At 34.5% G+C, this 72,089-nt stretch overlaps 2 protein-coding genes and 2 pseudogenes across 2 annotated transcripts; all 4 read right to left on the bottom strand.

Moving 5' to 3' along the window:
* Positions 1-16,373: 16,373 nt before the first annotated feature.
* LOC120176052 lies at positions 16,374-17,513 on the bottom strand. The gene is made up of 4 exons (XM_039182566.1): positions 17,344-17,513; positions 16,813-17,253; positions 16,665-16,720; positions 16,374-16,581 (listed from the first exon to the last, which is right to left on the bottom strand). The coding sequence occupies exons 1-4, from the start codon at positions 17,468-17,470 to the stop codon at positions 16,387-16,389; spliced, it is 819 nt and encodes a 272-aa protein (XP_039038497.1). The 5' UTR covers positions 17,471-17,513; the 3' UTR covers positions 16,374-16,386.
* A 2,697-nt stretch (positions 17,514-20,210) lies between these two features.
* LOC120176599 (pathogenesis-related thaumatin-like protein 3.5) lies at positions 20,211-21,392 on the bottom strand. Its single transcript, XM_039183002.1, has 3 exons — positions 21,331-21,392; positions 20,575-21,244; positions 20,211-20,378 (listed from the first exon to the last, which is right to left on the bottom strand). Exons 1-3 carry the CDS (start codon positions 21,377-21,379, stop codon positions 20,240-20,242), a joined length of 858 nt encoding a protein of 285 aa, XP_039038933.1. The 5' UTR covers positions 21,380-21,392; the 3' UTR covers positions 20,211-20,239.
* Positions 21,393-22,191: 799 nt separating this feature from the next.
* Positions 22,192-32,560, bottom strand: LOC120176040 (annotated as a pseudogene).
* Positions 32,561-35,240: 2,680 nt separating this feature from the next.
* Positions 35,241-38,256, bottom strand: LOC120176029 (annotated as a pseudogene).
* Positions 38,257-72,089: the final 33,833 nt, after the last annotated feature.

Here is a 72,089-nt window from a genome sequence, read left to right as displayed (position 1 = left end):
AATAGATCGAGTTCAATTCGAGAGGATGCATTTCCCTATGTCCATACGAGGAAACTAAATGTTTCGCTCGTAAACTTGAGGCATATGTACCCAGAGATTACTTGCTAAAGTCCATGAAAAGAAAATTAATTTTTCTCACGTAAGCATAGCGTTCACCTCTACCTAACGGGATATAGCACAGTTAGAAGGCCATTAATACTTGAACGGTTATAGCACGAGCGGGGTGGGAACTCACAATCCTTTGCCTCGTTCCAAAAACAAACAAACTAAAATAAAAGTTTGAAATCTAAAACATGCAAATCACACGTTAATACAACTAATAAATAAAATATGTACAATACGATGTAACCAAAACATGAGGATCAAAATTTAAATATCATTCAAATTTACTATTTTCAACTAAAAAGATTACGTATAATCGATTACGTTTTGCTCTCCAATTTCCCCAGCGGAGTCGCCAAGCTGTCGGAACGACCCTTAAGCTTTTTGGGGCTATGTTAGGAATCAATCCAACTTAATCTTGGAAAAGGTTGGATTTTAAATAAATGGATTTGGAGTTGCCATTGACCTTTGGGTTAGGTAGATTGAATACCTAAAAAATACTTTTAAAATAATTAAAAAAATAATTTCAAAAGAAGAAAAAATGATCTTGGTTTAACCATTAATTCGTTTTGAAAATGGGTTCGGGAGTCGATCACGCGTGGGGAATGATTAGCACCCCCACAACGCCCGAAATCGGTACATAAGTAATTATACGTCATCTAAACATTGAAATTGGCAAATTCGAATAAAATTAAATTATGATCCTTTTTAGAAAGATATAAGGGTTGTTATTTTGCATGAACAATTCTCGAAATACCTTCCTTCTCAGTTAAGGGGGCATTTCTATGGATTCCCCATACAAAAAAATATTGCCCAAAATTTAGATAAAATACATATATTAATTACATTAAAAAACAAATTTATTCGGATATAAAACGTATTATTTTATTCGAAACATTATTGGAAACACACTCCTTGTCAGTTAAGGTGCGCTTCTATAAATTCTTCGAGTAAAATACTATTTTAAAATATTACAAATAGCAAGAAATTAATAAATATGTAAACAATGGAACAAGATAATAAAGATAAAGACTTTTGGGATTAAACTATACAACCAACAAAAAATAAAGGCAACCACTACAAATATTTTACAAACCAAATAGTGCAATCATAAATTAACCAACTTTAATTATTCATGACCAAAAATGGAAATTATTAAAGTGAAACGGGACTAAACTGAAATAAAAATAAAAACAATAGCCAAATCATAAACCATCAGTGACTAAAATGTATAAATTGAAGATATCATATCTAAATTATAATAAAATAATAAACAGAACCAAACTGTGGCTAAAATGAATAAAAATAAAAACTAGTGAATAAATTCAAATAAACCACAATAATAATAGTGACTAAATTAAAACAAACACAAATTAGAGAACATAATAAAAGAAATAAAAAGAGGACTAGTGACGGGAATGGAAAACGTGGATAAAGTAGAAGGACTTGTAAGAAAATAAACCAAAAAGTTAGTGTTGAGAAATAAAAAGGGAAAATCACTAAATCAATCCCTAAATATTTAACAAAAAATTAAATAGTCACTACATATTACCAAAATGTAAAACATGCCTAAACATATAGGGACTAAACAACATTTAAACAAAAATATATAACATGAATCATAAATGGGTAAATTACAAAAAAAGGTACCTACATATGACTATTCTACAAAAACACGCCTAACTTAGGGGACCTAAGTGCAATTTACCCCTAAAGTTTTCTATAAATATCATATTTTTCTTTTTTATTAATTATTTCATTTTCTTTCTTTAAATTTTTTAGAGAGAGGATCTGACCTCTCTCTAGGATTTCGACCATCACGCCGCCGTCCGTACCGTCGTTAGCCGTAACACCATCGGTGGTCGTTGGCCACCAAATTTCACCATGAGGCATGCCTTGACCTCCTCGTCTCTGATCCGGCCTTAGTTTTGCGAGAAGATGTGTCGTTTGTCGCAAAATGCTAAAAACCATTCGTTTTCCAGGGCTCTGATCGCCTCAGTCTGCTGTTGGATAGGGCCGATTTTACAGTATGTTGGTATCCTCCTCCTTACGCTCCTCCTGACTGTTCAGATCTATGAAAGGAGGCTCAGGTCTCCGGCGAAGTTCCGTCTGAAGGTAGACTCCTTTTCCTCTTTTCCTTTTTTGCTCTATATTGTTTCAATGGAAAGAAAAGAAAATAATATATATATATATTGATTGAAAATGCAAGAACCCAAAAAAATTCTTCGAACTCCCACTTTTATTCCTATTCGAAAATGGGGAAGTCCCCTTTTACATTGTGTTTTCTTAGTTCTTTTACAAAACCGATAAAAGCCCATTTTTCTTTTTTCTAGAAAATGAGTCCCATTCCCCCGATTTCTCTTTTTTTCTCTCGATTATTTCCCCTCCTTTCTTTTTTTTCTTTCTTCTCTTATTATCGATATTAAATATATAAATACATTATTTTTATAAAAATCATTTTAAGTTGTAACCCCCTCAGACCGATGCGGGTAGCCCGATCCGATCCGGGAAGTCACATTAGGGCCACCGGAGTGACCCACTGTAAAAATAGCGGAAAATTTAAAACTTTTTATCAGCACATGTAAACTAATAAAATTAGTTGTCGCTATTTAAAAAAACAGATTTCCAGACTCGTATATAAATCAAAATATAATTACATGCCCCCTAATTACATGTACCATACTCTGCAACAACGCCGGAAGGACTCCTTTACTGAAGTCGATAGATGCATTGGTACAATTCTTTTAACCTAAAAAGGTGAGTAATAGAGTGAGCTTTGGAAAGCTCAGTAATACAAAACTACCAGATGATGCTGAAGAACGTGCAGATACAGATAAACATATATTTCCTTATTGGTTCAGATATATATAGATTTTTAGGCTGAGCTGAGGTTCATTGATATCACAGGTAGTAACAGATAATATTCATTTCAGATAGAAATATTTCGGGTGTCTAGGTTCAGGAGATCAGAATAGGTTTTCTAGTGTGTTCCCAAAAACCATGTAACTTTTCAGATCTTTTTAAAACATATATATATACCCCCATCCATCATGAACAAAATGTGTAGGTTCCCTAGAACCATACAACCCTGTCACGAACAGTAAGGCCCTGAGCACAAAGCCGAGGAGCCTGCAAGTAAGGCCCTGAGCACAAAGCCGAGGAGCCTCCAAGTAATCTTCCTCCAACAATACCCCCAATAAAACATGTTCCGTCCGTAAACGGATATATCAAAAATCAAAACATAATTCAAGTCAAGTATCATATTAGAATCCAGGTCATGTATCAGATCAGAATCCATGTCAATATCAGATCAGAATCCAGGTCAGGTATCATAACAGAATTCAAATCAGAAATCAGATAAAATATTCATGTAATTAGGGAACACACCAGAGTTTACATGTATTAATTGGAGGTACTATATCAGGCAGAGAAACACAGTTCTTCAGTATGTCGATAGAATGTTGGAATTTAGAATCACTATTGGAAGAGTTCATTAACTGAAAGAATCATCAGTTATTCAGAATGTGAATTATCAGGATCATATCTTATTCGGACAGTTTTCAGAAGCTGTACGTAATCAGAAGGGAATTCAGAATCCTTTACATCCATGTCAATTTATCGGATAATCGAACAACTTGAGAATGAATATTCAGAGCCTTAACAATCTATGTCGACTGGTCAATTCATTTTCCTTCTAGGGTATTTACTCTTTAATACCACAAATTCTTGTCCATATATCATCTTCAGAATCATCGCTGAATAGATATTCCAATGGTCTTTATTTCATTTCCAAGCTTCCACAATATCATGAAATACTGACGTGCTTGAATTGTAGTTCATGTTCCATAAGGACGATACATCATGTAAATTCATCCGAATTTCCAGGCTTATCCTAATCACTTGCTTAATCCTCAATCATTGAAGTTACTTAGTTCATTTAGCATTCTAGTCCATTCCAGTTACTTCGGGATTTTCCAGAGTAATACAAACGTTCCTGTATTTCAAATATATATTGTACTTCAGATCCATTCAATTTGGTCTTCTTGGTTGATTTGTCGAACAAACGTCCAATTCTTAATACTGAATGCGATCTAGAGTTGAGCTGAGCTGAATACTTCCAAAATTATCATCGAGCTAAACTTGAGTAGACGAACACGCATTCAAGTAATATCTATGCCGTTCAGGTACTGACATATCATTAAAGCTGATCGGCTCACTTAAGCTGTGTTCCATAACTTTTAAAGGTAGCTCAATACCTATGCTTATTTGGATTCCTTAATTAATCCAAGGCATTTACTTAGTATAGGCCATAGGGTATTTTGGTAATTTTGGTGTTTAGTTTTATTCCAATCATTACAGAGCTTGAGGATATCCCATCATTCCTGAGCTTGGTGGTATTCTTGTTCCATTACAAGGGTATTTTTAGTCATTTTATAGATTCAGTGTATTTTAATCATTTCATTCCGTTTGATCTTACTATTAAATTTAATCTTATCATTTATTTCAGAATTTTTGAATAGTTCTGACAAAAGAACACCCCCGATAAATTGTTCTTCAAGTATTTACTCATAATTTGGATAAAATTTCGGGTCAAGTACCTTCTCAGATTTTACAAACGGAATATCAGGAATTTTTCTGCACTAAGTCAGGATCTTAACAATCAAATATGTACTTAAATTGAGTTAAGTACGAATCCTCAAAGTATTTTCTCATTCAGGGTCAACTCGGACTATTTTACCTCTCAAGGGTATTTTCGTAATTTTTTAACCAGATAATTTTGATATTAGCTCTTAACGAAAATAATATAATTTAGAGATCCTATGGTTAATTGCTTTCTTGAACACTTTCTGATCTTGAAATGATTCCCTTAACAGACTTCTAGTATCCTTCACAACCCTCATAAGACTAAAAATCGATTATCCGCATTTCCTAAGAAAAACTAGCATTTCTTATGCACATCAATAATTTTACCGGATCAATATGTATTTTTAGAGTTATTAACCAACTTCCAGGGACAATTATTGTCATCTTACAACATAAGGGTATTTTCGTAACTTTACCCTACCGGATTATTCTCATAATTTCCCATCCAAGTACCTTTAACATATGACCTTTTGATGAAATAAATTATAAAATACAGATCCAGGTTAATTTCTTTACTACCAAACACAGGACTTGAAATTTAATTCTAACCACCCTTCAATCCCTTATATTAATCATTCGATCCGTATTCAGATACCGAATTTCTACCACATTCATATCGAGTATATAAATTAATCAACTCCACAAAAGTGACCAACATTATCTCATTCATGCATTTACCAATATCAACATATTCCATAAAGCATAAAGAGGTAGTAAAGTATTATCTCGATTTTCGTGCCATACTGATCGACCATTAATTTCCATTCGAACGCCCTCGATCTTGAAATCATCTTCCAATATATCCTCAGATCCATATCAACAAAAATTATATCAGAAACGGAGCTTAATTGAGATAAACGGATCGAATCGGATAATAAATCTGTTAAAACCAACTTACCGGTTTGGAATTTGGTAAAACGGACTTCGGATTCGGATTCAGGACGTCGAAAGCATAAAATTGGACTTTTCGAAAATTTGGAATTTTCGGTCAAAATCAAAGTCAACGGGTTTAACTGGCAATTTCAAGGATTTCGGGTCCGAATTTCGAAAAACGAACTGCGGAATCGGATTTGGAACGTCGAAAAATGTCAGGATAGGTATAGTCGGTCGAAGTCAAAGGTCGTTTAATTCCCGGTCAAAGCCAGTCAAAGTTTTGGTCAACTGTGGTCAACGCCGGTCAACGGTCAACGGGTCGGGTCAACGGGTCGGGTCGGGTTGTGACCGGTCAAAAGAGGATCAAAAATGGTCAAACCGATCATTTTTTTCTTCCCCACGCGCAGTAGCGGCGCGTGGGGGCGCGTGAACAGTGCTAAATTCCCGGAAAATTTTCTAAAAATTATTTGAAGCGATTTCGAGATACTTACAAAGCTCGGTTCAAATTTTTGAACGGCGGAGAGCTCGATTTCAAGGAATCGGAAACATTGACCGCTTTACCTCCTCAGGCGCCGCCGTCGACGGAGACCAAGGATGACACCGGCAGACTCGGAACAATGCAAGGAACACGATGGTGCGGGAGGTGTCGTAAACGGATCATCGGATCGTCGTGAATTGATGAAAAACCAACAGAAATCGAGTTATTACCGACGATACTTCCGACTAAAATTAACAACGAACGGCGACGATTCACGACGAAAGGCTTGAGGGGTTTTGTTCCTCGCTCGACAATGAACACGATGGTGGTTTCGGCTCGTCAATCGGAGGTCGGACGGCGAGTAGATCGGAGTTGAAAGTTGTTGACCGGGAGAGGAATTATAAGCATTTTCTCCAGAAAATGCACGGGAAATGGGGTTATATTAACTCCTAAAAAAATGGTTAAATCATGAGTTTAGCCACTAAACTTCCTACACTTCTTAAAACGGTCTGTCAACTTTGAAAATTTATAATTTAATCCACCATTTCTTTCAAAATACCAATTAAATCCACCAATTTATAATTTCTTAAATTTAGCCCCTAAATTGGGTTGTTACAAAAGCTCCTATTATCGTTAATCTTCCTATTAATTTTTCTTAGATAGAAAATCTATTGGAGTATAATATCGGTAAGATAAATATAATTATAAACACCCTTAAATAATGAAAATAGATACGATATGAATTATTTATTTTAAATATCATAATGATCCTATTACAAAATATATAGAGATAAGTCTAGGCCTTTTAACTTGGAAGGTTTACAATAACCATTATTCAAAGTTATTAGAGTAAAGTACACAAATGATCCTCCCATTATGTGATGTTATTTTATTGAGTCCTTTGAATATTAAAAGTTATAAAATCATCTTCCGACTATAGGAAATTACTTTATTGAGTCCTACAACTATTAAAAATAAGAAAATGGTCACCATATTATTCATATGTTTCAAACTCACCCTTTTCCGTTAAAAATTAACGGTTATTTGAGTTAAACGTTAACTTCCTGATTAAGATATGATTAAATATAACCCTAGAATCTCAAACGACTATACAATTCAAACAGTTCTGATATCATATTTTATCATATCTCAGCCAGTAAGCTACGTCCAACTTAGATGACTGTCAAATTTTAAAAGAAAAGGACAAGTTCAGAATATATTAATAATTAGGTGACCATTTTGTAACTTTTAATAGTCAAGGGACTCAACAAAGAAGTGTCCTTATAGTCAGAGGACTATTTTGTAACTTTTAATAGTTAAACGACTCAACAAAGCAATACATTATAGTCGGGAGATCATCTATATACTTTACCCAAGTTTTTATTGGGGAGAGGAATATTCAAGAAAATATACAATAGTTGACATGGTTTTACAGGGGCCTGTGATAGTACCATTTTTTTTACAGGCAATTGATGTGGACAATATCGAATCGTATTAACCAGTTGGGAAGGCGATGTCAGCCTATTATAACATAAACAAATCTGCCATAATTGCACTACTCCAGTGTTTCAATTTGTGTTGCAAGCAATCTCAAGTAAAGCTTGTCCAAGGCTATTGACTTTGTTTGTAACTTGTTGAACCGTATAACTATTTCCTCGTGTAAGTCCTATAACTAAATCAATCAAATTAAATTTAGAGACAATCTTAGAAAGATGAATTCTCAATTATTTAATCTTGAACATTGTCGTATATGTTATAATATAAATTATAAATATGTATGTACAAAGATACACTGACGGGTGCTGGGGTGCGATCCATAATATTCAAATTCATATATGGTTTAGATATTTTCTTTGTATTTTCTATTATTTATCTAATTTTTTATCCCCTAAATTCTTAATATAACTTCTTAAATTTACACCGCTTGACCTGAAATCTTTTGTCCTGTGTATTCATGTGATGCATGAACAGATTGGATTTGACATGCTAAAAAGTAGAACATGGTATTAAAAATTTATAGAGTTATTTTTTCTTTTTTTCTCAGCAAAATGATTTTTATTAATCGAGCCTAAGTTAAAAACCTCGTTAAAAACCTCCCTAAACCTAAATGGAGGAAAATGGTACTCTTGACTCGGGCAGAGAAATAAACAACAATAAAGCTTCAGCCACACAAATACACCATATCCCCTAAGGCCATACAAACATAAAGCTATGATACACGTAGGCCACCACAATATTACTAACATCACACTGCATTGAAATATAATCCCCATCTAAACCACAACAGCCTATATGAAGTCCTTCGATCCCGCCAGTAAAGAAGAAAAGACTCCCTATCTACATAATCGTAGCATACAGCAAAACAATCCACACAGTAGCCATAGGAGGCCTCCCACACATAAAAGAGTGAAGAACTAGGCTGCTACAAACATGACAACACTATAGATCATCGCAATATAAACAGAACAAACAATCACCAAAGCCAAAGGTATAACGATCTCTAAGCCTATCCTTATTCCGCAACGTTCGAATAAGTTACCACCATGTTTAAACATAATAATTTGATACATTCCTTCCATTGCCAAATGATGAGCCAAAGAAGAAAATTGCCAAATGGAAGTGGAGAAATGAACAACTTCAATGGAACTCACCAACCTGTCGATCTCTATTAAGCATTGCCACCGATTCCATGGCCTTGATTCCACATCCACTAACCATTTCCACAATGTCTTTGAGGGAAATACAACCTTCCCCGACCACTTGGCCTTGATGAAAATCTATAAAACTCTTTTAATCGTTGTCAGCAATGTTAATTCTATGTTATCGCCTACGACCGACCTAGAAAAGATTTCTCTCATCACATTATCCTTCGAGAGAAGGACTCCCCCTCAACTCAACGTTGCAGCTGCCACATTTCCAGCTACAAAGAATTTGACAAAATCTACTGTAGGAGTACACCTTTCATGTACCTCGCAAGAACCACCTGAGACGTTTTTCGGTTCACAACACGGATTAATCCACCAATCATCCAGATTTGGAGGCCAATCATCTTTCTATGCCTTAAGCCAATATTAAGCATGAAGCTTTGTAAAGAAGATAACATCCTTAATCAAGACAGATTTCCCTTCAAAAACTATTTCGTTCCTTGCCAACCACAAACTCCAAAAGGCTACCCTAATCATGATTAACCAAAGAGACTTGCTATCACCAGAAAATGGAACATTGAAACAAAAATTAAATAAACTTTCAAGGTCAGGTACACTATTCCAATTGATGTTCCACCATTATGAGAAGAGGAACAAAAATTTTTCCACAAAAGCACAACCAGCAAAAAGGTGGAACGAATCCTCTTGATATATCCCACACCAAAAGCACACACATTGGTCGTTTTCCAGCTTCACCTCTATTTCTTTAAGAAACACCTTTGTCGGGATTCGATCCAATTTAAGCATCCATAAAAAGTTTTTAAATTTTGGTGGAACTTTCAACTTTAAAATCCTGCCAAAATTAAACTAAGGTTTTTCTAAATTAGCATTAACAATGAGCGAGGATAATTTCTTAACATTGAGCAGCCCTGTCTTATCATGTGACCACACTAGTCGATCTGGCTGGAAAAAAACAGAATTCATATTCATAATTTGATTTACCATCTTTGAAACCATTAGCTTTTCTCTTTCCGATAAATCTCTAGAAAAATGGAACTCCATTCGATATCGTCAAAACCTTTCTTTGTCGCAACCTCTGCCACCATTAACCCTTTGTTAATCGACAACCTGTATGATCTTGGGAGAAAAATATTCAAAGAACCATAATCACACCACTTATCTTCCCAGAATAAAACTGATTTTCCATCTCCCAACACCGAGCTGAATGCCTCGTCATTTACCCATCTGCTTGCATCTCCATTGCACCAATTGTATACTATACCACGCCACACTAAGGACATCTTCTTTAGATGCGAAACGTTTATCATCCATGACATGGGAGAGACCATATTTACAACAAATTACCTTCCTTCAAGGCATTGCTTTCAGAGGCATATCTCCACCCCCATTTTATCAAGAGAGCCTTAATTTTAGCCCGAATATTGATAACCCCGGCTCCCCCTTATTCTTGGGTATGCAAACTCTACTCCAATTCACCATATCCACATTCAAAATTCTATTTGAGTATCCCCAAAGAAAACATCTCAATTTTTTTATTTTCAAGACCATTGCTGCTGGCACTTTGAATAATGACATAAAGTACAATGGCAACGAAGATAGAACCGAGTTAATTAACACCACTCTACCTGTAAAAGAGAGGTTACAGCTCTTCCACCCATTTAGTTTTGTTCTAAGGCATTCCAAAATTTGCTCACATGTAGACACTCTCCTAGGATCAACCCCTAATAGAATCTTTAAATAAGAGAATTGTAAGATTCCTATACTACAGTTGAACACCTTGATGAGCTTTACCACTTTATCTGATTCTACTTCAATACCAATCATGCATGATTTCTGAAAATTAATACTCAACCCAGAGCTTACTTCGAAAACCCACAGAATAAATTTCAGATTCGGTACATAGTCCTCCTCCGGTTTTAGACACACAATGGTGTCATCGGTGAATTGCAAATGTGTTAACGATCGATCTGTGGTCACCTCTTTGATTCCTGCAATTAAACATCTTTCTTTTCTTTTAGAAAACACATCATATGATTCATAGCAAAGTTATCTATGTTATAGGCATGTCATTTAAAATTTGATCCACCTATTTTTAAATATGTTCTCTATCATATTTAAACAATCATTTAACATTCAAGTTTATGACTGAGATGATGGAAGGATTTGATTGAAACAATATTTTCTTTATATTTTTTATTGATAATTTATTTTCTCTTATGATTTTATAAATTTATCCCTTTAAAATATTATAAATTTGTGTCCTAATATAAAATCATGTGTTCGTCAATAAATATATCAACTTAGTCATGGGTATAAAAGAAATATATGAAGTAATATAAAGGAAATATAGTCGTCCCCTGAACTTATTAAGCCTTGTCTAAGCGTTAAGGCAGAGTCAAGAAACTAAAAGAGTCATTAGGGTAATTAGAGCATGTTCCATGCTTGTTCCATTCATACCCCCTAAAGTTGTAAGTCGTCTCACTAGGGTTCTTCAAGTCCAGTCAAAATGATATTAAGTTGCTTTGAATTGAAACCAATGCAGTCTTTTAAATTAGAGAAGTTTTGTTAGATCATATATATAAATTTAAGGATAAACTACATGTTTAGTATTTCAACTGTCACTTTTATTCCGTTTTTTGTCATCGAACTATTTTCTCTTTTAAAATCAAACCTAACTTTAGATTTTGTTTCATTTTGGTCACCGACCATTAAAAAATTAAAAGAAATGATGACGTGACTATCGAAACGATTTTTCTTAAAACAAATAAATTTAATTTTTAAGTGATATAAAAATCTCATCTCGATTGATTTGGTGTTTCCTTTTAAAATAAAACGGTTCGAGGAGTCGCCACCAATATTTGATTAGGGTGTGATTGGGCACCCAAAAACATACTTGTCATTTTAATAAAAATATTAATTTTAATTAAAATAACAATTTTATGGTCTACATTACTAAAAAATCGAGTTCGAGAGTCGGTTATGCATGGGGAAGGATTAGCACCCCACACAACGCCCTAAATTGGTACCTAGTCGATTAATTAGTTATCTTTGCAATGTAATTTATGAATTCAAGTTTAATTTAATTCAAGATCCCTGCAACTAGTATTATTTGAATTTTATGATGAAACACAATAATATTTAATTATTTCTTATCAAGAAGAAACGACCTTCTATACCTTAGAATAGTCAATTCATACTCCAATTGAAATAAATAAATATTATAATTTCATTATAAAGCTCATTATTAATTCCAAATTCAAAAGCTTAAATAAAAATAAAACAAAACAAATTAAATTAAATTTAAAATCCTTTTTTAAACACATTCTTTGAATTTTAGGACGGAAAACGGTAATATTTAATTATTTCCTATCGAGAAGAAACGACCTTTAATGCCTTCAAGCGGTCATTTCTTACTCCAATCGAAATAAAGAAATATTATTATTTTGTTCTAAAATTCATTATTAATTCGAGTGCATAAATGATGATAGAAAATAAAAATTAATTAAATATGAATTATCAATCCTTTTAGAAAGAAGAAGGGTGTTTGATTATTTAAAGACATCGAGATCAGACCTTTTATAAGTTCTAACGATATTTTCTCGATAAATTTAAATATACGAACATTTCTTTTTCTCTCGTTCCCAAATTTTACGTGTAGTTACTTTTTAAGGTTTCACTTAATGTGATACACTTTCATTTTAAAACTATCGAAAGCAACTTTCTTTTACATTAATATTTTGGAACATACTTTAAGCAATACATTAATATTTCACATCTACAAACATCTTAAATAATTTGTACATATCTACAAAACATCTTAAAATAAAAATTAATGTGTATATTTCACATTAATGAATTAAATAATTTGTTATGTTAAATTTAAGGTGAGAGAGCTAAGGAAAATGAAATATTTATAAAATTAATGCAATAGGAAAGTACCACGCCAAAATACACGTCAAATAACAAATAAGGACTAAAGTGCATTAAACCAAAAATGAAAAGAGCATGATAGTTATTTAACCAAAATAACATTAAAAAATAGTTACCAAAATATAAGATTTGTAAATGACATGGATAGAATCAAATATCAGTAAAATATGACAATGAGCAATAGGGTGACTAAAATGTAAAAGTAACAAAATAGAAAGCTCAAAACATAAACTTAAAAACTCATATTCAGTCACTGAAATGAAATTTTTCAGAAACAAGATGCCTCTCGTGGTTTGACCAATCGCTACACGCAGAAACCCTAAGACCTCTCTAAATGGTGTCATTTTGAAGTCTCCTTATATACCCTGTTATAGATTTTGGGAAAACCTAACCCCCTTATTTCTCCCTCAACCATTTAACCCCCTTATTTCTCCCTCAACCATTCAACCCCCTTTCTCTCATCTTTCTCTCTTTTTTTCTTTCTTTCTTTTTGTAATTTTTAAAACCCTTCGACCATCGCCTAAACAGCTCCGGTGAGGGTCTAGTGACCCCTCTCGATCCTCTAAAACTCCTCTCTTCAAACCCCTAAATAAACAAACACCCAAATTATAAACTCTATGCCTTTCTTTTTCTCAAAAACCCCAACCCGAAAAAGAGAAGAAAAGGTACCTCAAAACTACTTTGTTGACTTCGAGGGGTGAGGCTTCTTCCTTTCTATTTTATTTTCTTTGTTTTTTCTCTCTCTCAAAATAGTTGTTGTTCTCTCTAACTTGGCTCAAACCCCTTTTTTAATCCAACTCAACCCCTCTTCTTCTTTCTTTCAGGTTTTTCTTTTTTCATTTTCCTCTCTTTTTGAAAATCGGATATCCCTTTCTTCTCTCCTCCTTGTATGTTTTATCTGAATCCTTTGTGTGTTTGGTGATGATTCGATAAGGCTTCTTCATAGGGGCATGATTTCCCCTAAACCTAACAGTTATCATCCCCTGATTTCTTGGGATTTAACTTATTTTTTAATGGGTTTTTTTTTCACTGTTTGTAGAGATTATGATGTTGGGTAGTTGAAACGTCGACTGTCAGATGACAGGAATCGATAACCAGAATACTGACGGCGACGAGAGCTTTCTTTTACTTACGGTGGCGGCTGGAAACCCTAGGGTTTCAAACCCTAGTTGTTTGGTTTTGTTGGGCTAGGTTTTGGGCCAGTTAGCCCTTGAGTTGTAATTGGGCCCAATTTAGGCATGTTGTAATGGGTCTGTAAAAGAAAGAAATAATAATAATAATAATAATAATTAAATAATAATTATTATTATTAATAATATTAACGAAATATTTGGGTGAAAATGGATGTATACAGTGACTTTTTTTAAAAAATAAATCAATAATGGCGTGTCATTATCTAATGATTACAATTAACACACCAATAGTCGAATTCTTATAATTTGCTTATTGTTTTTTGTATAATCTATAAATTTAGCACTTCTAAAAATTATTATTTAATCAAAATTTATATAAAATAATATGAGAAAAAAATATTAATATTTGAATTCAAGATTTCTCTTTTCAATGATGTCGTTTTTTCATTTTTTATTATCAACAGTGTTGACTAACATGCTTCCTCCATATAGGCTTATTTTGGTAACAAACTTTTTTTAAATAAAAAAAATGACTACGTACCTTTTATATTTATATACTTTTACTCATTAAATTTAAAAAAAATTAACTTTTAGTAGTTTATGTTATCGTTTTATTAAATTTGGTCACTAAGACGTTAAATGTTGTTAGTTTGATGATGTGACATGTTAATAAAATGATTTAATTTTTATTTTAACCCTTTAATTTGGGATAAATACTAATTATAAGTTTTTATAAACCAAAAGCAGTTAAGGAAAAAAATAATTTAGCCCTTTTAAAATATGTTTTTCTTTATCTTTGTCGAAACTTTACCGCCCCTACGCCAATTTCTCACTATTCATCTTCAAAATGCAAAAAAAAAATACTTTCTTAAAAAAATTAATTACAAGTAGGAAAAAACAAAACCAGACGAGTGTTAGAGAGAAAGTAAAAGAGTATTATTTTTTTATATAAATTTTAAGTTTAATCTTAATCTTATTTAGAGGAGAAAAGAAATGGGAACTCTAAAGGAAGGAATGAGAGTGCTCGTAGTAGATTTAGAACATATAATCTAAGGCAATATGTGAGAGTAAGAATGAGTAACTTGACCAACCAACTAAATATGCTTACTCATAAAAGGGTTTTTTATATAAAAGCATCTAATTTTATTAAAAATAGAAAATATCTAAATTACAATGAATGTTTACAACCACAACCGTAAACTAAACATATAATAAATATATTTTCAGAAAAACAAGAAAATTAGCCACTTAAGATCACAACACAAGGACCATAATAGGAAAAGGTCAAAAAACCTAACTAAATAAACTCGAACAAAAGACAGATGCGAACAAATCTAACTGCGTTGGCAAACAAACCACAAAAGAGGATGAAGCTATTGAAAGACCGCCGACAAACCGCAAATTAGAATCGAGCGACGTGAAACACCATCCACGAACGCAAATCATGTATCCAAGTCCAATTCGAGGGTTTAAAGTACGAAAGATCTTCATGATAACAAATAACCCAAAAGATTTAATCGAAATTTTCTTCCCTTTAACTGTTAACCGAATTAATTTTTTTTAATTTTTTAATCAAACCAAAATATTCAATATTCAATATTCAATACTTTCGGTTAATTTGATTAAAATCAAAGTTTAAACACCCCTAATACTATGTAATATATAAATATAATATATATATTTAATATTTTCGGTTAATTCATTTAATTTGGTTAATTCATTTAATTTGATTAAAAAACCCTCCGACCATGATGAAGATTACTCCATTGTTAACCCTCTCAAAAGGACCCTCCCATCGGTTTACTATGCCGACGACGAAACTATATAGCTTTCAACGAGCAAGAGATTCTGGAATGAGCTTACAGAATGTCGCTGTGGGTCAATGGGAGATGAGGTTTTTCATCCTCATCCTCAATATCATCTTCCAGTGCTCAACTGTGCCGAAGACAAACCTACAGTGCGTTGGACGAAATCAACAACATACCAGGGTCATGGCTTGTATTGAGTAGATAATGCAATGGTTTTTTAGTATTAATAAATTATTTGGACACTATTTTCCGCCCTCTGTGGTTCGAGTAGTATCTTCTGAACTATAATATAAGGGTGGATTTTAACGAGGCCTCTTTTTTCTCAAAAAGAACCTCACTTTAATTTATCTGCATTCCATATATATTCTGAAAATCTTTAGTCATTTTATTGTAATTATAACATTTTCTAGTAATATTTTAATAACCAAGCTGATTAGTTTAACCATTTTCTAGTAAATTCTGCGGTGGACAGCTCTAATTCCTGCTACCTATATTATAATCTTTTTTTTCTTCTGGTATTATAGTTCATGTTGATGTCATATTGTGTTCAAAGTTAAAGGATCTGATTTTTAATAAAGAAGACACTCAACCAGCTTTCATTTCATCTCAAACCTGAACCAGAATGGAACTCAAGTTGCCACTTGTTTACAGTTTTCGTACTAGCAAAACAACTGCAGTCCAGTACAAAATTGCAATGAAAGAAATTGTCATACATGGATTACTGCTAATAGCAAAAGCAATGCTTTTCACCATTATGGTGATTCTTTCAGCAGCTTAAAACTGGGGATGTACTTAGGATCATCCCACTGCATATGCTGTTCCAATGGCTCTGGACTAGCTGCAAAAGAGTCGAATTTCCTTAACAAAATATGTTTTGGAGGAGATGGCTCTTCGATCAGCATCGCAGTCATCTTGTTCGAATCGGCATACCTTGGGGGACTCATAGGCTGTAACATAAGTAAAACCTGTATTCTTAAGACGATGCATATGCTAAAGCTACGAGACAGCTAAAATAATTTGAATGTTTTACCTCCAATATGTTTGACAATGAATATTCCTTTGTAGATGCTGAATGTTTGGAGAAATCTGAACAAAAAACATGCATACAAAGGTGTGAGTATTCAGTCATCAATTACTAACGCAAAATAAACATATGAATGCCTAGCAAATTTATTTACCATCTAATCCAAGAATCCGCAAAAATTCATTAGTGCTTATAGCTCTTTTCTGTGTTTTGATGCAATCTTCATGATTGTGCAGACACCCTTCCTCTGCAATATCTTCGAGTTGACATCGATCCTCTTCCGGATTACCCAACTTTGCGTTTTGGTTCTTCTTTGATGTTCCTTGTGAGTACGGCTTACCTGAGTTGGAAATGTCAGAGAGAGCTTTCCTGCCAGTTGCTTGCACTTTCTCAGCTTGATAGACACTCTTTGTTTTGCTTGAATCATGTGTGGGATTAAAGATACCAAACTCTTTCTCGATGAATGGAATGCTTTTGGCATTCTCCTTCTTTGATGACTGGTTTGGGGTTGGTTTCACTGAATTGGATAGATCACCAAGTGGTTTTCTTCCACCAATACCAGCTTTCCTTTGTGCTTTAGAGACATTGGTCTTGCCTGATAGGAAGCATTTTCCATTATCAAACTCAACTTGAGAAACAAAATTAACAAAACCAACAGCAGATCAGAAAGTGTTGAGAATAGTACCATTGAACCGAGCATTTAAATTCTGATTTTGAATCAAACCAACAGTACGTGTTGCCATTTTGGAAATTTGCTGATACAATCCGCCAAACCAACAGTACCTGTGAGGTTCCAATACATAGGGAATCATTCATATACGTGGGAAAATCAAATCAAACAAGCAATATTGGAGAAAGCATGCTAAATCCTGCAGAAAAATCTGAAGTATCTTTGAAAGGCTCTTTTTACATTAAAGCTTCATCTGAAGCACATGAATCAAGAGTATTACTTAGTTCAAAATGAAAAATGAAATTAAAATCCAAACTCAATTTGCAAAACCCAAAAATCTTTCGGTATCTAAGACAAATGTGGTGAACAGGATTGGAGAAAAACCGAACTAACATGATAATCACAAAGGAAAAGACAAACAAAGAAGCTAGAATAATCATGTTCATACAATTTAAAATGATCCATTTAGTCCTTTCTGTTCTAATGATGATACAGTCGAGGATTTCTTTAAGTTAGTAATTATATTTCCTCTCCGTGTTTTTCATTCACTAAAAGCCCCAAGATCATCAAATCAGCCCCACAAAAGTAAACCCAGAAAGGGAGAAAAGAAACATAGGATACAACAAACTTACAGATCATTCTTGGAAATTTTTTTATTTCCTTTTTTCCATTCGTTTCTCAACAACCACACAGATATTCCTGTTTTCATGTTTTTTCCATGACAAATACTTTAAATTGCCTTTGCATTCTCAGACTAAGTTTGGAAAACATAAAAAGATATAATACTTTGATAAATTTTCTTTCTGATAATACAGATCTTACTTATCTGTTTTCTTCCATTAAAACAAACGAAACATTTCATGAAAAATAACTTCATCAAGAAATTAAACACAAACAAAAACCCGTAAAAAGGGTAAAGATAAGAAACTCACAATGGGTTTTTGCCGAGTCGATGCTTCTTTCTTTTGAATTACTGATTCAGGCGCTTTGCTTTGCCTTTTGGATTTGTTTGTAATCTTTGAAATATATTTCGAAAGAGAGGAATTCCATATCTGCTTATTAGAAGAGTATTTGCAACGGTAACTTTTCCGCTTTTACAAAAATACCCCTCGGTGGGCTTACAATTAAATAAGCTTCGGGTTTCTCAATTGGACCAAATCGCTTTTGCAGAAAAATAAAGATACTTATACCGTTGTTTCGGCTTTTGCCATAGTGATAAATTTAATCCATAATGTTTATTATTTATTTAATTTGACCCTTATTTTTTATCTATTGTGACCTCAGTGGTAAAGAAATTATTGTTATTTATTGAGATATTGGGTTCGAGCACTAAGAATGCTAGGGTTGTGAGTGTTTAATGTCAAATGGTTGAGAGTTATCTTTGAATAGATAATATATTATATTTCCTCTCAGATTAATAAAAAAAAAATCCCCACCTAAACATGGGTGTAAATATATAGTTCTAAGCATGCTCTTCTCCTGTATGGGTTTATGTAGAGTACAATGATAGTGGCCAAAAATATTTCATATCTTATTCTTTGAAGTATCTAAAATTTTATATTCTCTAACCAATTATGATTTTTATGTGATCATCGATATCTCACATGATCTACTAACTTGACAATTAAGTCTTCATCTTGTTTATAGATAATCGTTATGACTTTACATTTGACACTGATATTAAGAATCAATATAAAATCATTTTGTTAAGATTGAGAGAAAGATTTGGATTCTCCCTTTTTATTCATTTCTCTTATATTCCCTTGCGAACAAAAAACTTTAACACCAATTAATTATCATCTGACTATCGATTGTGATTCTCCATTTCAACTAGAAGAGATGAATCGCTTAAAACCATCGTGACTCATTTGTTCTTATTCAAAGAAGCATCACTCATAACCAACTTTTTTGGCATTTCCCGGGATTCATGTTGCAAGTAGTTAACGAATATATCAAAAGCGTTCACCTAGTATTGTTCTCCACCACCAACCCGTTTGGGAATCTTATTCTTTCGTAACTATAATTAGTGACGAATGTATGTGTTTTTCTAGGATAGATCTACTTTAAATATGAATTTCTTTAGGTTAGTTATTTATTTTACTGATAGTGTCCGAAAAAGTTATATTATTAATACATACATATTCATCCTAAAAATATTTATTAGTATAAACACGAAGGCATTGCACCTCCTTGAGCATTTATTTTCAAACTAAGGAATACAATAAGAAATAATCAGAATATTTTTATATGTTGATAATATATATACACTTTATAAATGTAAATGTAACTATTTGAATTTAAAATCTCTTAAGAAAATAGTATTTTTTTAATACAAAATTTTAAGTTAAAATTTATTATTTAAATTTCATTATTATATGATTCAAAAAGTTTATAATGCAACTAGCTTAGTCAGAGAACTCTCATGATATAATAAAATTTAGGGTAAAGTATAGCAATGATCACTGAACTTTTCTAAATCTTTCATTTAGGTCCCCAACTTTTAAAAATTGCAATACAATCCCCCAATATTTAGTCCGTTTATAATATGATCCCTCAACATTTAGTCCGTTTGCAATATGGTCCCCGACGTAACTGTTGGGGAACCATATTGCAAACGGACTAAATGTTGGGGACTATATTGTAAGTTTTAAAGTTGGGGGACCTAAATGAAAGCTTTAGAAAAGTTCAATGACCATTACTATACTTTACCCAAATAATAATTATATATGCCAAAATTAACAATTTCGGTTAAGTTGAAGAGGATTAAAGAAGAGTTATAGTTACAATTACAACCACTTTTCGAATATTAAAATGGCAAAATATCAGGATAAAATCATACATCCTTTGCCACGTTGGAGAAGGGAAAAAAACACAATGTCCTAACTATAACATAGATTGATCTTCGTTCCCCTTATAGAATGCTCCCGAGATTAGTGATGAAGAGCAGTAGAAGTAAAGCTGCCCACCATCTTCCTACCAATGGGTTTAAACCATTTGCTTTGTTCTTGCAAACCAGCTTGTGATCATGGTAACTGTATACTGCTTGATTCCTGAAATCATCAACAACAAAGCCTTGAATTCACAATTGATCAATCAAAAGGAGATTACACACTACAATATTCAACCACGTAAGTTTATCTCAATATAACTTCGAAAAAGGGTTGTTGAACGGAATAATGATTTCATTGACTTCATTCTCCAAATTATAGGTAAGTTTCGATATAAATTCCGGGAAAAATAACGAACCGAGTTGAGCAGAAGGTGATGACATAATCTGCTCCAGAACAGGTGAAAATACTGGTGGGATCATCATATGCATAACTATAAGAAGTAGGGCATGCAGACTTGAACGTCTTGGAATAATACATAGGTTGACAAGTGGAAGGGTTTCCATGGGTTCCTCTGCAACAATATTCATCTGTGTTGAAGACATCGCATGCGCTTCGGCAAGCGATAACCTTCCCGTTGGCCTTGACAGCGAGCTCAGAAGGGCAATTTCGCCTCAGGTCGGAGTTGCATTCAACAGTGGAGCAATTTCCCTTACCGTTTAACGGTGTGACAGATACGGGCACATTAAATCCATCGACGAGACTGACATCGTAAAAATCAAGAGTAGCGAGCGTAAACTCAGCGAGTGATGCCGGGGTTTTACCGGCAGCTCCGCACTTAAGCGTTTCGCCACAGTCCCTTGTCTGGCATGGACCATTTCCATTGCTGTCGAACTTGCAACTGCTTCGATCCCATATGCTGGAGCGTAAACTCCAGCCAGCCGGGGCGTTGAAGACAACAGATTGGTGTGGTTTCAATTCAATACCTCCACCATTAAAGCTTTCACCGGGGATAATCCCAGGCCAGATAGTTTCCTTGCAGTTGTTTATTATGTTGAAGGTTCTTGCACATTCATAGAGTTGTATCCCTGCCGAAAAGCACTATTGAAATCCGAAAGAACACTTAAATGTAGCCATGTATCATGTAAATAACAGGGGAGAAATTATGAATTACCTGATGAAAGCAACAGCAGTGTGAATAGAAGAGGTGAAAGCAGATCCATTGGTTAGAAAATTGAGATTACAGTGAGTAGGGAGGAAAGGTAATTCCATGATAAGAGGCTACACGATTATTTTCCTAATCCTTTCCCGCAAGTTTATACAGCTTCCAATCCTTATTGCCACGATATCCGCATCTACGGTCTAGGCTACTCATCATTACATTTTCCATCATTATAAAAATAAGGGTAAAGTATAGTAATGGTCACTGAACTTTTCTAAATCTTTCATTTAGGTCCCTAAACTTTTAAAACTTGCAATATAGTCTCCCAGCATTTAGTCCGTTTTCAATATGGTCCCCGACGTAACTGTTGGGGGACCATATTGCAAACGGACTAAATGTTGGGGGACTGTATTACAAATTTCAAAAGTTGGGTGACCTAAATGAAAGCTTTAGAAAAGTTTAGTGACCATTACTATACTTTACCCTAAAATTTAACTAAATTAAAGTTTACGTGCCTGTATAATTATATTTGTAATTATGATTTTAAATACCTTTGTGAAATTATCTTGCATTTGTCCCTCGCACAAAAAGGTTTCTCCTCATTTACTCGTTATTTTTATCGTTTAAGATTTTTCTTATAAAATTTATATGTTTTGTTTATAATTTTTTAATCTCCAATTAATATACCGAACCACTATCAATATATAGAGATTACTTGATTCCATCGAAATAATGATAATATTGAAATATGATATTTCATTGTTAGATCACAACACTAGGTCAAACGCTTACTTTTAATCGTCTTTTCTTTTCCGCAACCAGATAATCCTACTCTAAATTGTTGTTTTGGTAAATGCCATGCTCTCGTTTAACCTACTTGTCTACCACTTCAACGAGTGTTGGCTCATAATCACTAGGAGTTACAAAGCCATGAAGGTTCATCACAGTTGCAGCCACGTTGGCGAGTCCACCGTCCAGAACATCGCTCCGAAACCTAACACCGGCTGTCAATCCCCGACCTCCTACTGCAATAGGCACCTAATTCACAATTTCCAAAATATGCATCACCAAATTTAATTCAACATTACACCCACAGAACAAGAAGAAAGATGTTGGAACTTACAGGGTGACAAGTATGAGAGGCGAGTATTTGGAGCTCCCCATTTTTATCATATAGAGGTTCCTCGAACTTACTCCTCTTCACCATGTCCTCCGCGTTGCCATGGTCAGCGGTTACCACAAATATTCCACCAACTCGCTCTATGGCATCAAGGATCATCTGCAGCCCAACAGAGTAAGAAAAGCTCTATTAAAAGTTCCGAGTAACTATGAAAGATTGAACTAGAGTCATCACACCTTGACAGCTTCATCAGCAGCCTTGCATCCCACAATTGTAGCCTGGATATCTCCTGTATGTCCCGCCATGTCACCATTTGGTATGTTCACACGTACATGATCGAATTTGCGCATCAAAATCGCATCTCTAGCCTTCTCCGCGATCTCCAATGCCTTCATCTTTGGTTGAACGTTGAATGTAACGCCAATATCACTAGGAATTTCCACATATTCTTCCAATTCAGGGTTGAAATAGCCAGAGCGATTTCCATTCCACAAGAAAGTGACATTACCAAATTTGGCAGTCTCACTGTTGGTACAGGAACACTTCTTTGTTAAAGTAAGAAACATCAGAGTCATGGATTATAATGACTTGCTCTAAACATACCTGCAGGCGAAAATTCGGATACCGTTGTGCACCAAATATTCACCGGATGTTCTATCAATAAGGGAGGAGAAACAAGGTAGTGACTTGGAAGCTTCAACTCGCCATCGTACTGAAGCATACCCGCATATCAGATTTTAGGGCATCGTACACGATTGAATTTGTCAAAATCTTGGTATTCGAGTTCCTTAGCCAGCATAACAATTCGATCTGCACGGAAGTTGAAAGTAACAACAGCATCACCATCTACAATTGGACCGACAGCCTTGTTGTTCTCATCAACAAGAACAAAGGGAGGCAAGTACTGATCATTTGCATTTTTCCTCAGTTTCTTTACAGCTTCAACAGCATTTGTGAACTTGTGTGGGGCTTCACCCAGAACTTGACCATCCCATCATCTTTTCACAACATCCCAATCAATCTGCAAAAGATCATCTCACAAGAGCGAATAAACACCTGGAGTCAAGGGGCCAAAAAAGGTGAATAAAACACCGATTTCTCACCTCGTAAAGGTCCATTGTGACATACATGCGGCCCCCACCAGAATCAATCCGAGCATCAACACCTTTCTCACGTAAATTTGCAAGGTCATTCTCAAGAGTCTCCACAAAGCCTAAACTCGAACCATCTGCAACATCACGACCATCCGTGAGAATGTGAACTCGAATCCTTTTACCACCATGCTCACTAGCTCCCTTCAGTAGCAACTGCATACATTTTGGAAATGAATTATCATGAACATCCAAAAGGTAGGAGCCTTTCCTGAATCACCAAAATTACCTGCAACTGATCATGTCCGGAGTGAACACCGCCATCGCTAAGTAATCCGATCAGGTGCAGAGTTCCCTTTTCAAAAGATTCACTTGTATACTTAAATCCTTCTCCCTCGTAAATTTTACCAGAGGCAAGAGCAAGATCAACAAGCTTGGCCCTGCAGTTACAAATGAATACTATTTGCATTAATAGGGACAGTGTCGGTTCGCACGCACGTACACTCACGCAAAAAAGGTGAGTAAAATCGAGAAAGGAAGCATACCCTTGAGCGAAAATGCGTCCAGCACCAAGCGCATTGTGACCAACTTCACTGTTTCCCAATTCATCGTCCGTTGGAAGCCCTACATCGGTTCCATGAGCCCTGATTAATCTCCATTTCTCGGGGGCACCCTGCCAACATGATCAGTTCCATTCAAATTATGGCATACATGATTCTTTTATGAAACAAAAACACTGTAATAACGTCCAAATGGTAATCTACATTCCTCTGCAGCACGTACATACGATGTCAATTGTTAATAAAGATTCTAAGTAAATACTATTTTATAATCACTCTAGACTAATAAAAAAATTCAAAGATATATATAAGATTCTTACATAATGGCATTATGGCATACATGATTCTTTTATGAAACAAAAACAATGTATCCTAAGTTCCCAACCCATATATATATATATATATATATATATATATATATGAACGCTAATAATATTTATTTATCTTAGTAAAATATATAAAAAATAATTTAATTAAAATTATTAGTATACCAATAAAACTAAATTACTATTATAACCTTATGAATCTATAATTTTATTTTATACTTTAATTTTGCTTACTTTCTCAATTGAGTTAAATAACACCATATTGAATTAGACACCTCAAAAATATAAAATTCTATCATACTCAATTTAGAAGTAAAAATACGTACATTAGTAAAATTTATTAAAATTTAAAATAATCATATATTAATAATATAAAATAAATTAGTATCGTTATAATCTTGTTTAAAAACTATTATTAGAATATAAATAATAAAATAATTCTAAAATTATTAGTAATAAATATAAATATTATTAAAATATAAATAATAAATTAGTTTTAAATTTTTCATAAAAAAGTTGAGTTTTTAATAGGGATGGATTGACGAGAACGAACACCTTAAAAATTTGAAATTCATTATTTTCTATCGGTAATCTATTTTCATCCCCTTTCCATTCTCAATCTAAAATTTTAAAAGTTCATCCCATAATATAAAATTTAAGGTTAGCGTTAATATAGAAAAATTAATGATTAGAACGTTAATACTTTCTTTGCCCCAATAAAATGTCATTTATTGACTTTTCAGAAGTCAAATTTACCAAAAATTCTTCAATTTTGTTCATCAATGCAGAACTTTAGAGGGAAAACACCTTGTTAATACTTGGACCAAATCCTTGCTCTTCGATCCACTTGGGTAGCAATTCTTAATATTGAAACTTCACTTATAAGGTTTGGCTATGAGCTATCACAGAATGTTTAAGGAGTAACAAAACTCAAAGTCAAGTCATTAGTCGGGTAAAAATTCTCGAACAAATAATCTCCCACATTACTCGCAGGGTAACTTCCAAAATTGGGACGAATACTGACAATATTCCCTTTTTTTACATCGATTGAGTCATAACATATAAGATACTTTGGTATAATTATTACAAAATGATTATTTGATATCAGAGTTCTGGCTCAGAAGAGTACGAGCATAATCTAGGGGCATTTACAGACCAGACATCCTATGATAGTTGATCGACCGATCTACCAAAAAGGCTCAACTCGACTAAACCTAAGCTCTGATACCACTAAAATAACACCCTCATACTGATACGAGTGATTTGATCTAATCTGAGGTGTCACATTAGGGTCACCGGAGCGACCCAGATAAAAAATCTTGGAAATTTAAATTTTTTATTAATCCATTTAAACTATAAAATAATTCATAGATAAAACACAAGTTCAAAAAATTATTTATTTATTAAAAATAGAATTCAATAATATCCAATAATAAAACAAGTTTCAACCTCAAATATAAAACATAATACAAACTCGAGGCCCTCTAATTTACATGCACCGTATTGCTCAAGCAACGCTGGTGAAACTCCTTGACTGATGTCGATAAAAGCATGTGTTCAAACTCTTTAACTGAAATGGCAAGTAACAGAGTGAGCTATAGAAAACTCAGTAATACAGAACTACCAGATGAATACAATAGGTCATGTATATGGTAAAGTATAGCTTCCCTTAGCGGGACAAACATCATCAAATTCTAGTAGTGATTTTAGATTCCCTTATCTAAGTCTTCAGTTACAAACATGAATTTACGGTATAAAGGAATTATTTAGAAAGATAGATTTAGAAGATTGAATTAGAAGTGTAGTATGTTCCAACAAAACAGAGAAATATGTATAGATTATTTAAAAACATTAGTAGTTTAAAGCTTATTTTAAAACCAAAATAATACCCTCTAACTGAACATCGATATGCAGTTCCTCATAACTGCATCCATAAGGACTTACCCTAGGCCCATTGAGCGTAGTAGTCAACCTAAGGGATTATATTGGGGCTTGAAAGCCTACCCAAGAGTGTACCTTGGGTCCTAAGAGCCTATCCAAGGGAATACCTTAGGGCCTTAAAGACTACCCAAGGAAATACCTTGGGGCTTCAGAGCCTACCCAAGTGTCACCTTAGGCTCGTAAGGATTTACCAGCTTGATCAGAGCTGAACCTCCACACTCCAGAATCCTACCCAGACAGTATCCCAATAAATCGGTTTATATTGTACTCTAGTAATTTCCATGATCCATAAATCACACATAATTATTTTCTAGTGAAAACATGTATCCATAGAGCACATATCATGTAGTCATAGTTTAGAAACAATAAATCAATACACCAACAAGACAAAATATTGAACATTTAAAATATTCAGTAATTCAGTAACATCAATGAATCACATTTCAGAACAGATAAAACAATCATGTAGCACAACAGGAACACACTAGAGGATCCACTTATTTTTCGAAGGTACTTGGTAATTACCAAGCGGTGAAAACACGAAACTTCTGCAAACTGATTGAATTTTAGAAACGATATCCCTATGAAAAGGAGGTTTGATATCTAATAAATTCATCAGTAATTCAGGCAATGATTTATCAAGATCATAGTATTTAGATATATCAACAAGGTATTCAGGAATTATTGCATCAAAATTTATTTAGGATTCAAACATTCCTAAAGTGATTCCATCAATCAAGCTTATAAGGGCATTTATCATTTGATTAATGAGAAATCAATTTAATAAGGGTATGCAACGATTTATAAAATTCCAGATTTCAAGCATCTTAACTTGTTTTTAATTCCAATCGTACTGTATAATTCCCAGCAAAGGTGACACTTATCAATTATCTAGGTAGAGAAACTTTACGATTACTCATTTCTTAAAACTGGCTACATCGTATAATCGAACTGATCAATTTTAGAACCATCTTTGGATGAACCATGAGGAGATGAACATGTATTTAAGTAGTATTTATTTACTTCCCGTATGGTAATAGTATTAAGGATGATCGACCTACTTAGGTCGTACTCTAAAAACCTCAGGGGCGTTACAACATTTTAAGCTTCACCATTATCGTCAGAAGTTATCCAAAGGCATTTACTTAATCCAAGTCATAAGGGTATTTAGATAATTCTGGTATTCGAGGTAGATTTATTCATTCCATAGCTTAAGGGTATTTAGTTATTCTAGGGCTTGGGGTTATTTTATGTTATTTCAAAATTCAAGGGTATTTCAGTCATTTCCTTTCGTCCAATCTTCCATTTAATTCAAACTTATCATTTATTTCAATAATTTCAAACAATTTTGACAATAGAGTATTTTTGATAAGTTAGCCTTTGGGTGTATGCTCATAATTATAAATTATGGGTCTAGTGCCTTCTTAGAGGTTACAGACTGTTTATCAGAATTTTCTTAGAGGTAACAAAATTAACAAAACCAACAGCAGATCAGAAAGTGTTGAGAATAGTACCATTGAACCGAGCATTTAAATTCTGATTTTGAATCAAACCAACAGTACGTGTTGCCATTTTGGAAATTTGCTGATACAATCCGCCAAACCAACAGTTCCTGTGAGGTTCCAATACATAGGGAATCATTCATATACGTGGGAAAATCAAATCTAACACTCAATATTGGAGAAAGCATGCTAAATCCTGCAGAAAAATCTGAAGTATCTTTGAAAGGCTCTTTTTACATTAAAGCTTCATCTGAAGCACATGAATCAAGAGTATTACTTAGTTCAAAATGAAAAATGAAATTAAAATCCAAACTCAATTTGCAAAACCCAAAAATCTTTCGGTATCTAAGACAAATGTGGTGAACAGGATGGAAAAAAACCGAACTAACATGATAATCACAAAGGAACATAGGATACAACAAACTTACATATCATTCTTGGAAAAAAATATATTTCCTTTTTTCCTTTCGTTTCTCAACAACCAAACAGAAATATATTTCGAAGGAGAGGAATTCCATATCTGCTTATAAGAAGAGGAGTTGCAACGGTAATTTTTTTGGCTTTTACAAAAAGACCCCTCCGTGGGCTTACAATTAAATAAGCTTCGGATTTCTCAATTGGGCCAAATTCGCTTTTGCAAAAAAATAAAGATGCTTATACTGTTGTTTCAGCTTTTGGTATAGTGATAAATTTAATCCATAATGTTTATTATATTTTTAATTTGACCCTTATTTTTTTATTCATTGTGACCTTAGTGGTAAAAGAATTGTTATTATTCCTTGAGGACTTAAGTTCGAGCACTAGGAATGTCAGGGGTGTAAGTGTTTAATGTCAAATGGTTGAAAGTTATCTTTGAACATATAATGACAAAAAATATGGGTGTAAATATATAATTCTCAGCATGCTCTTCTCCAGTATAGGTTTATGGAGAATACAATGATAGTGGCCAAAATATAGTTTCATATCTTATTCTTCGAAGTATCTAAAATTTTATATTCTCTAACCAATTATGATTTTTATGTGATCATCGATATGCTCATATGATCTACTAATTTCGACAATTAAGTTTGTTCATCCTGTTTATAGATAGTTCTTATGACTTTATATTCGACACTTATATTAAGAATCAATATAAAATCATTTTATCAATATCGAGAGAAAGATTTGGATTCTCCCTTTTTATTCATTTATCTTATATTCCCTTATGGAAACCAAAAACTTTAACACCGATTAATTATCGTCTGACCATCGATTGTGATTTTCCATCTCAACTAAAAGAGATGAATCGCTTAAAACCATCGTGACTCATTTGTTCTTATTCAAAGAAGCATCAGTCATAACCAATTTTTTTAGCATTCCTCGAGATTCATGTTGCAAGTAGTTAACTAATATATCAAACGTGTTCACTTGGTATTGTTCTCCACCACCAACCAGTTTGGGAACCCTATTCTTTGGTAACTATAAATAGTGACAAATGTATGTATTTTTTAAGATAAACTTACTTTAAATATGAATTTTAAGTTAGTTATTTATTTTACTGATAGTGTCCGAAAAGGTTATATTATTAATACATACATATTCATCCGAAAAATATTTTATTAGTATAAACATGAAGGCATTGCACCTCCTTGAGCATTTATTTTCAAACTAAGGAATACAATAAGAAATAATCAGAATCTTTTTATCTATCGATAATATATATACATTTTATAAATGTAAATGTAACTATTTAAATTTAAAATCTTTGAAGAAAATAGTATTTTTTTATACAAAATTTTACTTTAAAATTTATTATTTAGATTTCATTAATATATGATTCAAAAAGTTTATAATGCAACTAGCTTAGTCAGAGAACTCTCATGATATAATAAAATTTAACTAAATTAAAGTTTACATGCCCGTATAATTATATATTTATAATTATGATTTTATATACCATATAGAAATTATCTTGTATTTGTCCCTCACAAAAAAAATCTCTTTCTTTGTTCGTGATTTTTATCGTTTAAGATTTTTCATGTAAAATTTTTGTGTTTTATTAACCTTGAGGTCGTGGGATCGAGTCTCATGGAGGATATTTCATAATTTGGAGGTTTCTTACGCACTACAGCAAAACTGGCTTGTTGCGGCGTTTTTTTTGCTTATAGCGGCGTTTTTAAGCGTCGCTAAAAACACATGCGGCGTTTTGACAAACGCCGCTAAAAGCGCCGCTGAAAATAGCGTCGCTAAAGTTTGCGACATTTTTCAAGAAAAAACGCCGCAATAGGTGTTGATATTTAGCGGCGTTTGACAGACAAACACCACAATAGATGTTGATATTTAGCGGCGTTTGGAAGACAAACGCCGCAATAGATGTTGATATTTAGCGGCATTTGGAAGACAAACGCCGCAGTAGGTGTCGATTTTTAGCGGCGTTTTTCCCAGAAACGCCGCAGTAGGTGTTGATGTTTAGTGGCGTTTTTATCACAAACGCCGCAATAGGTGTTAAGGTTTCGCGGCGTTTTTATCGTAAACGCCGCAATAAGTGTTAAGGTTTCGTGGCGTTTTTAGCTTAAACGCCGCAATATGTGTTTGATTTGGCGGCGTCTTTAATACAAACGCCGCTAAAGATCGGTATATAGCGGCGTTTTAGAATACAAACGCCGCTAAATTACACAGAATTTAACAGTTCTAAAAATTATGCTGAATGCCCCAAATCTGTTTTTTCAACCTGTTCCATTATCCAACAAACAAAACAACAATAACATCAATTAAAGAAAATACTGATAAAAACTAGGAACACAAGTGTTAGTTAAAAAACTAGTTTATGAGTAAACATGTAAACATGTAAATCAGAGAGAAAAGCTTAACACTTTATGAGTAAACACGTAAATCAATTGCAGTCACTATAGGACTGGTAAAAATACATCAAATAAAATTAACTTAGATCTCAACCAAAGTGTGTATATTAAGCAAATAAAAAAATCACTTTATTATAAATTGGACTATAAAGCTATAATAAAACGATTAAAATTAAAATTAAAAATTGGATCTCCGCTGTTGTGTCAAAGTGTTAATTACAAATAACCTGTTCTTGTTTGAATCAGATCTGTAGATAAACGTGTTCAAGCAGACATGGAGGTCTTAGAGAAGCACAACCGACAGAATCTATAAACGTTCTAACATTGTTTATAGTGTCATCTGTTTGATCAAGCGAAAATACATCTCAAAACTCCTCAAACTAACCATGTAGACATTAACAAGGAACTTGGAAGTTGCTAATAAAGGATAAAGAAGACCATCAATTTCCTTTTCCCCCCAGTGTTCACTTGATTTATTCGATATTATTTCCTTCGCAAAATCAATCCAGAAAAGGAAAAGAAAGAACTATATTATATAATGTAAGAAACATATTTTGTTGGTAAGATGTAACACTTATGTAAGTTACTTTACTCTTCCAAATTCATTCTTGCTGTTCGTTGGTGAAGCAAATCTAATAAAGTGAAAGCTTTTTAGCAAACTAATGGCAGATCTGAGGGTAATAATGCGTGCATATGTAATGGATTGTCTCATGAAAGGGTAAATAAAGAAATACCTCATTTTCATAAGGGTTTTGGCTTAACCAATCTCAAAATATAAAATAAAGAATGCAACATTCAAAGGAAAAAAGAAGAGGCCAATCTTTACTCTCGGGTACTAACTATTCTGTCTCACTCGTCTCACACATGATACATATTTAACTATGTTTACGCTTTTCTTCTTCATTTTTGCATGGTTGAACAGTAAAAAAAATTCAAATTATTTATCTTTGTTCACATGGAAAGACAGATTTTGCGTAGGATACCAAATTAGAAAGTTATATTAGAAATTTAAAGATTTAAAATGAGATTATTATTAAAAAAAAGTACAAATAAAATACCTCTACAATACGAGACTTTAGAATTTTGATGGGTGACCACACCCAGTATCCTTTAGTACATCCTGAATTCAAATTATTTATTCAATTAATTTTCAAAAACAAATAATTCTTGATTTTCATGGTAAACTCGGATCACATTTTCAAGTTCGATTGAGACTCACACAAAGGTTAACCGAATCACACAAAGTGGAACTTGCATTCATTTATACAAGCAAAACTAGCGATTCTGAAATAACTACATGGTCAAACAAGACAGAGGAACGAAGGCAAGTACGAAATAACTACATGGTCAAACAAGAAAGAGGAATGAAGGCAAGTAAGTACCTTAGCTGCTCTTCCAAGGTTTAAGGACTCTAACAACTATAACAACAACTATGATTAGGAGAATCAAAATGGCGATGCACATCCTCTTTCGTGTACTCTTCTATCGATTCTTTGCTTTTTGAAGGGCAACCGTCCCTGACTGGACATTACTGACTGCAGTTGAAACCTGAACAAGATTTCATTAACGCACAATGCCAAGCAAAAACACACCACTCGACCTAATATGCATACTAATAAATACTTGGTAAACGACCCATTCTAAGAGATTTGAGAATATGAACAAACCTGACTTTCGATGTTGTCTAAAATTTCTCCTTCTGCTTCAACAAGAACTGCAAAATCAAGGTAAATCTGACAATAGCAACCCCATTAGAAAAGTTAACTCGGTTTAGTCCATAATACATGCTAATGCGCATCTCACGTTGAATCAACTACTAAGAGAAAGAAAGCCTAACCTGGGTATCGCGAAAAGCTTCTCATTTTCGTCGCGTAATTTTTGTTCCGAGTCTGAAATCAGAGAGAAATCGAAGGGAAACAAGGGAAGAAGGGTTAAGAAATGCTGGGTTGGATTTGGGATTTTACTTATCGACCGAAGAATGGTGTACTACTTGCGACGACGTTGGAGGCGAAGGAAGCTCGGCGCAGTGAAGGAGATGGCTTCTGTAATTGGTGTGAGGGAACGGATAATAGTGATGGAAAAGAGGGCTAGGGCTAGAGGAGAATTAAAATGGACTTTGCGGCGTTTAAATATACAAACGCCACTGAAGGGTAACCAATTGCGGCGTTTTTAATTAAAAACGCAACTAATGTTAAAAACATTTGCGGCGTTTTTTGTCAAAACGCCACTAAAGTACACATCATTTGCGGCGTTTGTTAGCAAAACGCTGCTAAATTACTAATACTTTGCGGCGTTTCTACGAAAACGCCACTAAAGTACGAGTCTATAGCGGCGTTTTCATACGAACGCCACTAAAGTAGAAGTCTATAGCGGCGTTTTTATACAAACGCCACTAAAATACAAATATTTTACGGCATTTTTTATAAAAACGCCACTATATAATACACCTATTGCGGCATTTGTAAAAAGCCACCGCTATTGTACTACTCATTAGCGGCATTTATATCTAAAAACGCCGCAAAATGTTTAATATATAGCGGCGTTTTTGGATACAAACGCCGCTAAATACCTTTATTTATATTAGATTAACATATTTTAAATATTTCATTTCTTCAATACATAACCTAAAGTTACAACCATACATTTTAATTAAAACAGAAGTACTTATGCATAAAACTACTTAACAACAAAATACATTATAATTTAGAAACATTAAAGTACTTATGCATAAAACTACTTAACAACAAAATACATTATAATTTAGAAACATTAAAGTACTTATGCATAAAACTACTTAAAACAAAATACATTATAATTTAGAAACATTAAAGTACTTATGCATAAACAGTCTTCACCATATTGTTCAGTACAATTTAGTCTTCATTGCTCTTTCGTGGGGAAAGGACGTAGGAAAGCTGTTTTCCTTGTTTGACGACGCATCGTTAAGTTTTTCCTCCGTGTAAATTCTATATGGAGAAACTCTTCATCCATTTCACCAAATAAATCTCCTACCTTCGGTTCACCAAGAAGACTCCTTGCGCGCTTCAGTGCTTCACTTGAAACAGATAACGACCCTCCACCTACAGTATAAAACTTGATTGGAGGTGCTTGGGAATTGAATCAAACATTAAAATATATTTAAATAGATGATATAAATGTTTACTTGGAGTAACAGTAGAGGCAACATCGTCTTCATTGAGGATCGATACTGCTTTTGCAATTGAAGATTCTTTCAACGCCACAGAGTTACCAAATTCGGTTCTAAACATAGGGTATTTTTCCATTTCTCTATCATCATTCTCAATAAGCTTCGAAGATCCTACATGCGTACGATCTATGAAATTTGAGTGACCGTACAAAAAAGGAAATATAGCGGCATAAAGATTCATAGAATTTTACCTTCAAGTAGGAGATCGGCCATGGAAGGGTATGGAGCAATATGAGTTCCTGTCGAGTCATCATCGAGTTTCGACGGCGAAACCGGACCGATAGCCTCCCAGCGATAATTTGATCCATCGTCAGAGCAAAGATGCCACGTAGACATTCCGATGATAATTTCTCTTACTCAAGGCAAGACCTGCTCTTTTTTTCTCAAATATTTTAGCTTTCTGGGTTTTCCCCATTTCAGAATACCAACCAAAACAAAATTGAAAAAGATCAGGAGCTAAGATAAGAGGGATCAAACCGTGGAAATGTGTTATAGTTCATCGGTGAGAGGGCCGATTTGGTTGCCGGGATAGACAAAAGACGACGTCACTTGGAATCGTGTGAGGGTTGTTGTTGTACCAGAGAAGAAACTGTGAGGGAAGAAGAGTTGAAATGATTTTAGGGTTTGGGTGGGAGAAAATAGAGGATAATATATTTAACATTTTGCGGTGTTTTTACAAAACGCCACTATATTACATGTTTTTTGCGGCGTTTATACAATAAACGTCGCTATATTACACTATATTGCGGCGTTTTAGCTAAAACGCCGCTAAATGTCTACTATATTGCGGCGTTTTTACTATAAACACCGTTATTGTTTAACCTTTCTGTGACGTTTGTCTAAAAACGACGCAAAAACTATTATTAATTGCGGTGTTTGTTGAAAAAACGCCACTATATACCATCCTATGGCGGCGTTTTTCATAAAAACGCCGCGAAAGTCTCAATTTGTGGCGTTTGAAATGAAAACGCTGCTATATGTAATACTTTTGTGGCGTTTTATCATAAAACGCCGCTACAGAACACTTTTGCTGTAGTGACGGTAGCTGCTCTCAACCTAGTGTTGGGGGCAGCCTACTATCTTACCTCCCCTTATCTCATTACATATGGGAACAAGGGACAACCATTTTTTTTAATCTCCATTTATCATACCGAATCACTATCAATATATAGAGATTACTTGATTCGATCGAAATAACGATAATATTGAAATGTGATATTTCATTGTTAGATCACAACACTAGGTCAAATGCTAACTTTTAATCGTCTTTTCTTTTCGGCAACCAGATCCTACTCTAAATTGTTGTTTTGGTAAATGCCATGCTCTCGTTTAACCTACTTGTTTACCACTTCAATGAGTGTTGGCTCATAATCACTAGGAGTTACAAAACCATGGAGGTTCATCACAGTTGCAGCCACGTTGGCAAGTCCACCGTCCAGAACATCGCTCCGGAACCTAACACCGACTGCCAATCCCCGACCTCCTACTGCAATAGGCACCTAATTCACAATTTCCAAATTATGCATCACCAAATTGAGTTCAACTTTACACCCACAGAACAAGAAAGATGTCAGAACTTACAGGGTGACAAGTATGAGAGGTGAGTATTTGGAGCTCCCCATTTTTATCATATAGAGGTTCCCCGGACTTTTTCCTCTTCACCATGTCCTCCGCGTTGCCATGGTCAGCAGTTACCACAATTATTCGACCAACTCGCTCTATGGCGTCAAGGATCATCTGCAGCCCAACAGAGTAAGAAAAGCTCTATTAAAAGTTCCGAGTAACTATGAAAGATTGAACTAGAGTCATCACACCTTGAAAGCTTCATCAGCAGCCTTGCATCCCACAATTGTAGCCTGGATATCTCCTGTATGTCCCGCCATGTCACCATTTGGTATGTTCACACGTACATGGTCGAATTTGCGGCTCCAAATCGCATCTCTAGCCTTCTCCGTGATCTCCAATGCCATCATCTTTGGTTTATGTTGAATGTAATGCCAATATCACTAGGAATTTCCACATATTTTTCCAATTCAGGGTTGAAATAGCCAGAGCGATTTCCATTCCAGAAGAAAGTGACATGACCAAATTTGACAGTCTCACTGTTGATACAGGAACACTTCTTTGTTAAAGTAAGAAACATCAGAGTCATGGATTATAATGACTTGCTCTAAACATACCTGCAGGCGAAAATTCGGATACCGTTGTGCACCAAATATTCACCAGATGTTCTATCAATAAAGGGTGGAGAAACAAGGTAGTGACTTGGGAGCTTCAACTCGCCATCGTACTGAAGCATACCCGCATATCGGATTTTAGGGTATCGTACACGATCGAATTTGTAGAAATCTTGGTATTCGAGTGCCTTAGCCAGCATAACCATTCGATCTGCACGGAAGTTGAAAGTAACAACAGCATCACCATCAACAATTGGACCGACAGCCTTGTTCTCATCAACAACAACAAAGGGAGGTAAGTACTGATCATTTGCATTTTCCCTCAGTTTCTTTACAGCTTCAATAGCAGTTGTGAACTTGTGTGGGGTTTCACCCAGAACTTGAGTATCCCATCCTCTTTTCACAACATCCCAATCATTCTGCAAAAGATCATCTCACAAGAGTGAATAAACACCCCAAGTCAAGGGGGGAAAAAAGGTGAATAAAACACCGATTTCTCACCTCGTAGCGGTCCATTGTGACATACATGCGGCCTCCACCAGAAACAATCCGAGCATCAACACCTTTCTTACGTAAATTTGCAAGGTCATTCTCAAGAGTCTCCACAAAGCCTACACTCGAACCATCTGCAACATCACGACCATCCGTGAGAATGTGAACTCGAATCCCTTTAGCACCATCCTCACTAGCTCCCTTCAGTAACAACTGCATACATTTTGGAAATGATATCATGACATCCAAAAGGTAGGAGCCTGTCCTGAATCACCAAAATTACCTGTAACTGATCAAGTCGAGAGTGAACACCGCCATCGCTAAGTAATCCGATCAGGTGCAGAGTTCCCTTTTCAAAAGATTCACTTATATACTTAAATCCTTCTCCCTCGTAAATTTTACCAGAGGCAAGAGCAAGATCAACAAGCTTAGCTCTGTAGTTACAAATGAATACTATTTGCATTAATAGGGACAGTGTCGGTTCGCACGCACGCACACGCACGCAAAAAAGGCAAGTAAAATCGAGAAATGAAGCATACCCTTGAGCGAAAATGCGTCCAGCACCAAGCGCATTCGTCCGTTGGAAGCCCTACAACGGTTCCATGAGCCCTGATTAATCTCCATTTCTCGGGGGCACCCTGCCAACATGATCAGTTCCATTCAAATTATGGCATACATGATTCTTTTATGAAACAAAAACACTGTAATAACGTCCAAATGGTAATCTATACTCTTCTGCAGCGCGTACATGCGTTGTCAATTGTTAAGAAAAATTCTAAACAGATACTATTTTATAATCACTTTAGACTAATAAAAAAATTAATATATATATATATATATATATATATATATATATATATATATATATATATATATATATATATGATTCTTACATTATGGCATTATGGCATACATGATTCTTTTATGAAACAAAAACAATGTATCCTAAGTTCCCAACCCGTGTATATATATGAACGCTAATAATATTTATTTATCTTAGTAAAATATATTAAAAATAATTTAATTAAAATTATTAGTATACAAATTAAAAAAATTACTATTATAACCTTATGAATCTATACTTTTATTTTATACTTCAATTTTGCTTACTTTCTCGATTGAGTTAAATAGCACCACATTGAATTAGACACCTCAAAAATATAAAATTCTATCATACTCAATTCAGAAGTAAAAAATAATTACATTAGTAAAATTTATTAAAAAATATTAAAATTTAAAATAATTATTTATTAATATAAAATAAATTAGTATCATTATAATCTTGTTTAAAAACTATTATTAGAATATAAAGAATAAAATAATTCTAAAATTATTAATAATAATTATAAAAATAGTTGAGTTTTTAATAGGGATGGATTGAGGAGAGCGAACACCTTAAAAATTTTAAATTCATTATTTTCTATCGGTAATCTATTTTCATCTCCTTTCCAATCTCAATCTAAAATTTTAGAAGTTCATCCCTTGATATAAAATTTGAGCTTAGTGTTAATATAAAAAAATGAATGATTAGAACGTTAATACTTCCTTTGTCTCATTAAAACTGTCATTTATTGGCTTTTCAGAAGTCAAATTTACGAAAATTACATCTCCATTTGTTATCACATCACACCATCATTCCATCCCCACCAACATACATTTCATTTTGTTTCAGCATTATCATTGGTACATACCATCACACTAACTCTACTTATATATTGTAGTTCTTTGCTTTGGTTAAACTCATAATTTCCATTAATCCCTGTAGAGACGATATTCACTCATCACTTTATTACTTATTGCGATTGTGTATACTTGCACGACATTTGCGTATAATTTTATAGTACTCACAACATGCAACAAGAAACTTCACGAATACTCATTTCTTAAAATTGGCTACACTGTAGAATCGAACTGATCAACTTCATAACCATATTTGGATAGATTATAAGGAGACGAACATGTATTTAAGCAATATTTATTTGCTTCCCATATAGTAATAGTATTAGGGATGGTTGACCTACTTAAGGGTCAATCCGGGCTATTTTTACTTCTTAAGGGTAATTTTGTAATTTCTCATATAGGTAGTTTCAGTGTTTCAATTTTTAACAAGAGTAATTAAATTTTAAGGGTTATAAGGCTAAACACTTCATTGGTTAATCACAAAACTTGGAATTTTTCCTCATAAATATTCTAATTTCTTATACCGCGTGCGGTGGCTCCCGTCGTCGGACGCAATGAAAATTTCCAGATTGATTGATCATTAGTCTGAGAGTCTCATGCAAACATTGTTTTACGGTAGTGAGTGACGAAAGATATTGAAAGAAATCTTTTTGGAACGATCAAAATCTTCTCTTCGATCTCTTCCACCACAACTACGATGGTGGCACCACCAGAATCAGAAGCGGAACAATTAGATGGTTCACGTGGTGTGGGCGGAGAGGCTCATCGGTGGTTGGACGGTGACGAAATGACAAAAACAATGGTGGCTATTTGGTTTTTCATCATACTATTGAGTGGAGACTTGCGACGAACGGCATCGTTGTTAGGTGTAATGGTGCTCGAGTTTTTGTCACCGATCCAAAATAATTCAAACGAGGGTGCATTGGTGCTTGAGTCTGACTTGTTACCTCAGCTGGACGATGTCTGGCTTGTCTCTTTAGTGGGTAGACTCTCTATTGATGTTACTCGATATATGTAGATTATCTTTGAAATTCTACCTAATTCAACGAAAGGCATTGTTGTGGCATTGTTTTTCAAGAACCTTCTAAATGATCAGTTATTTAGGGATCAATACCTTTGAATGATATTCCACGTTCATGTAAAAATGCAATAAGACCAAACAAAAGGAAATCAATGTTAGTAGAATAAATACAAAAAGAATCAAGTCAGTTGAAATGATTAGTCAAAGAAATGTAATCTTAGCAAAAATAATTAAATATGACTCAAAGTTGAGACTGGAAAAAAATCATATAAAGGAAATTAATAGTCCTAACCGCATGCATTCTAGTTCTCCTAGGCTATCCACATGGCTCTAGCGTGGTAGGCTTACTAAATTCTCTATATGAGGTTGAGTTATAGCAATGGGTTCCCAAGCCATCATTACAACCTGTTAAGGTTGACCCCGATTCTGACCCATTACAGACTTGCGAATCAGGTTCAGCTCAGGGGATCACACCACTAAATGCATACCTCAGATATGATATCCGGGTAGAAAACTTAGGATGCTTTCCAGAGATACTTTATCAGCCCCACACAAGGAAGCCCAATGCTCCTCGTGAGGTGTGATGTTTCTCCCTACTTAGGTAAATCGGGTTGGAGATCAGGTTTAGAGGTATGATATGCAACAATCCTAAATATTCCCAGAAGTGTAAGCAATAATCAGAGATAAAATATTTTTTCTTTTGAAATAATATAATGAACTCTAAATTAAAACAAGATTGAACTCGTAATTTCCCAAAATCCTAAATATAGGGTAACCAACTCGTGGCTCGACTCTCAAGTTGTTTAAAAAAGAATCCCCAGCAGAGTTGCTAAGTTGTCGACAACATTTTTTGCTCAGGTAGGGAAATATCGATACCGAATCGGGGGATTTCTCTTTGAATTTTTTTTCGAAATGTGAGTCACCACCAATCATTTAAGGTGTGATTGGGACACTGTTAAAACCGGGTGATTTTAATAAAACATTTTATTTTTATTAAAATACTTGAGCATACTTGCGGGAGAGGTACCGTTAATTCCCTAATAGGTGAACATTGCCTTAGGTTTAAAAATAAAATGTGATCAAACAAATTTTAATTAATCCTAATTAAGCTAAGGTAAAGTAAAGGCTTTTTCTATCTTAAGGTGTCAAATTATGAAATTAAAGGAACATAGAAGCTCAAACCTAAAAATATAGGCTCTAATATTGACCTTATTCGATTTTAAACCAATTGCTGAATCGAATAACCGAGATGGTCCCTCGAGCATTTACGCAAGGGCCGACTCGAATTATCCCCTAAATTAAAAGACTATTTTGAAATCTAATCTAAAATTGAGGCTCTATTTAACCTATTTAATTATGTCAAAATTAAAACACTAATCGAAGGTCGAGGACTAAAAAACCAAGTTCTAAAAATATCGATCTCTAAAAGATTTAAAACTTTAAAGACCTAAATTGATAAATTCTAAAGTATGGGGGCTAATTAAAATCTAATTTGTATCTAAATTATTAAACCTAAAGTATTTTTTAGAAAATACTAATTATTAATAAATTTTAAAAATCAAGAAATCGATTCGAGTAATTGAGCATCATATGCGAAAACTTGACTCGAATTGTTCCCTAATTAAACTAGAGTGTCGTCCTAATTTCTAACTTCGATTCAAATGTTAATCTAATCTAAGAACTAAGTCTAAAGATTTAAACTATGAAATAATGAACTATTTAAACAATTTAATTAAAATAATAAAAATAATAAAAACAGTAAAAAAATAGAATAAAAATAAAATGAACATAAATACGGACATAATTACATAAAATAAAATAATAGTGACTAAAATGCAATAAAATAAAAGTTAGTAGTTAAATAAGAAATAAATAATGACCAAAATGAAAATTTTGAAATAATAGTAGCTAAATCAGAAATAAATAGTGACTAAATTACAATAAAACAAAATAGAATGATAAAATTAAAATAAATTAGAAGCGAAAGGTCCACTGACCAAAATACAATAACACGACAAACATAAGAGACTAAAAAGGAGAATAACCCAAAAAGTAATAGACATCCAAGAAAATGGGGAAATTACAAAACGATCCCCCAGGTGAATGTTTTGTAAAAACATGCTAGAGGTGGATGGATTTAAAAAGTAATTATAACAAAAGTTACAAAACACAAACAAGAATGGGAAAATTATTAAAAAATCCCTTCTGTGGCTATTTTACAAAAACACAGCTAAGTTCGGGGGACCTAAACACAATTTCCCCTGAACATTCTTTAAAAATACAACATTTTTTATAATATTTTTTTAGTTTTAAGTTTTAAAAAAAAGTAGAGAGAGATGGTCTCCCCTCTCTCTAGAATCTGACCATTCGCCCAGTCCCATCGGTCGCCGCGTCACCGCCGTCGTTGGTGACCATTGGCCACCAAATTTCACGGGCAGGTCCGTCTTGATGTCAAGATCTCTAATTGAGGATCTGTTTAGCAAGAATCAGTCTCCAACGACGTGAAACAAGCTAAGAGCTTCTCGACTTCTACTTCCTAGATCTCTGTCGTCCGCTGTTGGATCGAGCCCAAATTTCAGTATGTTGGTCCCCTCCTCGAGACGGTCCTCCTCACCATTCGGATCAGCAAACCAACCCTCTGAACACTAGTGAGGCTCTGGATGAAATGTAAAATGCCTTTTTTCATTTTTTTTATTTTTGCGAAATAAAGGATGGAAAACAATATATATATATATATATATATATATATATGTATATATATAATTGAAATGAAAAAAATAAGATCTTGGAAATGCTTGTGTTATTATTGTTGTGAAAGAAAGTTACAATAGTGTTTTTTTACTGCTGAAAGAGCTTTTACAGTGCTTGGTTATGGGGTTTTATATTCGTTATAGATAGAGAAGGAAAAAATAAATGATTCCCATTTTGTCTTTTTTTGTTGCTTTCTGCAAGGTGGCATGTTGGAGTGGCGTGCATGGATGTCTTTGGCCAGTATTGGGTCAAAGAACCGTTGCCTTTGAGTGGGGAGTAGGGGCGGTGCCTGTTGATTGGTGGGTTGGACGGCTGGTCAGACCTGGGTCGGGACTTAGTTGGGGCCTAGGTCGGGTTTTGGGTCTTATTTGGGGCTGTTCAGGTCTAGGTATTTTGTTGGGCTTCGGATCTAATGTAAAATGGTGATTTTATTCCTATGAAATGAGAATGAAGCAAAGATAATAAAAATCCATTTTTCAACTTGATATCTTCTTGTCCAGCTTCGAACTATTCGCTGGGAATGTCAATGCACCTCTTTTCTTTATGTGGATTCATTGAGTCCTTACTGTAAATGATATCGTCTTTGCTTTATTCTATCGCCCTAGTCTCCATCTTCAGTTCTTCAATTTATGGGTCTTCTTATCTTGATTTTTCCACTATAAATATTGATCCCTTGATTGAATGTTGTTGAATCAAAGTGTCTTGAATCGAACAAAATAAATGTTGATCCCTCAAGTCAAGCATAGTTTGTTTGAAGAAAAACAATCTCAAGTGAGATAAATGTTTTGTTACGAGTGAAACTATCTCAAGCGAGATAAAATCTCCTGTTTCGAGTGAAATTATCTTAAGGAAGATAAAATCTTCTGTTTCGAGTTAAACCATCTCAAGCAAGATGAAATCTTTTGTATCGAGTGAAACTATCTCATGCGAGATAAAAATCTTCTGTTTCAAGTGAAACCATCTCAAGTGAGATAAAATCTTCTGTTTCAAGTGAAACTATCTCAAGCGAGATGTTGATCCCTCAAGTGAGGGGTCGTTGATTCGAAATGTCGTGAATCGAGCAAAGGAACATTTAACCCCTTTGGTAGGGCATCAGTGATTCGAAATGTCGTGAATCGAGTGAAGGAAATTTTAATCCCTCTGGTGGGGTATTAATCGTTTTAAGAAAAACAATCTCAAGTGAGATAAATCTTTTTTTTTTGAGTAAAACTATCTCAAATGAGATAAAATCTTATTTTCCAAGTGAAACTACCTCAAATGAGATGTTGATCCCTTAAGTGAGGCGTCGCTAATTTGAAATGTCATGAATCGAGCAAAGGAAAAGTTAACTCCTCTGGTGGGGCGTCACTGATTCGAAATGTCGTGAATCGAATGAAGGAAATGTTAACCCCTCTTGTGGGGCGTTTTTCGTTTTAAGAAAAACAATCTCAAGTGAGATAAATCTTTTGTTTCGAGTGAAAATGTCTCAAACGAGATAAATCTTATGTTTTGAGTGAAACTATCTCAAGCTAGATGTTGATCCCTCAAGTGAGCCATTGCTGATTCGAAATTTCGTGAATCGTATAAAGGAAATGTTTAAAACAACCTGCCCGAAAGTCTTATGGATGGCCCAAATGACTTATCATCTTACTCAAAAGACTTATAGATGAGCTGAAGGATTTAAGCATCAAGCTCGAAAAGACTTACAGATGTCCTGAAGGACTTACTCATCAAGAAACCCTTGAAAATCAAGCTAAGTTTCATAAAATCTTTCGTTTTGAGTTATCATCAAGAAACCCCTAAAAATTAGGCTTAACTTCTTTTAAAAATTCTTTGGAGATAATCATCAAGAAACCCCTAAAAATTAGGCTTATATGCTTTTAAAAATTCATTAAAAATCATCATCAAGAAACCCCTAAAAATCAGGCTTAGTTTCTTTAAAAATTCTTTTTAAAAATATCATGTTGTTTAGGTAACGTGCCCCTACATCAAAGTAATGATTCTTCTAGGATTGGGTTCCTCAATTCTTGAGGTTCAACCACTCGAAATATAATTCCCTTCATTAAAGGCTTGAGTTCTATCTTGAAAAATTTGTAAAGATATGCTTTGATTCATGAAATGTGAATGCAATGTGTATATATATGTAATGCATGACACTCTTATATGCATAAATGTTTATCAGTAGCGCTCTTTTGACTTTAAAATGGAGATCTCATTCCTCCTTCACTTGATCACTCTTGTATGGAGTCTGCCCCCAACATCAACATGGTCAAACTAATCATATTGTACAATCATGTTCCTCTTGTCTTCTATCTTTTGTTTCACTTATTTAACATCATTCTGGAAGAAGCACTTCCTCTCTTGAATTATTATTGTGATTAGGTAGATGAATGGGCACCTTACACGTCTTTGACTTGATTTTTCAATCAGAATTATTTCTCAAGAGTCCTTTGATAACTGAAGCACGAATGGTTCAATTCAATGTGAGCTCTTTTTGTTGTTTGTCTTTAGCCCTGGCATTCCAAGTGGTGGGGGTCATTCACTATGTCTGTTTGGTTTGAATCTTGTGATCTTATCGACATATGGTTTAGGTAATGCCCCAATGTGGGTACCGATGGCTCTCGTTATGCCAAAATATTGATCTCGAACGATTTCACTCTAGTGTCAATAATCAACAAAGTTATCGAATAGCTTGAGGGGTTCTCTTCATGATGCCACAATCAGATGGATACATAAGAAATAATCCATTCTTCTAACATAATTTGCTTTCATTTTTTTATGAGCTGGGATATGTGTCAACTAAGGTGATAATTTGATTCTTGACAACTTCACAATGAAATGATAGAAGTTCTGTCCTCTAGTCCTTATGATCTCTCGAACTGTTTATTTTTAAAAAAATGCTTCATTGTTCTGGCATCATTTGTTCTTTTTCTTAGATAGAGGCAAAATGAGCCTTACCAGCTTCAAGGGCTTTTTTCACTTGAGATTGTCAGTTTGAAAATGTTTTTTCTTTTCTTTTATTTTAGAAATCTAGAAAAAATGTTGAATAAAATCCAAAAGTGCTATAATTTCCTTCCAGCTCACAATCAAAACAAATTGTAAAACAAGAGTTCATTGAATATCAAATAAGTCAACTTTTCTTTTAATCCTTCAAAAATTATATACATTTGAAAAAGTGTAAAGATTAATGCTGATATAAAGCTGACTTTGGAAGGTAATGTGTTTCAGGTTAATCTAGAGAGGTAATGTGTTTTAGGTTGGCTTCTTGCGTCCTCAATTCAGGCGTACATTGACATGATGAAGCAACCGTTATTCTTCTCTTTTGGAAATTTTTACTGGTTCCTAACCCTCGTGAGCGCCTTTCGGTTGTGTAGTACTTTATCCAGATGTATAAGATTGCCTTCTGTGCAGTGGTTGACAATCTTCGTGATCGAGCTGCCTTTTCATGTTTTCACCTCAAATTCTCCTTTGGTTTCAAGATATCATCTAAAATTTTACGTCTTGAACCCTCATTTTATTATTTTTTTCCCTATCATGCATTAAAAATTTTAGAAAACTAATTTTTAAAAATAAAATTTACCCTGATGGACAGAATAAAATTTGAAGATAATCTCTCCACTAATAGATCCATGTATGATTAGAAGGGACTTTGCAGGAATGTAATGTAGGTCGGGGCTCACGGTTATGAAAGAAAGGGATAAATAGGCCCAAACAAGTGTTTAAGGTTATTGAACCAAGGATTGATTCGTTCTGCTATCTTCAATCTTGTCTTGCTTGACTTGAATTTTCTCGTTATCTTTTATTCTCTTTCTTTTGGTGTTCTATGATATTCTTGTAAATTGATTCTAGATCTTTTAACCACTCGTCTTGTAGTATTTGATCGGTTTTCTTTCTTTTTTTTATTTTTATTCATTTTGTTTTTCCTTTTTTTCTTATTTCTTTTTTTTCTCTATTTTCTTATATTTTTTTGCTATATCTATTCTTTTTCTCTATATGTTGTAAACTCAATTTGCTCTTCGAGAGCTTTGTATTTGGACCACCTTGTGGTATCTTGCTATTTCTCACTTTATTTCATTATGATTTGCTTCTGCACCAAAATCTAGATTGATGATTTTCACTCCTGCGAGTAGATGTCCTTCACCTTTGCCCCCCATTGTGGAGGGTGATCCTTGGTTAGGGTTTAAACAGAAGAAACAAACACTATAGGCTTAAAAGGGGACAATAAGGGATATGTGTGTGTGTGTATATATATATATATATTTGAAAGGGTAAATGAAACAAAGTCGTTCATAATCTCATACATGAAAGTCTTTGTAAAAGAGGTATTCTCAGGGGGACGAGTATTCAAGATTAAACTTATTTACAGTAAAAACAATGTAATTAGTGCATGATAAAATTAATTCAATTATTTCCTTTATTTATTATTCTCACATTCTCTCCTAGTATGCCTCAATTACTCGAATTCTCTTGCAAAAAAATTGATCTGCAACACTCCATCTTCTCTTTCTTGCAAGAAAGATCCTCGTTATACCCCCAAAATTTATTGAGGTTGGGAAATGAATGTTGGTTCCGTGTATAGGAAGTGTAATGTGTGACTTTAAAGTCGTAATTCTGAAAAAAGTAATGTTATAGAAAGGTTATTTCTGTCTGGGAAGATAAAAGTACATGTTTTAGTGCCTCAGGGGATAAGGGCATGACTTTATTGTTTCGAAGGGAGGTGATGTCAAAGTTCAATCTTTTGGTAATGAGCACACACCGTGTAAGGAAACGAATAAGGGCGTTCGAAATTGGAGGGATCATGAAAGGTTTAATCTTGCCCCTAGTCAACAATTTATAATTAATGAAGTAGTAAAAAAATCTTTAATTCATTTGATATTCAAAGAATTACAAGATTAAAACTTGATTTATTGCTCATAACCTTGGAAAACGACATAAGCTCAAATCAACAAAAATATTTATTGGGAAAATAAAGAAAGAACAAAAACACGTTCAAATAGGACAAAGCCAGTGTCATAAGGTTTCACAACGGATGAAAATTTTTTCCTGGTTTGCACATGTCATCTTCTACTCCTAGGTTGATTAGATTCTGGACCTTGTTCTTCTGTACTACACATATCTCAATAATATACCTCGAGCTTTAGACGATGCTAACATCACGTCCATAGCTCTCAATCTTTTTTTGGTATAAATAGGGTGATTTCATCTTACCTCAAAACTTTTATCATAAGATTCTCTGTAAGTTACTCCCAGGATCCGTAATTAATGCATGTTGAGATGCAATGTATAGCATGTAATGTACAATGTATATATGCTAATGTAAAGATGTAGAGATGCACATGCAAATGCAAAAGTAGAAAAATGGGAATGCAAAATGCTAGATGCAAATGCAATAAGGAATTGATCCCAAAAATAACTGTTCCTTGAACAATTCTTGAAAAACCGACAATGTCTCAGTACACTGGGGAAGTGAAAATCTGGTCCATCTGTAAGTTGTCCGGCTCCTGCGAGCATCTGGTACTGCATCATCTTCAAAGCTTCTACTTCATCTCCTACTTTCAAAAGTTTTTTTCGAGCTGGATCGTGATGTTCAATCGTTGGTTTTGACGTCGAATCTTCTTGTGTCTGACTTGTTACCTCAGGTAGCCGATGTATGGCTTATCTCTTTAGTGGGTAGACTCTCTTGATGCGACTCGATATACATAGAGCATCTTTGAAATTATACCTAACCCAAAAAAGGAATTGATGTGGCATTATTTTTCAATAACCTTCTAAATGATCAGTTATTTAGGGATCAATACCTTTGAATGATATGTCACGTTCATGCAAAAATGCAGTAAGACTAGACAAAAGGAAATCAATGTTAGTAGAAGCAAGACAAAAAGAATCAAGTCAATTAAAATGATTATTCAAAGAAATGTAATCTTAGAAAAAATAATTAAATATGACTCAAAGTTGAGACTGAAAAATAAATCATATAAAGGAAATTGATGGTCCTAATCGCATGCGTTCTAGTTCTCCTAGGCTATCCACATGGCTCTAGCGGGGTAGGCTTACTAAATTCTCTATATGAGACTGGGTTCTAGCAACGGGTTCCCAAGCCATCATTATAACCTGTTAAGGTTGACCCTGATTCTGGCCCATTACAGACTTGCGAATCGGGTTCAGCTCAGGGGATCACACCGCTAAAAGCGTACCTCAGATGTGATATCTGGGTAGGCAACTTAGGATTCTTTCCAGAGATACTTTATCAGACCCACACAAAGGAGCCTAATGCTCTTGGTGAGGTGTGACATTTCTCCCTACTTGGGTAAAATGGGTTGGAGCTAGGGTTTAGAGCTATGTTATGCAACAATCCTAAATATTCACAGAAGTGTAAGCATTAATCAGAGAGAAAATCTTTTTTCTTTTGAAATAATATAATGAATTGTAAATTAAAACAAGATTGAACTTGTAATTTCCCAAAACCCTAAATATAGGGTAACCAACTCGTGGCTCGACTCTCAAGTTGTTTTAAAAACAAAAAGTCCAGCAGAGTTTCCAAGCTGTCTACACCATTTTTGGCCCGGGCGGGGAATGATCGATACCCACTTGGGGGTTTTCTCTTTGAAAATAATTTTCAAAATGTGAGGAGTCGCCACCAATCATTTATGGTGCAATTGGGACATCGTGAAAACCAGGTGATTTTAATAAAACATTTTATTTTTATCAAAATAACGAGTTTTAAGGTTTGCGAAAATCCAAAAATCGGGTTCGGGAGTCAGTTGCACGTGGGAAAAGATTAGTACCCCCACAAGCGCCCAAAAATTGGTACATAGTTGATTACCCTATATTTGAAATCGAAAAATTTTGAGTTCGATCTTTATTTAATTTGAAGTTACGGATGCAAAGTTGAAAAGGGTATTCGTTTATTGAGACCGATAGCATTCGCTCCCAAGAGTAAATGTAGAAGATCAACTGTTGTGAGTAATAACTGAATATTGCCTCATTTTTAGGAAATCATGATGTAGTCTTTGGAAAGGATGTCGATATATTTTGGGAATCACTAGTAGTCACCCCTTGAGCATACTTGCAGGAGTGGTTCCATTAATTCCCTAATAGGTGAACATTGCCTTATGTTTAAAAATAAAATACGATCAACCAAATTTTATTTAATCGTAATTAAGCTAAGGTAAAGTAAAGGCTTTTTCTAGCTTAAGGTGTCAAATTATGAAATTAAAGGAACCTAGAAGCTCAAACATAAAAATGTAGGCTTTAATATTGACCTTATTCGATTTTAAACCAATTGTTGAATCGAATAACCGAGATGGTCCCTCGAGCATTTACGCGAGGGATGACTCGAATTATCCCCTAAATTAAAAGACTATTTTGAAATCTAAACTAAAATGGAGGCTCTATTTAACCTATTTAATTATGTCAAAATTAAAACATTTATCGAAGTTTGAGGACTAAAAAGGTCAAGTTCTAAAAATATCGATCTCTAAAAGATTTAAAAGTTTAAGGACCTAGATTTATAAATTCTAAAGTATGGGGGCTAATTAAAACCTAAATTTTATCTAAATGATTAAACCTAAAGCAGGTTTTAGAAAATATTAATTATTAATAAATTTTAAAAATCAAGCAATCGATTCGAGTAACCGGGCATCATATGCGAAAAATCTACTCAAATTACTCCCTAATTAAACTAGAGTGTCGACCTAATTTCTAAATTCGGTTCGAATGTTAATCTAATCTAAGAACTAAGTCTAAAGATTTAAACTATGAAATAATGAGCTATTTAAACATTTTAATTAAAAAAATTAAAACAAATAATAAAAAATAAAAAATAGTAAAATCATAGAATAAAAATAATATGAACATAAAATAAGGACATAATTGCATAAAATAAAATAATAGTGACTAAAATGCAATAAAAATAAAAGTTAGTAGTTAAATAAGAAATAAATAGTGACCAAAATGAAATTTTTTAAATAATAGTAGCTGAATAAAAAATAAAAAACGACTAAATTACAATAAAAGTAATTGAATGATAAAATTGCAATAAATTAGAAACGAAAGGTCCAGTAGCCAAAATACAAAAACAGGACAAACATAGGGGGCCTTAACACGAGAATAACCCAAAAAGTAATAGACACACAAGAAAATGGGGAAATTATAGAATGGTCCCCCGAGGTGATTGTTTTGTAAAAACACACTAAAGGTGGGGGATTTAAAAAATAATTATACCAAAAGTTACATAACACAAACAGGAATGGGAAAATTATGAGAACAGTTCCTTACAGTGGCTATTTTACAAAAATACGGCTAGGTTCGGGAGATCTAAATGCAATTTTGCCAGAACATTTTTAATAAATACAACATTTTTCTTTTTCTTTTTTTTATATTTTTCATTTTTTACGGTTTCAAAAAAATGTAGTCCCATTCTCTAGAAAACTACAATTCGTCAGTCGCATGGCCACGCTGGCCGCCACTGTCGCCAGTGTCCGTTGGCCACCAAATTTCATGAACAGGTCCATCGATGTCAAGATCTCGAATTGGGGCTCCGTTTTGCAAGGATCGACCTCCAACACCGTGAAAGAAGCTAAGTGCTTCTCGAATTCCACCGTCTGAATCTCCGTCGTCCGCCGTTGGATTGAGCTCAAATTTCAGTATGTTTCTCCTCTATTCGAGACGCTCATCAATACCATTCAGATCAGCGAACCAACCCTCCGAACGTCGACGAGGCTCCGACCAAACGGTAAAATGCCCTTTTCCTTCTTCTTTTTTTTGCGAAAATAAAGGATAGTAAACAATATATATATATAATTAAACTGGAAAAAATAAGATCCTAGAAATTTTTGTGCTGTTGTTGTGAAGGGAAATTATAGTAGTGTTTTTTTATTGCTGAGAGACTTTTTATTGTGCTTGGTTCTAGGGTTTTATACCCGTTGTACATAGAGAATGAAAAAATAAATGATTCCCATTTTGTATTTTTTTGTTGCTTTCTACAGGGTGGCGTGCATAGATGTATTTGGTCGGTATTAGGGTATAGAATGGATGCCTTTGATTGGGGTGCAGGGGCGGTGCCTGTTGATTGGTTGGTTGAACGACTGGTCAGACCGGGTCGGGTCTTAGTTGGGCCCCAGGTCAGGTTTTGGGTTTGGTTTGGGGCTTTTCGGGTCTGGGTTTTTAGTTGGGCTTTGGGTCAGATGAAAAATGGTGATTACAACAACAACTTAGGTTTTCAGGGGTTTTCAATTTTGGTATTTTGGGGATTTAAATCATGAACCTTAAACATTAAAATATATATTTGCTTAAAATATCAATAATAGTGCCTAGCCTAAACAGTTAGGGCGTGAGCGACCATACCCGATGGACAAGTGTTCGAACCCCTCAGGCTATCAACTCTGTTTTTTTAATTTTTTTTCACTGCCGACAGAAAAATTTAAAATTCTAGGTGAAGTCCTTAAACTTCCTACATATTCTAAACTGAGCTACAAGTCCTGAAAACTTGTAATTTGGTCCCTAAATTTAAATAAATTTATAATTTTTTTATTTCAAAATGGGGTTTTGACAATTCTCCCCTCTTTAAAAGAAATTTCGTCTGAAATTTACCCAAGTTAAAGAAATATAAAAACCGAGCTTGCATCAAATCTTCGATCTCTTAGGTATCTTTTACATGAATATGATTCCTCTAATAGACTTTAACCAGCTGAATAAGTGTTCTCGACAAAACTCTTCCGTATCAAAATTCCAAAATCTAAACAGAATTCTCCTCGAAAAACCAAACATACCATAAATATCAATCCTTAATCAGAATAATACTTGTTTAACTTCAGTGCAATATTCATACATAACTATTTTCTTTCAGATGTAACAGAATCGTCTCGAGATTTACAATTTTACCAAGTATACTAACATTTTCATTTAATCTCATACAGGTTAACTCATTGAGGTACATGGTTCTGCACCTTTTGGGTTTCAATCTCATAAAATTAGAACAAGAATGATTATAAAAATTTTTCAATTTTGTTCATTAGTACAGAACTTTAGAGAGAAACACCTTGTTAAAGCTTGGACCAAATACCTTGCTCTTCGATCCACTTGGGTAACAATTCTTAATATCGAAACTTCACTTATAAGGTTTGGCTATGAGCTTATGATCACAGAACATTTAAGGAGTAACAGAACTCAAATTCAAGTTAGGAGTCCAGTCAAAATGCTCGAACAAATAATCTCCCATGTTGCTCGAGGGGTAACTTGCAAAATTGGGACGAATACTGACAATATTTCTTTTTTTTTGTATAGATTGAGTCATAACAAATAAGATACTTTGGTATACTTTTACTCGCGGGGTAACTTCCAAAATTGGGACGAATACTGACAACATTCTCTTTTTTGCACAGATTGAGTCATAACAGATAAGATACTTTGGTATACTTATTATAGAATGATTATTCGACATTAGAGTTCCGACTCAGAAGAGTACGAGCATAATCTAGGGGCATTTACAGACTAGACATCCTATGGTAGTTGATCGGTCGATCTACTTAAAATAATCGACTCGACTAAACCTAAGTTCTGATACCACTAAACATAACACCCTTACACTGATACAAGTGATTTGATCCAATCCGAGGTGTTACATTAGGGTCACCGGAGCGACCCAGACCAAAAATCTTGGAAAATTTAAATTTTTTTATTAATCCATTTAAATTGTAAAATAATTTATAGATAAAATAAAAGTTCAAAAAATCATTTATATATTAAAAATAGAATTCAATAATATCCAGTAATAAAACAAGTTTTAGCCTCGAATATAAAACATAATACAAACTCCAGGCCCTCTAATTTACATTCACCGTACTCCGCAAGCAACACTAGTGAAACTCCTTTACTGATGTCGATAAAAGCACGTGATCAAACTCTTTAACCTGAAATGTTAAGTAATAGAGTGAGCTATGGAAAGCTCAGTAATACATAACTAACAAATGAATGCAATAGGTCATCATATGTATGGTAGAGTATAGCTTCTCTTAGCGAGACAAACATCATCATATTCTAGCAATGATTTTAGGTTCCCTTAGCTAAGTTTTTAGTTACAAACATGAATTTATGGTCTAAAGGAAGTATTCAAAAAGATAGATTCAGAAGATTGAATATAATACCCTCCAACCGAACATTGATATGCATTTCCTCAGAACTGCATCCATAAGAATTTACTCTAAGCCCATTGGGCATAGGAGCCAACCTAAGAGATTATATTGGGGCTTGAGAGCCTACCCAAGAGTGTACCTTGGGTCCTAAGAGCCTAGCCAAGGGAATAACTTGGGGCCTTAGAGCCTACCCAAGTGTCAACTTAGGCCTATAAAAGGATTTACCAGTTTGATCATAGCTAAACCTCCACACTCCATAATCCTACCCAGATAGTATCCCAATAAATTAATTTATATTGTAATCTAGTAATTTCTATGATCTATAAATCAAACATAAATATATTTTCTAGTAAAAACAGGTATCCAGAGACCACATATCATGTAATCATAGTTCATAAATAATAAATCAATACAACAGTAAGATAAAATATCGAACAATTAAAATATTCAGTAATTTAGTAACTTCAATGAATCACATTTTAGAATAGATAAAACAATCATATAGCACAATGGGAACACACTAGATGATCCAATTATTTTTCGAAGGTACTTGGTAATTATCAAGAGGTGAAAACACGGAACTTCTGCAAACCGATTGAATTTTAGAAACGATATCCCTATAAGAAGGAGGTTTGATATCTAATGATTTCATCAGTACTTCAGGGAGTTAATTATCAATATCATAGTATTCATATATATCAACAAGGTATTCGAGAATTATTGCATCAAAATTTATTTAAGATCCAGACATTCTTAAATTGATTCCATCAATCAGGCTTATAAGGGCATTCATTATTTGATTAATGAGAAATCAATTTAATAAGGGTATGCAACGAATTATAGAATTCTAGATTTCAAGCATCTTAACTTGTTTTCAATTCCTATCGCATTGTACAATTCCTAGCAAAGGCGACGCTTATCAATTATGGAGTTAGAGAAACTTCATGAATAGTCATTTTTAAAACTAACTACATTGCATAATTGAACTGATTACCTTTAGAACTATCTTTGGATGAATCATGAGGAGACAAACATGTATTTAAGAAGTATTTATTTACTTCCCGTATGGTAATAGTATTAAGGATGATCGACCTACTTAGGTCATACTCTAAAACCATAGGGGTGTTACAATATCTTAAACTTCATAGTTATCTTCAGAAGTTATGAAAAGTCATTCAATTAATCCAAGTCATAAGGGTATTTAGATAATTCTGGTATTCGAGGTAGATTTATTCATTCCAAAGCTTAAGGGTATTCAGTCATTCCAGGGCTTGGGGTATTTTATGTTATTTCAAACTTCAAGGGTATTTCAGTCATTTCCTTTTGTCTAGTCTCTACATTTAATTCAAACTTATCATTTATTTCAATCATTTCAAACAATTATAACAATAAGAGTAATTTTGATAAGTTAGCCTTCGGGTGTATGTTCATAAATCAGGATTTGGGTCTAGTATCTTCTCAGTGGTCAAGGACTATTTATAAGAAATTTTTCATACAAAATAGGAACTTAACAGTTAAATCACTAATTTATCGGATTAGATACGAATTCTCAGGGTACTTTCTCAATCAAGGTCAATCCATGTTATTTTTACCTCTCAAGGGTAATTCTACAATTTCTCATCTATGTATTTTTGGTGCTTCAATTTTTAACAAAAGTAATCAATTTCAAGGGTTATGAGGTTAAATAGTTTAATGGTTAATCATGGAACTTCAAATTGTTCCTTATAAATCTTTTAATTTCTTATATGAGCCATCAAATTTTTATTAAGTTACTTACTTTTTACCGCATTCGAATCAAGTTTCAAAATTATTAACTATATAGATGAGACGAGACATATTCATCCATGCACTTAGCAATACCAATTTGTACTGTAAATCATGCATAAGGTAGTAAAGTATTACCTCAATTCTTGAGTTACACCGGTTAAACATTCAAACTCTATTCGATCTCTCTCAAACTTGAATCCAACGTCCAATAATATCTCAGATACATATCAACTGAAAGTACATCAGAAACAAAGCTTAATAGCAAACACAGATTGAATCGAGATATTAACAAGTGAAAAATAACTTATCGGGTTCGAATTTGGAGGAACAAACCTAAAAAATAAACTTAGGACATCGAAAAACATCAGGATAGGTGTTCTTGGAAAAAGTCAACGGCCGGTCAATGGCAGTTAACGGTTGGTCAATGGCCTATCAACACCCAGTCAACGCCCGGTTAATGCCTGATCAATGCCCAGTCAACACCTGGCTAACTGCTCGGCTCAACTAGACGTGGCTCGGCTCAACTAGACGTGGCTCGGCTCAACTCGACTCAAACAACTTGGTTTAGATCGACTAACAGGTTCAGACTGGTTTAACTAGTTTAGATCGATTCAATCGGTCAACAAACCCCCTAAATGACAGACGACGCCCACCCGCAAGGAGCATCATTTGCGGCGACTCCAATCGTCAGACGGTGACAAAAAGTTCTAGATCGATAGATCGTTGGTCCCGAGAGTCTAGTGTAAGCGTTGTTTCACGGCAATGAGTGATGGAAGATATCAAAAGAAAGCTTTTTCGAACGATCAAACTCCTCTCTTCGATATCTTCCACCACGACATTGATGGTGACTCCACCATAATTCGAAGAAGTGAAACAATTAGATTGTCACCTTGTGTGGACAGTGAGGCTCATCGATGGTTGGACGGTGACAAAATGATGAAAAACAACAATGACTATTTGTATTTTTTGTTGAACTATCGAGTGACGATTTGCGACGAACGGTGTCGTTGTTCAGTGCAATGGTGCTCGAGTTTAGTCATCGGTCGATGATGATTCAAACGAGGGTGGTGGTGGGTTGAATAGTGGTCGGAGGATGGAGAATTTGGGAGGCGACGGGGGAAGGCAACAACTTATATTTTTGGGTGTTTTTAATTTGGGGTTTTTGGTGATTTAAATCTTGAACCTTAAACATATATATATATATATATATATATATATATATTTACTTAAAAATAGTAGTAATATTACCTAGCCTAAATGGTTAAGGCATGGGTAAACATACTTGGGGGATAGGGATACAAATCTCCTAGGTCACCAATTCTATTGTTTAGTTTTTTCCCTACAGACAGAAAAAGGTAAAATTCAAGGTGAAGTCCCTGAACTTTATATAGATTCTAAACTAAACTACATGTTCTTAAAACTTACAATTTGATCCTTAAATTTAAATAAATTTATATTTTTTATTTTTTTAATTTCAAAATGGGGTTTTGACAAGCAAATTAGATTGAGAGGGTCGCCTTCTCATTTGCAGTATCTGATCTATATTAGTTGGTCAATAGATCAAATACCAATGATTAATTCAAAAAAGTGAAAAAGTAAAAGCAGTTGTCACTGTATTTATAACTCTACCCCTTATCAAATTATAAATACAACTTTAATAGTATCTACATTTTTATTTCGATGACACTTCTAATACCTTATGACTTAATAATATAATTATGTAATTTATGTTATATTTTATGAAAACAATATACATTAAAAATATACACAAAATTATAAATTTTAATCTAACATCTCGATGGTATGCCAAGCCTTGGAAGTATTAACCAAGGAAGATTGAATGGGATGGCGATGCACCAAAGTGATAGGAGACAAGGAGATGTCTATCGAATGTCCAAAAAGTCTCTTTCCAGAAAATGTACTTAGTTGGCACGTACTCATATCTGATATGTACTCGTATCTTACATTTAACTGTAGCGTTCATAAGAATGGCTTCACAGATTATAAGACAACAGTAACCCCCTAGACCCAGCCTGTACGCTTGACCCAAACCTAAGCGGTCACATATCCCATTCAGAGATTTTTTTTATATTTAAAACAACATATAAAATATTAAAGGTAATACTGCACAAAATATTGATAATATAAATATATCCAAAACGATAGCAAAATACATGTCACCAAATACAACTGGAAAACATAAAGACATACGTACGTATAAAATAAAAGCAGTTGATCTTCCCCTGATGCCAAATCTACTACCTTACAGTCCGTTGTTATCTGAAAAAGGGTAAAAACTACATAATGAGCTAAAATGCCCAGTGTGCTCCATACAGTGTATATAAAAACATACTGATAAAATATTCCAGTAAAATCGGTTTATGCAAACATGTCGTTAAAAATATGAAAACTACCCCCATCTGATCACAACAGAATGTGCAGGTTCCCCAGAACCATACAACTCCAGCATAACAGTAAGGCCCTGATACATAGCCGAGGAGCCTCCATATATTCTTCCTCCAACAATACCTCCCAATGACAATAATCAACATGAATGCATCCGAGTGAAAACAATGATTAATCCTTTTAAACATGAAAAGGTTTCATGCTTAGAATTCATATACAGAATTACAGAAAACAAAAGTCGAATCAGTAACGTACGGTAAATCATATATCAGATAAGCCATATTTAGAAATCAAGTATAAAAATATACTATAATCAGAGATCATATCATAATGGTGTCATAAATCATATATCAAATAAACGGTATTCAGATAAATATTTTAAAACAATTAGGTAACACCTTCAGGAAACACACCTGTATCAGTGTGAGAAATCAGATAGGGAAACATACTACTGGGTCTGTCGATCACGCTCTGCCGCAGCGCTAGATCCTACGAATTGGAAAAATCCATATTGGAATCCTAATAAAAATAATCTTACTCTTTATTTAAATAATTTACGAAAACATACGGGTAATTCTCGTAGTAAGCGATTCAGACTGATCTAATGAACAAATAACACCGGACCTAACCGATCCTCGCTCAAGTGAGACACGAGTAACTTCATAAAATATCTTATTGAATTAATTCCTTAACCAAATCTCAAATAAATAATCAAAAATGCTAAAATACTAAGCCTTTTGGGCTCACAAGCTCGATTCGGGGATTTTGGGTCAGAATTTGGCAAAACGGACTTCGGAATCAGATTCAGGACATCAAAAATCATAAAATATGACCTTCCAAAAATTTAAATTCTTGGTCAAAGTCAAAGTCAACAAGTTTGACTGATGATTTGGAGACTTTCGAGTTCGAATTTGGCGAAACAGACCCCAAAAATGGATTTAAGACGTCGAAAAATGTCAGGATAGGTATACTCGGAAAAGATTAATAGCCGTTTAATGGTCGGTCAAAGCCGGTCAAAGTTTTGGTCAAAGAAGGTCAACAGACAATCAACCATTTTACATAATTATCACCCTAATAGAATTAATTACAAAACTAACACCCTTTTAACAATAATTACAAAACTAACACCAGGTCAACGGTCAACGGTCGGGTCAACGATCGTGTTGGGTCGGGTCATACTGGTTCAGACCGGTTAACCCAGTTCAGACTGGTCAAACCGGTTTCAAGCTGGCTGAGACTTCCCCACGCGCAGTGGCAGCGTGTGGGGGCACGTGGGACCTTCTCCGGCGTCCTATAAATCAAGGAAAAATTCCTAAAAATAATTTTAAGCAATTTTCAGGCACTTACAAAGCTCGATTCAAAATTTTGAACGGTGGAGAGCTCGATTTCAACGAATCAAAAACTTTGACCGCTTGACCTCCTCACGCGCCGCTGTCGATGGAGACCAAGGATGACGCCGACAGACTCGAAACGGCACAAGGAACACGATGGTGCGAGAGGTGTCGAAAACAGAGCAACGATGGCGATGAATTTAGGATTTTCTCATCGGTGATGCTAAAAAAAGTTGAGACTTTACTTGAAATTCATGGAGTTTGGCAGTGTTTTACTTCAATTAATTTAAGCGGTTTATTCATCGATTGATGACAAACACAATGGTGTTTTCAAATCGATGATCGGAGGTCGGACGATGTTGGAATCGTGGTTGGAAAGAGAGGCATTGGGGAGGCAAATTTGATGAAATTGGTTTCTGCAAAAACCAATTTCACGCAACTAATAACCAAACCTGCTAACACTTTTTGGGTAAATTTAGGGCATGGTCCCTGAATTTCCTTCAACTCTAAAACAAACTACAAGTTTTGAAAACTTTCAATTTAGTCCCCAAATTTCACCAATTTACTTAATTAATCTTTTTTTCTAGGTTATTACAATTCTCCCCCTCCACAAGAAATTTCGTCCTTGAAATTTACCTTATGAAAATAGATGAGGAAATTGAGCCTTCATTGATTCCAATGTCTCCCAAGTAGCTTCTGAGAGGCTTCGATTACTCCACTAAACTTTGACCATTGGAATACGCATATTCCGAAGAACTCGCTCACCCCACTCTAAAACCTGAACAAGTTCCCCCTCATATGACAAATCTGGTCTCAGTTCCACCTTGTCAACCTGAATGATGTGATCTGGATCTGGATAGTATCCCCTCAACATAGACACATGAAAAACATCATGAATACGACTGAGCTGGGGAGGCAACTCAAACTGATAAGCAACAGGTCCAACTTTTTTCAGAATACGATACGGCCCAATAAATAGTGAACTCAGTTTACCCTTACATCCAAATCTCAATACCTTCTTCCATGGAGATACCTTGAGAAAAACCTGATCTCCAATCTCAAACTCGATATCCTTACATCGCTTATCTACGTATGATTTCTTCCTATCAAATGCCTCTTTTAAGCGATCATAGATCAGTCTGACAGTATCTTCAGTCTCTCGAACCAAGTCTGGACCCAAAGTTTTTCTATCATGCAACTCTGTCCAACATATATGAGTAAGATATCTACGTCCTTACAGAGCCTCGTATGGTACCATGCGAATACTCGTCTGATAACTATTATTGTAAGTGAACTCGACAAATGACAAGAAATATTCCCAGCTACCACGGAAATCAATTACACAACCCCGTAACATATCCTCCAACACGTGAATAACTCGCTCGGACTGTCCATCAGTCTATAGACGAAAAGTTGTACTGAAATTCAAACGAGTACCCAGAGCCTCATACAAAGCCTTCCAGAACCTGGAAGTGAATCTCGGATCTAGATCAGATATGATAGACAATGGAACACCATGAAGTCTAACAATCTCAGAAATGTACAATCTAGCCAGTTTGTCCAGAGAATAATTAACCCGAATAGGTATAAAGAGAGCTGACTTGGTGAGTCGATCAACAATCACCCAAATAAAATCCTTTTTAGAAGGAGTCAGAGGAAGACCAGTACCGAAGTCCATTGTAATGCACTTCCATTTCCACTCAGAAATCTTAATTGACTGTAACAATCTAGATGGATGTTGGTGTTCTGCATTAACCTGCTGACAAGTCAAACACCTCGCCACAAAATCTGAAATATTCTTTTTCATACCAGTCCAAAAGTAGCTCTCCTTGAGATTATTGTACATTTTCCCCGCCAGGATGAATAGCATAAGGACTACTATGAGCCTCCTGAAGAATAATTCGTCTCAACTCATCATCTTTAGGGACGCAGTAACGACCATGAAAACACAAAATACCATCCTGATCCAAAGTATACTCTGAATTCGATCCCTGATTAACTTGTTCAATAATGGGAAGCAATGAGCTATCCAGAAGTTGTTTGGCCTTAATCTCCTCGGCCAAAGTGGGTTTAACCTGCAACTTTGCTAACAAACTGTTATCATCAAATAAACTCAAGTTGGGGAATAAGGCTCTGAGATCTGATATCGTCTTACGGCTTAAGGCGTCTGCCACTACATTAGCCTTCCCTGGATGATATTCTATCTCAAAATCATAGTCCTTTAGAAGCTCCAACCAACGATGCTGTCTCAAATTTAATTCTTTTTGAGTATACTTCAGACTCTTATGATCAGTATAGATATAACACTTTTCTCCGTAGAGGTAGTGTCTCTAGATCTTTAAAGCAAAAACCACGGCAGCTAACTCCAGATCGTGAATAGGATAGTTACGCTCATGTGGCTTTAACTAAAGTGACATATAAGTGACAACCTTCCCATCTTGCATTAAAACACATCCTAATCCAGAGTGAGAAGCATCACTGTAGACAAAAAAAATCTTTCCCAGATTCAGGCTAAATCAACACTGGGGCTTGAGTTAGAATAGTCTTCAGTTTCTCAAAGCTAGCTTGTTGGTTCTTAGACCAGACAAATGGAACATCTTTCCTCAATAGTTTCGCTAGAGGAGCTGCAATAAGGGAGAATCCCTCAATGAAACGATGGTAGTAACCAACTAAGCCCAATAAACTACAAATCTCAAAGACGTTTCTGGGTTGCTTCCAGTTCAGAATAGCCTACACTTTGCTCGGATCCACTCGAATACCATCAGCAGAGACGATATGTCTAAGAAAAGTCACTTCGCTGAGCCAGAACTCACACTTGCTCAACTTAGCGTATAACTTATTCTCCCTTAGAGTCTGTAGAACAATCCTTAAATGCTCCTCATGTTCTGCTTCACTTCTAGAATACACCAGTTTGTCATCAATGAATACAACTACAAACTGGTCCAAATAAGGTTGAAACACCCTATGTATCAGATCTATAAAAGTGGTAGGGGCATTTGTTAACCCGAATGACATCTCTAAAAACTCATAATGTCCATACCGAGTACGAAAAACAGTCTTCGGAATATCCGAATCTTTCACTTTGAGTTGATAATAACCAGACCTCAAGTCTATTTTTGAAAAGATAGAATCCCCTCAAAATTGGTCAAATAGATCATTGATCCTAGGCAAAGGATATTTGTTTTAACCGTGAGCTTGTTCAGTTTTCTATAATCAATACAGAGTCTCAATGTCCCATCTTTCTTCTTGACAAAGAGAACTGGGGCTCCTCACGGTGATACACTAGGTCATATGAATCCCCTGTCCAACAACTCATGAATTGTACTTTTAGTTCCTTAAGCTCCTTTGGGGCCATACGATAAAGAGCCATTGAAATCGGATTGGAACCAGAATAGACTTCAATCTCAAACTTGACTTTTTTATCTGGAGGTAATCCAGGCAACTCATCGGGAAAAATATCAGGAAATTCCTTGACAATTCGGATGCCTTCAATATCAGATTTAGAACTCCTAGTGTCTAAAATATAAGCAAGAAACGCCTCAGAACCCTTCCTGATCATCTTCTTCGCTACCAAGCCAGACACAACATTCGTTAGAAATCCACGACATTCCCCGATCATTACAATCTTTCGATTATCTGGGGTCTTCAGAAAGACTCTCTTAGTCTCAAAATCAATATTTACTCAATGTTGGTCCAACCAATCTACGCCGAGAATCAAATCAAACTCTTCCAAAGGTAACTCCATCAGGTCGGCCAGAAAAATCTCCCCATTGATCTCTATAGGACACTCTCTAAAAATATGATCCAATAGTATGGACTTGCCTAAGGGACTTTGAACTATCACCGAATGCTAAGTATTCTCAACAGGAATATTTAGACCCTCAGAAACGGAATGCGATACATAGGAATTGGTAGAACCAATATCAAACAATGAAAAGTAGGGAACTGAATGAATAGTAACAATACATACAATCACATTAGGCCCATCGCGATCCTGTCGAAGTCTAGCAGTGTAAACCAATGCAGGCTGTCTGGCCTCAGATCTGACTGGACCCCTACCCTGAGATGCTCAGCCTCTACTAGTCAATCCAGGTGCTCTCTCCTGAGTACGAACCTCTGCTGGAGTTTGAACAGTAATACGAGAACTAGCAGGAGTACGAACTGGTGTCTGAACTGTAGGACCTGACCCTGTACAATCTTTTACAAAATGGTCACCAAAACCACATTTAAAATAGGTACCCAATTTTCTTCTACATTCCCCAGGATGAGGTTTCGCACAATAATTACATGGCTGCGACCCAGAAGAATCAACAGGTCTAGAAGGCTGAACAGTTGAAGAACCGGATGCCATAGGCCTGAAACTCGCACCGCCTCTCTGAAAAGATTCACCCTGCCTCTTTTGCTGGGGTGCGCAGAAGAATCAACAGAACCAAAAGGCCTCCGAAATTGATCCTGAGCTCGATCTCTATCTCTTCTTCTCTCCATACCTAATCGTTCTATTTCCACAACAGTCTTGGCTATCTCAACCAAGGCATCAAAATTCCTCTCCCGGTGGGTAGCAACTCGACTCTTGATCTCATACCTGAGTCCATTCTCGAACCTAAAGCATCTATCTATCTTAGTGTCAACAAGTTCGAGTGCATATCGGCTCAATTGAATGAACTCAACCTCATAGTCCATAATAGACATATTACCCTGCTCCAGATTCTGAAATTCCTAGTGTCGCTCCTGCAGATATCTCTCTCCGATGTAGCGACTCCAAAAACGTGTCTTAAAAAGATCCCATGTTAACTGGTTCCTCGGAATACTACTAGAAATGGATTGCCACCATATGAAGCTTTCTTTCTTCAACATAGTTAGGGCCCCCTTTAACTTCTGCTCCGGCCTCAGATCCATCTCATCCATAATCCTCTTTGTGTCCTTCAGTCAATACTCAACGTCTATCGGAGATCAACCTGTAATACCCTCGAATGGAACTACACTAGCAACGACCAAAGAATTTGAAATCTCCACTGCAGTCATATTACTAGGGCTCTAGCAGCTCTCTGAAACATGCGAAAGATAGCTCTATTAATGACGTCTTCGTTCATATCAGTATCTTCATCTTTAGTGACGGGAGGGTCTCTCACAGGAGTAAACTGATCATCATGAGAAAGGGTCGAATCTACTTGGGGAATAGAAGGATCACGTAGTGACATCAGATCATCTATCGTAACAGAAGGTCGAGTGACTCGCCCTCAACTACGACCACGTCCTGTCCTATAACCTCTAGCAGCACTCATCGTTGGATCTATAAGGCTCTACAGAAAGAATTTGAAACATATTTCAGATTAGTATCAGGGATCTCGAGAAAGCTTTAAAACATAAAATAAGGTGACACGTTTTTTAATCAAAATTTCTTAAAAATCCAAAGTTTAGGACCCATCTACAGTCCGAGTGTGTAAAACCGAAAGCTCTGATACCACCAAATATAACCCCCTAGATACAGCCTGTACGCTAGACCTAAACCTAAGCGGTCACATATCTCATTCAGAGATTTTTTTATATTTGAAATAACTTATAAAATATTAAAGGTAATACTGAACAAAATATTGATAATACAGATATATCCAAAACGATAAGAAAATACATGTCACCAAATACAACTGGAAAACATATAGAGACATACGTTCGTACAAAATAAAAGTAGTTGATCTTCCCCTGATGCCAAATCTACTAGCTTACAGTCTGTTGTTATCTGAAAAAGGGTAAAAACTACATAATGAGCTAAAAAGCCCAGTGTGCTCCATACAGTGTATATAAAAACATACTGATAAAATATTCCAGTAAAATCGGTTTATGCAAACATGTCGTTAAAAATATGAACACTACCCTCATCCGATCACAACAGAATGTGTAGGTTCCCCAGAACCATACAACCCCGGCAGTACAGTAAGACCCTGAGCACACAGTCGAGGAGCTTGCATATATTTTTCCTCCAACAATACCCCCAATGACAATAATCAACATGAATGCATCCGAGTGAAAACAATGATTAATCCTTTAAAAAATGAAAAGGTTTCATGCTTAGAATTCATATACAGAATTACGGAAAATAAAAGTCGAATCAGTAACGTACGATAAATCATATATCATATAAGCCATATTAAGAAATCAGGTATACAAATATACCGTAACCAGAGATCATATCATAACGGTGCCATAAATCATATATCAAATAAACGATATTTAGATAGATATTTTAAAACAGTAAGGTAACACCTTCAGGAAACATACTTGTAACAGTCTGAAAAATCAGATAAAGAAGCCTACTACTGGGTTTGTCGATCACGCTCTGCCGCAGCACTAGATCCTACGAATTGGAAAAATCCATATTGGAATCCTAATAAAAATAATCTTACTCTTTATTTAAATAATTTACGGAAACCTACGGGTAATTCTCGTAGTACGCAGTTCGGACTGATCTAACGAACGAACAACACCAGACCTAACTGATCCTCGCTCAGGTGAAACATGAGTACCTTCATAAAATATCTTATTGAATTAATTCCTTAACCAAATCTTAAATAAATAATAAAAAATACTAAAATACTAAGCCTTTTGGGTTCACAAGCTCGATTCGGGGATTTTGGGTCAGAATTTGGCAAAACGGACTTTAAAATCAGATTCAGGACATCGAAAAACATAAAATATGACCTTCCAAAAATTCAAATTCTTGATCAAAGTCAAAGTCAACGGGTTTGACTGATGATTTGGAGACTTTCGAGTTCAAATTTGGAGGAACGACCCCCAAAAACGGATTCGGGACATTGAAAAATGTCAGGATAGGTATACTCGGAAAATATTAACGGTCGTTTAATGGTCGGTCAAAGTTCTGTTCAAAGAAGGTCAACAGACAATCAATCATTTTACACAATTATCACCCTAATAGTAATTAATTACAAAACTAAAACCCTTTTAACAATAATTACAAAACTAACACCCGGTCAACGATCGGGTCAGGTCGGGTTAACGGTCGGGATAGGTCAGACCGGTTCGGACCGGTCGGTTCAAACCAGTCAAACCGGTTAAAAATTGGTCAAACCAGTTTCAAGCTGGCCGAGACTTCCCCATGCGTAGTGGAGGGGCATGGGACCTTCTCCAGTATCCTATAAATCACAGAAAAATTCCAAAATATAATTTTAAGCAATTTGAAGGCACTTTCAAAACTCTGTTCAAAATTTTTAACGGTAGAGAGCTCGATTTCAATGAATCGAAAACTTTGACCGCTTCACCTCCTCACGTGCCGCTGCCGACGGAGACCAAGGATGACACCGACAGACTTGAAATGGCACAAGGAACACGATGGTGTGGGAGGTGTCAAAAACAGAGCAACGATCGACGATGAATTTAGGATTTTCTCGGTTGTGATGCTAACAAAATGACGAGACTTTGACTTGAAATTCACGGTGTTTGGCAGCATTTTACTTCAATTAATTTAAGGGGTTTGTTCATCGCTCGATGATGAACACGATGGTGTTTTCAAATCGATGATCGGAGGTCAGACGACGTTGGAATCGTGGTTGGAAGGAGAGGCATTAGGGAGGCAAATTTAATGAAACAGAAACCAATTTCACGCAATTAATAACCAAACCTGTCGACACTTTTTGGGTAAATTCAGGGCTTGGTCCCTGAATTTCCTTCAACTCTAAAACATGCTATAAGTTTTGAAAACTTTAAATTTAGTCCCCAAATATCACCAATTTACTTAATTAATATTTTTTCTAGGTTGTTACAACAACCATAACAACAACAATACAAATAGTTCCTATATTCAACTTCAAAATTCATTCAAGTATTTGAGACATCGAGCTCTATAAAGTACAATTCAAGTATGAAAATGCCCTATTTGGCATGCATATGCACCTGCAAATAATGATATGCAGGTTATTAGATCTGGAGATAAAAGTTGATTTGCTAGGCATAAATTTCACAAATGTACTAAAAAAACAAACAGAAACCTAAACAAAGTAGTCATCTTCTTCAACATATATAGAATCACATAAAAAATAAAAAAATAATCTAAAATATAAAAGAATTTGAGAATTTCAGGGTGACGACTGCCCCACCACCCCCTTCATTCTATCCCTAGCTATTACATGATTTCATATACATTTACATAAAACAATTAAATTTATAAAGATTTTGTTTAAAACAATATATGAAGTAATAAGCAAACAGAAAGGAAATATATACAGTCACCTGGATTTGTTAATCCCTGCCTAACTCCAAATGTAGTTTTCGACCACATTATTATAATCAACACTCCACGATATTTATAATGTTTTCTATTGTAAATTCAGTTACTTTTTATAACTCTTATAAATGTTGCATTCAAGTAACATGCTCTCTCTCTATATATATATAATCAACATAATTTTTGTCATTTGCTTATTGTTGTGACCGGTGACGAATGTATGCTTTGTCCAAGGTGGGCATTGAAATTCGAATTTTTTATATTAGTAATTCATTTTATTGAGGGTGCCCACCCTAAAATTTTATCTGTGTCTACCTCATACGAAAAATTTATATTATTAATATACATGTGTCCATCCTAAAAAATATTTCTAGATCCATCACTGGTCGTAGATTTTTTTTTGTCTTTATCATTTGCTTATTGTTCTAGCTAACTTTTTTTTATCAATATGTAAACTTATTTTATGTATACATTTAGTTTTCTTAACGTGATTGTACTTTATAATAATTTAAAGATTATTATTTGATCAAAATTTATAGCAAAATAGTAAGAGAACATTTTATCAATATTGGAATCTAAGATATGTCTCTTTGTTCTTATTTTTTTAATTATTATAAATCGAGTTGACTTGCTTTTTAGCCGGATATTTGATAACCTTATAAAAATGTCATATTTTGTGTTCTTTTAATTAGGTTATTTGTTGGTTAAAAAGCTCATTTAACTACATGTAGTTGTATTTGGTGGTTTTAATTTTACTGCAACATTTTATTGTTGGAACTGTTGTTGGATAACGGGAAAGGTCGTGTTTTGTTGATGATGTAAAGGTAATGATGCTAAAGGACGAAGGAGAATTGGAGAAATGCTACAACATTTTAGAGACATTTCTGGCCGCATAAAAACTGTCCACATGTGAAACCTCCTCTTCCAACTGCACAGCCCAAGAATATGATGAGAATACTTGCTTAGGTTACAAATGGAATTAAAATACCATATTTAATGGGGGAATTTAAGAGTCTCTTGGGAGTTAAAGTGTTTTATTATGAAATTAAGATTCTCTTGGAAGTTAGAGTATTTTATTTTGAATTTAAGAGTTCTTGGAAGATGTAGAGTTTTTTTTTTTAATTTTTTTGGTATAAATAAGATAAGAGGGGAAGAGAAAAGGTGTGGTAAACAAGGGGGAAAACAAAAGCTCCATTATTTTCTTTTCTTTATTTTCTTCCTCATTTCGTGGTGTTCTCCATAGCCAAGCTCCAAGGGGATAGCAAGCTAGGTCTTTGAGAGAAGCTAGCTTGCTAAGGTGGTTCATGGTGGTTCAAGAAAGATCATAGCAACACATGGGAGTTCTCTTCTCCTTCGTTGTTTTTCACTTATATTTATTTGTGGATTTTGGAACAAATGATTATTCTTGTGGATGATTTGTACCCAACCATGAACTAATCTTATGGTGTGGGTTTGGTTTGGATAATTATATTTTGTTTTTAATGAATGATTTATGCTTCCATGTTTAAATGTTGTTTTGATTATTGTTTAAATGTTAGTAGCTTACACTTGTAAGATCTTTTAAGAGTTAGTCATTTTCTAAGTTTTGATGTCTAATATCGAGAGAGTTAGGTTAGATCGACTTGAACAATGGAGCTAAGTTGGGATGGCAAGGTTTTAACTCGACTTAGAGATAAGGAAGTGTTTCAAAGACTAAAAGAAGTAGAACTTAACCGATAGGATTATGTTGCAGTTTACACTGAGAGGTATTGCCGTAACATTTTCTTTGTCAAGTTCCTTACTAGAGATAGCCTAGGAACACTTTAGTAAATCTTGTCGAGCAACATACTCATGGGAAAGGTGAACCATTCCAGAGACAAGGTATAGGATTCCTTAGTAAACCAGGTCATTTACCCATATTGTAGCTTGTTTGTGAGATATTGTGAAGTTATCTTATTTCATACTCCAATGCTCAACTTTATTTTGTCATAACAATTTTTTGACTTTATTTCTTTGTTTGCCATAACATTTCACAATTCACACTTCAATACTTTGCCACAACATTCTTACTCATTTGTTTATACCACCGTATAGACTATATTTAATTCATATATTTTTGGTGTATTAGCTTAGCTTGGAAATCCGTTCAATCCCTGTGGAAACGATACTTACTATCTATTAATTACTAGTTTGATTGTGTATACTTGCATAAATTTGCGTTTAATTTATAGCACTCATATATGCAACATTATTGTAGGCAGAAATTTTTTTTTCCAAATGATGGAGTTGTAAATTTATTTTGAGATCTAGGTGATTTGTTATAATATTTATGGAATTCGCTATGTCCTCAAGACAATTCGTCGAAATATATTAATTTAATGAAACTTGGTGTTTCAGTAGGACAAGTTCTACGAGATTTATTTTTTAAATTCAATTTAATAGAACTTCTCAACTTCTCGTATCACCAGGACGAGTTCAAAAAAAATATTTTTTATCCTTAGTATTTTTTCAATTTATTTAAATTTAAAGGGAAAACAATATTCCAATAGGACGAGTTCCCATACATAGCCATCGAGATAACCATTTTAAAATTTTAAAATTTTTTAATCAAGGGGAACCCATCATTCCAGCAGGACGAATTCCCCTTGTATATTAGTTGGTTTTAAAATTTTTGACCATTTGGTTTTAATTATTTTTTGTTTTTTTCCTTTGTATAAATAGGTGGTTTTGGTTTAGGGTTGAATTTTTTAGAATAGAAGAGAAAATTTTGGGAGAGAAAGGATTGAGATTCAAGCAACGGAACCACGACAACAATATTCATTTGATCTTATTAATGAGTTATTTTCATTAGATGGTTCTAGCTCCATCTCATTTTTACTATTCATCATCGAATTCTGAGGAGTTGGATATTACGTCAATTATTTCCAAGCTTCATTCGGGAAAAAAAGAGAATGTGGTGATTTTAGACCATCAAACTCTTCAATCGTCGAAGGAAATTATAGAAAAAATTTGCAAGAAGTTATATGAGACCTTAAAAAGTCGTCAAAAGAAAATTTTAAATAAATATAAAAACTTTACACTTTGATTCAACAATCAACCAATTAGAAAAGCTATAGAGAATTTGGTGCCTAAACGTAAAGGAAAAATATCAATGGAGGCACCATCATATTGTCAAAGGATAATTAAAAATTCTAGCCATTAAGTTTTTTTTATTATAACGGAGCTCCGGGTTTATAAACCTCTTTTAAATGTTGTATGATTCTAAGAGCATTCTCGGATATTTTTGGGCCTTGAGCGGTGGAACAAAAATTTATTAATAAATCATAGAAAATAATTAAACATCATCAAATAAATTGTTTTCAATATTTTATTAAAAGAATACAACTAAAATAATAAGAGGCATTCACTAATTTACAAGATTGTGACTTGAAAAATCATCATCACTGTAACATATTTGTATTGGTAATAAATTTAAATAACAAAAAACTAAATTAGATTTGTGTTAAACCAAATAGACATAAATATTAGATATGAATATTTTTAGGGAAATACAGATCAAGTTAGATACCAAACCCTTTTTTACATTCATGTGATGAAGGTAACACCTTCAAATCGCTACAGGTGACCCGATCCGAGGTGTCACATTAGGGCCATCGAAACGACCCACACTGAAAATTAAGATAAAATTAAAATTTTCGTTAAACCATTTAAAAAACCATTAAACAATTTATAGATAAAAGCATAAGTTCAGAAATTAATTTATAATCAAAACAGAATTTAACAGTGCACTATATAAAAACAAATTTCAGACCCTAATATAAAAGCATTATATGACATACATGCCCCCTAAATACATGCACCATACTCCGTACACAACTTAGTGGAACTCCATTACTGATGTTGATAAATGCACAAGATCAAATCCTTCAACCTGAAATAGTAAGTAATAGAGTGAGCTTTGGGAAGCTCAGTAATACAGAACTACCAAATGAATGCAATAGGTCATCAGGTAAAGCATAAATTTTATTAGCGATACAGGTATCATCAGGTTCTAGCAGTGAGTTAAGATTCATTAATTAGTTTTTTAGGTAATAGCAGAAGACTTACAGTCGGAAGGAAACATTCAAAGAGATAGATTCAGGAAATTGAGTTGAGGAGTTTAGTGCATTCCAACAAAACCAGAGAAAAGTGTACAAATCTTTTAAAAACAATAGTAGTTTAAAAATATATTTTTAAAACCATAGTAATACCCTCTAACCGAATACTGATATGCAATTCCCCAGAACTGTAACCATAAGGACTTACCGTAGTTCCATTGGGCGTAGGAGCCAACCTAAGGGAGCACCTTGGGTATAGACAGATTTCCCTATGCACAAATCAAAGGAGCATATGGTAAAGTTTTCCCCTATACATGATGCAAAATGGGCATGCTATTAGGTTTTCTCCTATGCACAAAGCAAATGAGCTTATGGTAAGAGCTTACCATGTGCACAAAGCAAAGGATCCTGCGGTAAGGACTTACCCTATGCATAAAGAAAATGAGTCTGAGATAAGGACATACCCTATATGTAGCGTAGGAGCCTACCCAAGGGTTACCTTAGGTCTATATAAGGATTTACCAGCTTGATTGGAGTTTCACCTCAGAGACTCCATGTCGGATCCCAGATAAACCCCAATGAAAAGGAATTTTCAAACAGTAAACAATAATATCAGAAATCATGAATCAAGAATATAAGATACAGAAATCAGAAATCATACTTCATTTCAGATAACAGTCATACTTTTAAAAATTAGAGAAAATATCTATGTCCACATGGAACACTCTAATGGATCGAGTTATTTTCCAAAAGTACTTGGTATTTATCAGGTAGGGAACCATGAAACTTATACAAAACTAATTGAATTTTAGAAACAATATCCATATTAAAAGGATTCAATATCTAATGGATTAATTAGTCATTCAGAAAGTGATACATTAGGATCAAATAATATTAAGATATATTATAAGGGTATTCAAGAACTGTTGCATCTAAATTATTTAAGATTCGAAAATCCCTGGGGAGATTTCATCAATCAGACTTACAAGGGCTTTTTAGTCATTTGATTCCTGAGAAATTTTGGTAATTCAATTTAAAAAGGGTAAGTAGTAATTTACAGTATCTCAGATTTCAAGCATTTAACAGGCTTCCAAGTCCAATCGAACTGTACAGATCCCCATCAAAGGTGATGCTT

The sequence above is a fragment of the Hibiscus syriacus genome, unplaced genomic scaffold (assembly GCF_006381635.1).
Source record: "Hibiscus syriacus cultivar Baekdansim isolate YM2019G1 unplaced genomic scaffold, ASM638163v2 tig00003398_pilon, whole genome shotgun sequence".
Lineage (NCBI taxonomy): Eukaryota > Viridiplantae > Streptophyta > Magnoliopsida > Malvales > Malvaceae > Hibiscus > Hibiscus syriacus.
This window is presented reverse-complemented; position numbering and strand designations above follow the sequence as displayed.

Excerpts from the sequence above, each read along its gene's own strand:
- LOC120176052 (XM_039182566.1), bottom strand. The coding sequence starts at position 17,470 with ATGATTCCCTATGTATTGGAACCTCACAGGTACTGTTGGTTTGGCGGA. Across the intron at positions 17,254-17,343 it reads TTTAAATGCTCGGTTCAATG|GCAAGACCAATGTCTCTAAA; the intron begins GTACTATTCTCA and ends GCTTCCTATCAG. Across the intron at positions 16,582-16,664 it reads CATTGTCAAACATATTGGAG|CCTATGAGTCCCCCAAGGTA; the intron begins GTAAAACATTCA and ends CTTATGTTACAG.
- LOC120176599 (XM_039183002.1), bottom strand. The coding sequence starts at position 21,379 with ATGGATCTGCTTTCACCTCTTCTATTCACACTGCTGTTGCTTTCATCA. Across the intron at positions 21,245-21,330 it reads ACTGCTGTTGCTTTCATCAG|GGATACAACTCTATGAATGT; the intron begins GTAATTCATAAT and ends GCTTTTCGGCAG. Across the intron at positions 20,379-20,574 it reads ATCACCTTCTGCTCAACTCG|GAATCAAGCAGTATACAGTT; the intron begins GTTCGTTATTTT and ends TGATGATTTCAG.